This window comes from Haliotis asinina, chromosome 3 (assembly GCF_037392515.1).
Source record: "Haliotis asinina isolate JCU_RB_2024 chromosome 3, JCU_Hal_asi_v2, whole genome shotgun sequence".
Classification (NCBI taxonomy): domain Eukaryota; kingdom Metazoa; phylum Mollusca; class Gastropoda; order Lepetellida; family Haliotidae; genus Haliotis; species Haliotis asinina.
In genome coordinates, this window is record NC_090282.1 from 85790690 (window position 1) to 85851637 (window position 60948).

Here is a 60948-nt window from a genome sequence, read left to right on the forward strand (position 1 = left end):
GACGCCTTGGAGTCAAGGGTCAATGTCTGTATGAAATGGCACTTCCGAGCGTCTGACGAAAACAATGCACACATACACACACACACACACACACACACACACACACACACACACACATTAAAATGACAATGTTTACGAGCCAAAGAATTAAACATCATCTCATCTCACCGAGATCACTACAAAACTGATAGTTATGAGTTATATTTCTTAATTGTCCACTTTCCGCACAGTTTCCATTTAGTTTTAATCACTCAGACAAAACTCAGACAGGTCTTAATATCATAATATCAGTTGTTACTTGCCCCTGTTCCCGATAACTGATAGCATGGGTCTTGTGCTTCCAGCACTCTGACAAAGATGAGTTTGCCAAAGATCTCCGAAACCGTGACTACCCGGAGTTGAGTCACGTCCTTCGGAAGATGCACAGTCACAGTTTCACCCTGGAACATGGTGCACGGGAGATGGCGAGGCGGATGGCTGTTGTGTTTGTGGACGATAAGCTGGAGATTCCGAAGAGAGTGTTTCATGAGATAGAGGAGTCCAAGAACAAAAACATCGAGATCTTCGTGGTGGCCATCGGCGAGGACGTTGACATGACGGAGGCAGAGGCCATGGCAACGTCTTCTGGTCACGTGTTCCAGATTCCCGACTATGACGTCCTGCACGAGACTAATCTGCAACTTATCGACGTCCTTTGTGCAGGTACTTATCTATTCTTTTCGTGTTCATAAATATTCTTTTATTTCTGAAATCTGTAACCATTTTTGTAGCTCTTTTGTTATATTTAGATACACATCCGTTTGCGTTTTGTTTAAACATGAGCTTAAGTTTCATACCAACAGAGGCACAGGTTTGAATATTTTATTGAACAGCTATATATGATATGTAGCTAATGGAGTAAATGTTTTCATTTTCAGATCTTTGAGATGCGGGCGAAAGGCTGCATATATGAATACATTGTACAACCGGCTGTCCATCCGTTACGTTTGCAGGACAACATTTCAGTACCATCTGGTCGGTAAGTGGTCAGACCTACAGGCAGAAGTGCAAAAACAGATTACCTCAAGTCCTGCTGGCAGGCACTTAGATCACATGTCAGTCATGTGACGCCAGAGTTTCAAAGACAGTGTAAATTTCTGCATGTTGACAGTGGATTTGTTATGGACTAGTGTAGTTAGTACTTTAATGATGTTTTTATAACGTCCCTTTGAATTCTGTGGTTGTTCCATGTTTATTGTAATCGTTTCCAAGTGACGTCCTGTTGATAGGGATGTGATTATAACGAAATGTTCCCTGTGGATAGGTTAGATTGGGATGTGATAATATGACGAACAGGTAACTGTGAATAGTACTTATCGTTTAGAACACATTAGCTTATATGTATGTTTGTAAAATGTATATTTGACTTGCCTCAATATCCATGTGAACAATGTTCATGTCAGCTGCCAAATACGTGCCACTTTCACGTCACTACAGTGGTTGTTTTAATGGAATATCATTCATGGTGTCTACATATGTGTTACATGTGGAAGGGGGATACACATGTGTGTTATCTATAGTAACGTGTCTGCGTATGTGCTATCTGTATTTGTGAACAGTATAAATCATTAATTGTGAAACGTGTGCAATACATATCATTACCATTAGCAATCGTGTTGTATTCGATGAATCTCAGTTACTCAGTTTCTTCAAGACGCAGTTTCAGCTACCATATATATCGAATACCAAATGCATTTTTGCGTGTATAAGGGGAGGCCTAAGAATATACATACTGGAGATACGCTGGCGTGTCCGTCCAAAGATCTCGTTGTATTGTCACTGTATGAAAGTATCTTTTATCATTGTATGTATGAAAGTTTTTAAAATATCATGTAAGGATTTTCCGGAAATAAACTCAGTACATGTGTTATTTTGTCTTGACTCCTGACTGTAGAATGTTTTCCAATGGCATAGAAATGAGGTCATCATAAGATACACGCTGCTCTCCACACACTTCTTGCTTCGAGGTTGGGAACACCTGACGATGCTACACAGCAAATACGGAGGCTGTCTGTTCATGTATTTGTCCACGTATATACACGTCAATGAGTGCAGAGTGCACCGCATATCCATTGAATCTGTGTTGACACGAATCAAAATGGAAATGACCACACCAGTGTATGTGTATACATCTCGGATTGTGGTTACCGGAACACCTTGATCTTGATTTCACTGCGAAGGAAATGGCTACGTCTGCTGGAATGGCATCGGATATTTTAATTAGTAAATACAAAGCAGTTGGTGGGATGAATTCTGTTGTGTTTAACAGACTTTGTGATGACTTAGTTCATGCTATCGTATGGCTCTGCTGTTTGGGGAACATGTGAATGCAGTTATGATAAATGATATCCAAAATAAGTCTGGTCGTCTCCTCTTGGATGTAGGTCGTAACACCCCTAACGTAGCTGTATGGGCGATTAGGGTTGGTTTTCTAACCTCAGAAAGCATTGTATTGAATCTGTCCTATAGTCTCCTAGGCCCGATAGTAATATACGCTGCAATATTCACAACTGGTCATTGTCCTTGATGTTCCAGGCACTGCGGAGATATTGTCCTTGATCTCTATTAATCTCTGGGGTTATTTCCTGATGTTCTCCAATTAAAATGTTGTTGAAATCTTCCTTCTTAACCTTTTAACTCTTAAAAAGATCAACTTTATATTGCTCCCCATGTCCAGAATTCAACTTTCCAATACAGGCTATAGTCGGTACATCAAAGACAAGACTAACGCGAACAGGAATTAATTGAAGCCAGTTAAAAGATGTGTACACAGCAGAGTGATACACAGATAATTAAATTTACAGGAAGCCTGACGTGTGCATGTGTGTACAATTCAATGAGGTAGATGAAATAGACGTTATATAAACAATGGTGATGGTGAGATGTAAACACAACAGAGTGATATACAGCTCATTAAATGGCATCAGGGCTTTTTTTCGTGATGTTCCAGGCACTGGGGAGATATAGTCCTTGATCTTTATTAATCTCAGGGGTTAATCTCCTGAAGTTGATGACTTCTAGTAGATTTCGTTTGAGCCAATCGTGAACGTTGGTAGTCAGGATGCTAGTCTGTTGCCAGTCAATGGAATGAGTGGGGTTGTTTGTTATGTGTTCTGAAAGGGCAGATTTGTTGTCGGCCTTTCCAACTGATGTTTTGCGTTCTTTCAGACGTATATCAAGTGGGCGTGACGTTTCTCCAATGTAGCTACAGCCACAGTTGCAGTTTAAACCAACTTGGCATATGCAGCCTCAGGGGATTTTGCATAGTTTGGTTGTTGTTACCTCGTCCATTTGCCTTAAGGATGGTCTGCTAAGTTTTGATTGAATAAAATGAAAAAAAAAGTCCAGACCCCTACTACCATCTACAATGCCACCCTCAACGACAAGATTAAGCAGCGTAAAAAAATTCAGCAATCTCCAGCAACAAGCGATAGTCAACACCTCCCATTGTAGCACTACCATCGTCAACCGTGGAACTTACAACCAAAAGACAGTCGTCAACCTTATCTCCAAATCCCTGTCACTAGTCCAGACCTCCCTTCAGTCGAAGGGCCCAAAATTCATCCTGCAGAATCACCCCATCAGATGAATTCATAACTAGCATTGAGAGAGGTCTTCAACAATTAGCTCCCAATGACAAATTGTTATACCTGAGACATCAGATAGCTGATATTGTTAGAAAACCCACTAGACAACGCAGCAACCTCTCCTCCCAAGAACGAAAATCCATCAAAGAACTCCGTGAAGACAAAACCATAACCGTTACCGAAGCAGACAAAGACAAAGCAGCAGTAGTCATGGACACCCCCGACTTCCTGGACTTGGTCATCACCCGCCTGAGTGACAGTTCAACCTACAAAGTCCTTCCTAAGGATCCGGGTTAGTCCCACCTGTCCGGTTTGTTTGATATGCCGACAGATAATCCCGGACGGGAGATTACCGTCTTGTCTTTGATGTACCGACTATAGCCTGTTTTGGGAAGTCGAATTCTGGACAAGGGGAGCAATATAAAGTTGATCTTTTTAAGAGTTAAAAGGTTAAGAAGGAAAAATTCAACAACATTTTAATTCTGCATATAATTAACAATAATGCTACATAACTTGACATTCAATATAACAATATATATACACAAATTTCTAAATTACCATTATTTTACAAAATGATAAACCTTATGGTTTCTGACTATCTTTGTGATCTTGCTCCGGGGAATGTTTCTGATTTGTGATCTTGCTCCAGGATATGTTTCTGATGACAGTAACTACAATCTTTGGAATAATGAAAATTAAATTATCAGACTACAAGATGCAAATCTACTGATTATGCCAAATCGTTTTGTCCAACACAATGTAAATGTAAATTAGCTGTTTGAACTACATATAAATGCGCAAAATGCTTCCTCTGCTGGACAGTTTCAGAATCTAATCAAACCATAAGTTAATCCCAACAAAATGTTCGATCTAAATTTTGGTAGCAGTTTCTGTCAAATAATTCACTTCCGCCTTCGATTGGGATGCAGTGACAAGTGTAATCGTTTCATCTCAGATAATCCTTCTTGCTCCTGCTCCTAAGGCCCAGAGGATGTATTCCACTTTTTCATGTGCCCTAACTATGACAGCATTCGATACCAATCGTGTTTCAAAATAAAAGGTTTCTCTCTGTGGTAATAACTCGATGGAGTCGGTAGTGAAGATGATCATCTAATCGCTGTTGCCGTCCCATGATTAGGAGGACGTTGTCGCCGGCCCTTGTCTTCACTTCCTAGACTTAATACAAATTTGGTAACCAAACTAAAGTTACTATTGACCTCTACGACAGTTAGGAAAGAAACAAGGAACTTTTGAATTTGCCATAACTGCAGTGTCATAAAGCAAACCTATGTCTTACTTACACTCCACCTTAAGGAAAATGACATGTCATCTTGTCAGTAGAACAGTGCTGGCTCAGTGGGTAAGGGACAGTAATTGACTGACAACTGAACTTAGCTCACTGAAACTTACTATAACGGGCCAGCAACAAGTGCATTACTTAAACTGGATACATCGGATTACCTGACCGTACAGGTGGGACGACCCTAAGGATCCCACAACAGAACGACAACACAAGAAAATCCTAAAGACCCTCCACAACAATAAGTACACAAGTGACTCTGTATTCAATAAGCTAAATCCGATCAATGGGCAAGCTCCCAGTGCTCGTGCCACTGTTAAACTCTGTTAGAACCCGGTTACAGCAAGAATTCTTGTTTGCTCAGGTGGATCAGTATTCTACAATACTGCACAATTTCTCAGTAAATTACTTGCTCCCTTGGGCAAAGAAGGCAAGTCCTTCATCAGTGAGTCATCGTCCTTTATTAGCAAACTGCTAGATTCAAACGTATCAGGAAGGATGGCCAGCTGCGATGTTGTAGATTTATTTACCGACATACCTCTCAACGAAACCCTCGACGTTCTGCCAGGTTAGACAGCTGTATGGACTCTTTGGACACAAAACGTAGCATAGACAGTATTATCAACTTGGTATCCATCCGTTTGAACACCTCTTATTTCACGTGGCAGAACAAAGTTTATCAACAAATTCATGGACTCCCCATGGGCGACTCTCCTCTCTCTGCACTCATCACTGAAGTTTACATGACCAGCTTTGAAGAATCTGCATTATCCTTGACCACGTCAGCAGTCAACACGACCGCATTCAATTCACCATGGAGACCGAACAACAACAGACCTTGCCTTTCCTCGATGATTTCCTCCATAACTCGCCTGACAAGATCACCACATCAGTCTACAGAAAGCCAACTCACACCGACCAATCTATCCACTACCTGTCCAGTCACCACCCCCAGATTAAAAGCGCCATAATTTCAGTTCTAACAAGAAGAGCCAAGTCCAGCTGTGACCAAGTTCAACTACGTGCCGGGATAGATCACCTCATTCATCACCCAAATGGCTATCCCAAAAACCTTGTGGAGCAGACCATAGCTGAAACCTTGAACCAGCAAAACCAACGACCACCCAGAAATCAAGCATACCCAATCAGAATCAACATCCCCTGCCAAGGCCAGACTAGTCATCACATCAGCCGACTTCTCGGGAAAACTACAAGTATAGATGTTTCATTTTATTCAGACAAAACTTAGCAGACCATCCTTAAGGCAAATGGACGAGGTAACAACAACCAAACTATGCAAAATCCCCTGAGGCTGCATATGCCAAGTTGGTATAAACTGCAACTGTGGCTGTAGCTACATTGGAGAAACGTCACGCCCACTTGATATACGTCTGAAAGAACGCAAAACATCAGTTGGAAAGGCCGACAACAAATCTGCCCTTTCAGAACACATAACAAACAACCCCACTCATTCCATTGACTGGCAACAGACTAGCATCCTGACTACCAACTTTCACGATTGACTCAAACGAAATCTACTAGAAGTCATCAACTTCAGGAGATTAACCCCTGAGATTAATAAAGATCAAGGACTATATCTCCCCAGTGCCTGGAACATCACGAAAAAAAACCCTGATGCCATTTAATGAGCTGTATATCACTCTGTTGTGTTTACATCTCACCATCACCATTGTTTATATAACGTCTATTTCATCTACCTCATTGAACTGTATACACATGCACACGTCAGGCTTCCTGTAAATCTAATTATCTGTGTATCACTCTGCTGTGTACACATCTTTTAACTGGCTTCAATTAATTCCTGTTAGCGTTTTTTTCATAACGGCATTTGATCTGTCCTCTGTGATTCCATTGCACATACATGTACTTATCTTCTTCCTGTAAATACTGGTATGTACAATATGTCTTGTACTCCTGTCTCTATCGCCTGAAGAAGGGGCAAGAAGTAGCCCTGAAACATCGTTTTAGACAATAAAAAGAAGTTGTCATCAATATACTCGTCTTATGATATTCAGCAACTTCTAAATGCCTCTCACGACTCCCAATACAATGATGACACAGACAAATGAAAACCAATGCCAATTAAAACCGCTGCTCCATTCAAGGTTGAGACAACGAAGGCAAGCATCTTGCTCCAGTACAAACCTCTAAATTCTAAAAAGTCCTAATTAGGAGATACTAAGTCCTAATTAGGAGATATTAAGTCCTTATTAGGAGATAATAGGAGATAATAAGGTCATAATTAGGAAATATTAAGTCCTAATTAGCAGATAAAAAAACCTGTGGCACTAGGACTCTTCCGTAGAAACGAGGTCCAGTCTCTATCGAAATGTAATATATATTCCGATATAAGGTCAGTTTTGTGACAAAAGGCATGCTCTCTTAGCTGTCTGTTTAGCCTGACGACTCCTGTCGACCAGACCATATCTATTATGGAATGTGATAACCTATCCCTTAGCTGCATCAGTGATACTTATCTTTTAAAAAAGTAACTTATTATAACGTATGACATTACTTTTCTCAAAGTTTTACTATGTGTGTACAGAGATATATGTTATCTATGCGTAGTTTTATAGATTTTATGTGTCTCGCAGGCCTGTAGATTATATGTATTATGTAAACATTTCCATGACACAATAATAAAATAATATCTCTCTCTCACGTGCAGGCTTCAAAGCGTTCATACTCCTCTAAACCACTCAAATATGTACTTCATTTACTGAATTATCTGAACAGCAGGGACGTAATATTTACTTCCTCAGACTTGTGAAAGTCTGGCCTGAGCCGTATGCGGGATATAGGCAATATCATCATAGACAGCTAGTGCATATCAGCCTGAACCGTATGCGGGATATAGGCAATATCATCATAGACAGCTAGTGTATATCGCCTGAGCCGTATGCGGGATATAGGCAATATCATCATAGACAGCTAGTGTATATCGCCTGAGCCGTATGCGGGATATAGGCAATATCATCATAGACAGCTAGTGTATATCGCCTGAACCGTATGCGGGATATAGGCAATATCATCATAGACAGCTAGTGCATATCAGCCTGAGCCGTTTGTGGGATGAACGCAACATCATCATAGAGAGTGTATATCAGTCTGACCCATATGTAGGGTGAACGGAACCGTCGATATCACCATGGACAGACTGACAGATATGCTTCCATCACAGTTTATCCAAGGAGATATCTTCTTGGTAGATTTTGCACAATGGCCTGACAATGCCCTGACGTCATGAAATTGATGATTTCTTTATGCTAACTAGAACCTAATCCTGCTGTCTTCTCATATAAACACTCGTTGATAAAAGTGAAAATACTATCAACTCGTGAAGATAAAACTGATATCAGAAGACACTTGGGTGAGGCTGTCCATATACTTGACACACGCCTGGAGTAGTCAAACACAGCTGTATACGAGTATACGAATAGACCATGTCTTTTGAAAAAAAGGTCAAATCTAATATGTTATTTTGGGGGCTTCAAATCCTTAGTAAAGTTCAGGTTCTAATATTCAGCCAGTAGATAACTGGCACACAACTGGACAAGTAGATAACTTGCACACATTTGGACAAGTAGATAACTGTCACACAAATGGACAAGTAGATAACTTGTACACAACTGGACAAGCAGATAAGAGGCACACAACTGGACAAGTAGATAACTGGCATACAGCTGGAAAAGCAGATAACTGACACACAACTTTCGAGTCCTCATTTTGAATTCCCACTCCAGATTTTTTTGCGAACAGACCTAAATGAAAATTATTACATCATGAACTGGAAATGCTAGTGAGATTTTAATTATTGTAAATGCACTCAATGAGGGTGACATTTAATGAACAAAGTGATTTGAGTGCAAATGTTTGAATTCAACTTTCAAAACACAATCAGCATTTCTTCCATATAAGGTATATTTGCAGATCACAATGCCACTGCGCAGCGTGTGTTATTGCCAACGCAATTAATAACAGCCAGTGTCTGATATGTCATAGTGTCTTGCTGCCACCTTTCCACGCCACGATAACTTGCTCATACAGATAATCCCATCGCATCTACGACATTCCACGGTTCCGGTCGAGGGTGGAATGTGCAGATGTTAATGGAGTATATTCTGTGCTACATATATCTAACCTATAGCCTCCCATGCCCTCTCCCCTTCCGCCCAACGCTCACACGTCCCATTCACAGCCAGCGTGCGTACACCATCTACGTTGGACCAGTGAGGCTTACCCTGCTAATGACGTATTACGTGTGTTGGGCGCATCATCCGTCTTGTCTACCACACTGTATAAATACAGAACTAAACACATTATGGACAACATTCGGAGTACATACAAGATCAATCTATCTGCATCATCTATACACACACCATCTACAGCTATGCTACCTACGTATGCTACCATCTTTGTCTGCTTGGTGAGTACATACGCCAGATAATTACGCTCAAACTTTTATGAAACACATTGTTTCTTCTGCTTTATTTGTAATGTCATAATTTCCTTTAAAAGTTTAAATGCATTCGCAACGTATGAGAAGATATTAGTATGAAAAAGAAACAGTTTTCATTATTCGTTATTCATTTTTCTTGTTGTTTTGTACAGGCTTTCGTTGTCCACGTGTCCAGTAAGCCTGCATACCCTGGAAACGACCAACCTCAACAGTACTTCGGACCAGGTAACATTTGAATGGATTTAAAATGTAAAATATGGTAACCTTCAGATATACGAATAAAATCGCAGACATTGTTGCATATGACAGAGCAATCTCTTAGTCTTCATAGTCTGATAATTTTATTGGCAATGATTTCATTTTTATTCACGGACGGATTATGCATTCAGAGGTATCGTTTCAGAACATTTCCTGTTGAACATTATTTCTTGTATGCGTTTTTTTTTATTTCACGATGACGTTGATTCTGACATTCCAGGTTGTGGGGGGAAACCAGCTGAGCTCTTCTTTCTCTTGGACACGTCATCCAGCATATGGGAACCAGATTTCAAAACTCAACTGGATTTCGTCTCTGAAGTCGTCGACTTGTTCGACATTGGCCCCAATAAAACACGGGTCGGTGTTGCCACTTTCTCCTCACTCTACTACCCACAGTTCGGTCTGGATGAATATGGAGACAAAGAACAGCTCAAAAATGCCATTCTCGAGATACCTTACATGGGTGGTAACACACACACCGGAACAGCCATCAGATACATGCGCGAGAGGGCCTTCGCCCCAGAGATTGTCCGTGAAGACGTTGACAAGATCGCCGTAGTTCTGACTGACGGGAGGTCACGTTACCCTGTTGACACAGAGACAGAGGCCATGAAGACCAAGATGGAAGGCATCAACGTCTTTGCTGTTGGTATCGGCAAAAACTTTGACCCCAAGGAATTGACCCTCATCGGCAGCGAACCCTCAGAAACGTATGTGTATGAAGTGGCCAGCTATAGTGCTCTGGAAAATATAAAGGAAAAGTTTGCCTTGGGTGAATGTGAAGGTGAGACATTTGAATGATTTTCGTTAACTTGTATTTTAAACAGAATTGTAGACGAATGGAGGAGAGATAAGGGGATGAATGATCTGTGTATTGTGTACATGGAAACATGCTTGCCTGTGAATACAGTATTAATGTGGGCATGTTGATTCATCTCCTGCATTATCACGACAGGGGGTACACCAAACAGTTGGCTTTCCACTCTGATCCAGTGGAAGGAATTCAGGACGAGCTCCCCCTGTCACTTCTGAGTTATCTGCCCCTGTTCACCATCTAGTCCATACAAATGATAAGCACAAAAAACTCAATTTGCTGAAGATTTCACACACTTATTAATGTATAGAAATGTATAGATGAACCAGGATGCAGTGAAACATGTGTTTTTTCCCTCTTCATTGACAATGCAAATTTGTCTTTCAGTAATCATGGCACAGGCTATCCTTCAAGGAGATCAGTCAGGTATGTACAAGTTTCCATGACATTATCAACAAAGCCACATAACAAACAGCTGCATACCGCCACCATACCAACACTACCAACAACACAAACTTTCTGCTCTTAGCAGTCTTCTGTAACATTTCCAGCTTGCCACAGCGCCACCTTGGCCGATGTGATGTTCGTGTTCGACTCTGCTGCTATGGGAGCAACCAAGACGGGCAAGTTACAGGAATTCATCGGCACTGTCGTGGATGAGTTCAACTTTGCCGATGAAGTCATGAGGGCTGGTGTTGTTTCCAGGAACTGTCATGATGGAGACATAGAGCTTGGGGAGGTGAGTGGCCTATGCAGGTGTCATGTTTGTGTCTGCTTGTTTGGTAACGCTGCCTGTATGTAGCAATATTTCAGTTCCCTCAGTGCGGTCTGTGAGCTGGGGCTGACGTTCACTAAATGATATACAGTGGAAGCTGTCTAAACCGGTACTGATCGGGAAATGAAGAAATAATCCAGTTTAGACAACATGCCGGATTGTAGAGCTAATGATAAATGTTCAGGCCACAGACGGGTCTTAATATCATAATATCAGTTGTTACTTGCCCCTGTTCCCGATAACTGATAGCATGGGTCTTGTGCTTCCAGCACTCTGACAAAGATGAGTTTGCCAAAGATCTCCGAAACCGTGACTACCCGGAGTTGAGTCACGTCCTTCGGAAGATGCACAGTCACAGTTTCACCCTGGAACATGGTGCACGGGAGATGGCGAGGCGGATGGCTGTTGTGTTTGTGGACGATAAGCTGGAGATTCCGAAGAGAGTGTTTCATGAGATAGAGGAGTCCAAGAACAAAAACATCGAGATCTTCGTGGTGGCCATCGGCGAGGACGTTGACATGACGGAGGCAGAGGCCATGGCAACGTCTTCTGGTCACGTGTTCCAGATTCCCGACTATGACGTCCTGCACGAGACTAATCTGCAACTTGTTGACGTTTTATGTGCAGGTAGGGATGTACACATTTCACAGAAATAGTATTCTTATGTTTATGCTTATGTCTATGGGATAATGGAAGTTGTAGATGCAGTGGTGACAGGAGTAAGATTAACAGTTGAAGCTATAATTGTAATAGATGTTCTGTTCTGTATAACGTTGTCCCTTCAGCTCAGTCATGTTTACTGATGTCGCAATCGGCGTGCCAGAGACTCTCACATTGATAGTTTCTAGATTTCACAATTATTCGTTTCCTCTTTCCAGACTACTAAAGAATGGTTATCTTGTGAAGCTGGTTCTGTCATACATCCTGACCCATGCATTACAGCAAACCCGAGTGTTCCACTGCATCACTATCGCACAAATGAATCACGGTTACTTGTGAAGATCAGGGCTAAAATTGGTTTTCAATAACCCTTAATTGTCGAAATAGGAGATCAATTTAAAAGAGCTGCCAGGCTGGGTCTGGCCCAGACTCCAAGATTTATCAACAGCCGTCGTATAGATGGACTATTGCTTGAGTGCGGCGTTAAACAAGGAGCAATGAATGAGGTTAACAGATATCGCAAACACCGTCGGCGTATAATAGGTATCAACATAAGTCTGTCTACGGTCCATAGTGCTGCTGGCAGACACTTGGACCAAAAAATGACTGAATTATGTATAATATAGGAGCCCAGGCAGGTATTGGATGTAATATTGAATATACTTGTACTCAAGTGAGGTATTCCTTTTACAGTATGGTTGTTATTGTTTTGCCTCTTGTCCAACCAAGATTGTGAAGAAATGTTTACACCTAATACTCGTCTCTGATGACTGTTTGTGGTTGAATGCAAATTGTGATAAAAACTGGGAGCCATTATATTTTGATCGAATACGCCAGTGGTCGTGAACACCAGCAATGACAATTCCCTCTTGACATACACGTTCCTGCTCCCAGTGTTAATATACCTGTTGATCACTGGCATTTTGAAAATAAATTTAAAAATATATTGACGTATGTCTTTTGCCTTGTCTGTCAAAGAAAGCCCTTGTTTCCTTATCAGAATACGACTGCACTGCTGCGATGTTGCCATGTTACTGGTCCACCCAGGGAAGAGGAGATGTGTGCTGATAGAAGGCAGGCTACTCTGTACTACCCTATAGATCACGTGGTCACAATTACGCATACATGTTTCAGGCGAGAGATCATGTGATCTGCAACATTGACTTCATGTAACCATATATCGATATCTAACGTGTTGCTGACATAAACCCACCCACATATAAAGTCACATATACCTTTTCGTCGAGTATTTTCAGTTCTTTTCAATTTATTACAATATGACAAATCGTCATATTGTGCTTCCCATTCCTTCCAAATACACTCTGACAAGATCGATGTTATTGGTATTGTAGGGCCGCTTCAGATACTCTAATAACCAGATTGGCCGAGGAAGGGTCAGAGAGTGAGTTTAGTTTTACGCTGTACTCAGCAATATTTAAGCTATATGGTGGCGGTCTGTAAATAATCGAGTTTGGACCAGACAATTCAGTGATCAACAACAAGAACATCGCTCTTCGCAATTGCGAACCGATGACATGTGTCTACTAAGTCAGCGAGTCTGACCACCCGATCCCGTTAGACGCCTCTTACGACAAACATAGCGTGGGCTGCTGAAAGTCAGTTCTACCCCAGGACCTTCACGGGTTTGGCCGAGGAAGGGGTTAACAACGGGTGGATAAACACTTTTTCATTCGGTAATATTGACAGATTTCCTTTGACAATACATTATCAAACTATATGTCGAGAGGGAAGTCGATGAGACTGGAGGCAGGGGAAACTGTAGTTTGTGAAGGTAAGTGAGAAAGCTAGTGGTGCGACTTCCACGCTGAAACAAATATATCCAAACTATGTCATCCAGAGTACCAATTTGGTGTCAGATTTGAGAGCAGCCGCTGTGGTGGAGTGTGGCCAAAACTGTACAGAGTGAGTAGCATGTGTTACATCTTACAACATTTTTTGTACATTGTGTAGTCATCTATCTCATGCCTGTACATTTATGTCAACATGGGGACAGGATCTCTTTAGGGGTTTGTGATTTTGACAATTGCTACTGTGACTGTCATCAGTGAAAACATTTCACTTCGCAGACTGTAAAAGCTTCTTCATTATTTACATCCCTTCTCTATAACTACCACGGTAAGCCCATTTGTCTCACCCCTGTATGTGCAAAGCTGCTAGCGCGTTGAGCAGCAATAGTGCATTGGTAAAGCATCTGCCAATCACGCTGTAGGGCCCGGTTCGACACCCGGTGAAGGCATTTAGCTTCGGGTCTAGAGGTGGGCACATTTGAGAAGTATCCTTGGACAAGATACTTAGATCCACATTGTCTAAGTTAACCCAGTTGTAAAATGGGTACCAGTGAGGATGTGTTGGGAATGTGAGTGTTGAGTTCATTGCACCAAACAGGCAGCATGGCTGTATGATGCCCGAGAAGTATCGGATAGCACGACAGTGTCCAATGACACAAGAAAATATTGTACGTAGTCCCTTGAGTAGGCAATGTGACTCGATATGAGTGACATATAAGCGGCCTGTTACTGGTACTGTTATTAGTCCGTGACACCAGCATTCAATGATTACTATCATTCCAACACATTAACTTTCTACAATTCACCACCCACTCCAGCCATTATGTATGGTTCCCCGACAAACGCTGAGCACCCACACGACCATTGTGTATGGTTCCACCTCAGACACCCACAACCCACACCAGTCACTGTGTTCATCTGATCATACAACGACCGTGGATGGTTCCACCTCAGACACTCATTATCCACACCAGTCGTTGTGTCCATTTGATCAGACAACGGCCGTGAATGGTTCCCCCTTAGATATTCATTATGAAAACCAGTCACTGTGTTCATCTGATCAGACAACAGCCGTGAATGGTTCTCCCCACAGACACCCACCACTCGCGCCAGCCATTGTGCCCTCCTGATTCCCACTGTAGCATGTACAGAATAATATACAGCTTTCTATTGCCTGACCCCTGTGAGACACATGTTTGTTATACCCTCGTGAAATGAGCATGAATCAAGTGGGGTATTACTGGCACTGTTATACCAGGAACACTGAGTGACAAAGAAGGATGTCTACGACCTGTAGGAGGTAGTTACACTGCAAATATACTGTAAGCAAGAATCTCTGGTACTGGTTTAAAGTTTGGAATTCCTCACACGCTCAGGCCCACACACGTGAAAACAATACCTTCATTGACAACTGCAGTGTCCCTTCACATCCTCGGCATTACCAAGCAAATGTTTCCCAATTAGTCTCTCTACTACGTTTGAAGGGCTTATTTATGAGTAAAACCGGTGTTATTACTCCAAAATGCATGTCTAGTATTATAGCAATGCGACATATTCACACACCCTTTAGCTAACAATCCCCTGTGTTTTGATTTGGGAACTGATTTTCCTTTCTTTAGATATATTATTCGCCCATTCTGGGATGATCAGGTGTTCTGACTTAGCAGTGACTCAAGACAAAACAGCACGGACACTTGGGTTCTCTGAACGCTACGGCTAAAGAAGACTCGCCCAAAACCACATATATTACTTAATCCAATGTGTGTGTTACATGTAAAAAGTGCACCTATCCCCCTGAGTGTCCGGTAAAGGATGCAGCGTTCAAGTACATGTCGTAAATCTGCAGCACACAGATGATGATGGCCTTGATAACACCTAAGTTACGTTTAATGAACATTATTTACTTGTCCCGGGGTGTCCCGGACATCTTGTGTACGTGTTGTTTCTGTTATTCTGCATTAAATGACGATATATACACACCGCTCCTTGTTGCGGAGAATGACATGGCATCTCCACATGGCGTTATTCTGATACAGAAGACATTAATCAGAGGCAGCAGAATAACTTTAATTCCGGGCCCAACACATACTCTCGACTGAAAAAAGCAATGAACTCATACATCCCACAATGTCGTTTTGTCATCCTGTCCCCCGGGGTATGGAAATGACTATTTATGAATACAAAGTCGCCCTGTACATGAGCTCGAAGATATTTTTGGTACCACGAGTTTGCCAGGAAATTGTAATCACATCAGGGTGGGTTGCATGAACCAGATATTGTCTTTTTGTAGAATTCATTCATACACCGGAAGTAACAGATATGCATACAGTCGATGTTACAGACATACATACATTCGATGTTACACATACACATACAATCGAAGTTACAGCTAAACATACAGTCGATGTTACAGCTACACATACAGTCGATGTTACACATACGCATGCAATGGATGTTACACCTACACATGCAGTTGATGTTGCAGCTACACATACAGTCGATGTTACTACGCATACAGTCGATGTTACACATACGGATGTTACACATACACATACAATCGAAGTTACAGCTACACATACAGTCGATGTTACAGCTACACATACAGTCGATGTTACACATACGCATGCAATGGATGTTACACGTACACATGCAGTTGATGTTGCAGCTACACATACAGTCGATGTTACAGCTATACATACAGTCGATGATACAGCTATACATACAGTCGATGTTACAGCTACACATACAGTCGATGTTACAGCTAACATACAGTCGATGTTACAGCTATACATACAGTCGATGTTACAGCTACACACGTAGTCGTTGTTACAGTCATAAAAATAGTCGATGTTATATATAGACTGGCCATTTCATCTTGACGTCATCCGGATCCTTCTGAATACACGGCTTCTTGAATGTGCAGTCTTCTACTGGACAGTCACGACTGTCTACAATTCCTCGAGAATTACGTATTATCAGTCACGTTTTAGCGTGGTGTAGTAGTTGCTTACGATTGTTGAAGTGATTTATGACAGGTTCTCATATCCAGTCGTGTTTTCCTTGATGATAATACTTTGTAGCTGTAGAGACCTTGCTACTGGACACAAACTACAACTAGAAGTACAAGACACAGTTTGCAGTGCCGCTATATATTGCACATTACACACTCGAGTCCTTGGTAGAAATGTAACAGATCTACTAAAACTACTTAGATGTATGCTGTGTGTGTGGAGTCAACAGTCTGAGTCCTCCAGTTTACTACTCTGTCCTGAAATGCTAAGTAGATACGTTCTTGGAGTCAGAGTTGGTTTTCATATTAACCTTGTTTGAAGAAAAATATCCCCCGGATATCGGTGAATTAATCTTTGGATTGCCAAGTTAGGGAACGCCAGTAGCGATGTCCTGTTTGGCAACCGGTACCCACGTCGTTCACAAAGACGACTGTGATTGTGACTCACGCTGTTAAACATTACACCACATTTAGTTAGACTCCGTAAGGCGTATGACTTGCATCCTGACTGGCATTGTCTACCTCGTCTTATTGAACAACATGCAATTATAAGCATGTGTGTAATTTGCAATCCTACAGGTCAAATTATCATCTGATTTTGAAGCAAAAGAGTCCACAGTGGTTACATGCGTGTTCTATCTCCGTAGTTTGATTTAGGACTGTCAGTTTGATGTGTTTGGACAATCTACAGTCATACATGGCCCGAGGGTTAATCACCGAACAGAAACATCAGCTATACTTGCGGCACTGAAACACTTAGATACACGATCAGAACCCACGGTCAGCTCAAGATGTGCTTGCAAATCACATGAAACGCCAAATAGTGCCACTCCAGGTGCTTCTGTCATCAAACAGATTCCTACGTGTAATGCCAACACCCGTCTGAATAGTCCATCTTTAACAGTCGTTAATGATTATCCATAAACCATAATCGGAATTGTGCAATACATTCAGCATTCCGAAGATAGTTATGATCATGGAAAGTGGTGTTCCGCTTTTATCTGTTTTCATGTGGTATGACTAGTACATCATCTTTCCAGCTACATCATATACATTTGTATGTTCCTGGTGCTACCATAAACTGTACGGTGTGCAACCTAAACATCTCCGCTCCCCACTCTGTACCACTCTTGAATATACAGAATAAGGTTATCATTGAATCATTCGAATGAACGCATGCCAGTCATTTGTGACTACACAGACTTCATCGCTTACGCGTTAGTCAACAGATGAACACTAGAGTTGTGGGCGGTGATGGTTGCTGTAGCCGTGAGATCTCTCCCTCTTGTCAGCGTCTTCGGTATTTTATCAAGCCCGAATCATCCCCGACGTATCTTTACAATGATAAAAGAACTTTAACTGAATGTCCCACTAAGTAGAGCTGGGAGTGTTTAATTCAACGCTTACATACAATTTCGAGGACTCAGATTTTACATTTTGAGAGTTACAGAAATGAACCATGTTTGACTTGAGACTAAGACCCCTGACGACATGGAGCGGCGAGGGTCCCCGAACTCGGGGACAGAAAACATATTTTGATAGTCATCGTTGATAGATAGAGGTGTGTGTACATTGTGTCCTCAACGCGCATTAGTTGTGTAAATATTTGTACCAAGGTATGTTGCCGATGAAATCCTACATCCGCGTTATGTGAATTGTGCAACAGTACCCACAGTGACACATCCCTCCCAGTGAACACCTACATGTAACTGCTGTAGATCGACTCCTGAGGCTGCCAGCACTCCCACCTCCAGCAACACAGCTGTACGACATTAACTTGGTCAAGCAGCATTTCTTTGCCAGTGGTGTTTCTATACTCTGGCAGAAATGCCATACCATTATCAACTAGTCCCACGTGTGTCTTGTGCCCGTGTAACAAATCACTATATCAATATTGCAACAATAACATTATCAACTAGTTCTAGGGGCGTCTTTCTCCTATACGATGTACCTGAACGTGGACTAGAGGCAATCGTTATCATGAAGAATGTGTGTATAAAGTAGAGCTGTAGTATATGTTCAGGCCCATGAAGGTCCCAGGATAGAATCGGCCTTCAGCAACCCAGGCTTGCCGTTAAAGGCGACAATGCTTGTCGTAAGAGGCGACTAACGGGATCGGGTGGTCAGGTTCGATGACTTGGTTGACACATATATGTCACCGGTTCCCAACTGCACAGATCGATGCTCATTTCGTAAAACTAAACTCACCCTCTCACCCTTCCTCGGCCAATCTGGTTATTAGAGTATCTGAAGCGGCCATATAGCTTGAATTGATCGAGGATACACTCAAAATATGATTTTAATATTTGGTATTTGCTTGTGGAATGAACTGCAGCCGACATGTGAAACTCACGTGTTGTCCGTGCCCTGCTCGTGCCCAGCACACACTACACGTCATGTATTGAGCAGATGGGTCATACATTCTTCACAGCCATCCTTTGTAGCCTAGTGAATAAACCGCCAAGCTATTAAGCGAAGGGTTGTAGGTTCAAAACCAGGAAACAGCACAATACAAAGAAAGTTTTATGACAGAATGTGATATTTTAAGGTAGCATTCAAAATGTTGTAATTCAAAGTCAAGAGTTATTCCTCAGAAAATCCCCGGGGATTTCCTGGAGAGTGATCTCGAAACTGCCTGAAAAGACGTACTCGGTAAAGAGGCGAACCTGGCGATACTATAGGTAAACGTCACTGGTAGTTTATACCATTTAGGTAAATGAACAAATCTGTTGGTTAGGGAACAATTCGGGTTGTTAACAGAGGGTCGATAACCCAATACGTTTTAAATCACAATGAAGACAATAAGAAATTACTTTATTTTAAAAAGGAACATTGCGTAGCATCGGAAGTGCTACCTAATAAGGGTTTTCCCAAGAATTTAGAGGGACGGATTTTGAGGTATTTGTCCAAACTGATAACATAAAATCAATCTGTACAACGTGCATCTACAAGTTGTGATACCTGAAATTTTAAAATGCATAAATTATTTGATGAATGTTCAAGCGATTACGAATCCGAGCCCTTTTCGATGACAGCTTTACGGAAGACACCCTGTTTTAAACGCAAATCGTGGTGGACACAACGAATAAACAAGAACACTTGAAAGGTGAAGACATATAAGAGCATCAGGAAAAGCTAGGAAATTACACGTTATATCAGAGACAATATACCCGGAGTATACAGAAGTGCTATGGCAAAGTTTAGATGTGGGGTAGCGCCAATACGACTTGAGACAGGCAGATACAAAGGACTATCCGTGGAAGAGCGGCGAACATGTCCCAGAAAAACCTTTTCAAAGAAGCAGAGTATGGTCACAGCGGTTTTAATCATTTACCAGATGCAGCGAAATTCTCAGTGTTTTCTAACCTTAAAGAGTTGTTTCTTTTACGTCCAAAAACTGTTAAAATATTCTGCGTGGACATAGATAGTGTTTGTTCAAATAGTTTTTACTCCTTTTTTTACTACTTTATCATTATAAAAGTGGTTTTATTTTACCTTTTCAGTCTCTCGTAATTCCTATGGAATGGCTTGTGCACATTTTATTGCATTTTATCACTGTCTATTGTATTGTCTGTCTGTCTGTCTGTCAATGATGTTTCTTATGATTTAAATAATGTATAGTCTGTTTCCATTATCCATTTTTGTTCACATTTTAGATGTTTCATGACATGACTGAATAGAAATAGAACAAACTAACAAGCCAAAAGGCCTAGATCAATGAATAATATGCAGAATAATCAAATCTATGAATTAGATATTAATGAATGGTTCATTAAAAGGCCTACATCAATGAGTATAGTACTCGATAGTCAAGTCTATAATTCAGACATTAGTGAATGATTCGAAATCAAAATAATATGAAAATAAATATTCTTATATATTATATTCTTAAGCTGATAGTTTACGCAAAGCGATTAGTTTCAATTATGTAATTTTGAAGTGATTGTGTAATGTTTTCAGTGTCTAAAGGAGATGACTCGTCATTGCCGGGGAGTACAGTCAATATGCTGAGGTGGGTCTTAACTCAGCATTATCAGTTCTGAACTAGGTATAGCGGAGAAAATATAGAAAGACGAGGAACGCATCTTCTCTTAAATCATTGCAACTTGGCTTAATTCGATCTAGATAGAATAACATGGCAATAATATATAGGATTTCATCACATGCCACATGGTCAAGTTTGTGTCTGTGGCTGTATTCCAAAGAAACTTGATTGTCATTTTCCATGCCGTCTTCTTCATTCTCTTGATCTGATATGGCCACTGTGTCCAAACCACATTGAGCGCATTAACGTGGCGCTTTGGATCCTGTTTTGGTGCCAGATTGACCAATCATTGACAAGGCGTTGTACGTTGCATCATCTACATTTTATATTATAATTACGTTTCATGTGAAATTACGTTGACTGTTCGAATGGGTCGACACTGATCGTAAAGTACAAACAGAAAGAGCTGTTTCACTTTGTAGGCCGACTTCATCCAAGCGATGGACTTGGTTGGCAGTTCTTCTCAACCTATGGCACGATGCGGTGATCGTGGAGACAGTCCTGTAGTCGTGGTTGTAGTTGCAGTCGTAGATGTCCAGGACATACTTTGACGTCCCTGTGACACAGTAGTACGTGATGGAGGGCATCTTGGCACCATCCTCAGTAGAACTCAACCAGTTGCAATTTGTATGATGTCCAACCTTTATACCTACTTCTTCGTTTGCATCAATACGGCAGCGGGATAAATTACGCCACTTCAACTTTTCCGCCCCATTGTCACACCATATATCATGGTAGAACATGGCTCCATAAGTAAACATTTGGGCTGTAACTTTTGAAAGAGAAGAATTTAGAATAATTCAGCCAGAACACGGATGACTGTTGTGCACATTCTTAAATGTCTATTTCCTGTTTGCCATGGTAACATTGATATCAGGCGGACACATAATTATGATGTAACGCCTTATGGCATTCGAAGGAGTCCATATTTGGGTTACAGACACGATCTGAAGAAGGCATTGACTTAGCTGTATAATACGCAACGCCAGTGTGCGGGATAAAGCAAGCATTTAAAGAGATGTGATGCGTGGAAGCACAAGGAACCGGCTCCTACATCAAATTTCTGTCACTCCGACTCCTCACTCTGTCCTGTGATCCACCCTGCACCTCGCCCTGTTCATAGAGGGGCAGACACCGGTGACTTGCTGAGTGTCGTGGGGCTGTGTCTACACGTGACACGTGCATATCTTCACACATACACTGCTGCTAAGTGTGTCAGTTTGATCGATGGTACCTGTTGCCACCTGGGTGTTGTGCCATGCACTACAACATGTTCACTAAACAGGCGCATTATGCATGATATATGATATGTACTTTTGTTGTGGGGGCATTTCCGTTTTGATAACGAGGTGTGCCTCCCCTTCCTCACAAACATATACGTTTACATATCTGACGAGTTCTCCTGATCTGTAAACAATCAACAATATAATCTAAGTAAATATATGTGGTAGGCGGGTTCTGTAAATGCATTTTCTCAACAACAATTCTTTTTATAGGCAATTAGAAATTGGACGTAATGGATACTCTCTAAATGAGTGCAACAGATAACAGCTGTAAGTTTTATGTAAATATATTTATGTAAATATAATTACTTCTTACAAAATTTACTAAATTACTGTGATACTCTGGCATTCCCCCTGTCAATGAGAGAATTCTGCGATACAAACACTACGGGTGAACTTTCCTCCCTTCCCCGATCGCCCTTGGTCCTATTCCTGTAGAGATTCCGTGTTACCCACACCCTCACCCTCATCTTCAACCCCCTGTCCCCCACACCACCGCCACCAAAAAAACCCGAACACTTTACCGCCCTTGCCCCCTTTCTCGATCTGACTCGTTTAACCTTTCAACTTTCTGGTGTTTTTCCGAGTTACGTCTGAGAAATGTGATATAATCTCAGGCGTGTTCGCCACCGTCTAAGGGAGGAATATACAGATCCATGATACTGTGCTCGTTGTGTTTCAGGTTCCATGTTTAGTCACTGCTCCCTGTGCTACATGATACCGTTACGTCTCCCTATGCACATGGAAATGTCTTGCAGTTTTCTGTAAATAACATCAGGTAACGGGTTCTTGATTTTGAGACATTTGGAATATCTTGCAAAACCAGCAATCTACGGAAAGCATATTCTTGATATTTGTCCAAACCGCCCGACTGCCAACTATTCACACTCCTGGTGTCAGATTGATGATCACATCAATGATTAACCATAAATGATGGTGTTTATACTACCTATGGGCGATTAAAGTACAGTCTTTTGTATTTGATCAAAGTTTTACAACTTTCACCATAGCATTTCAGACTTCAGATTCAGAGCACAATGATGAAATCCGTCCCAATACATTACCATTCAATGGCCATTTCTTGGTCGTTCATTCTAGGCCCTTACCTAACGCGCATGTATACTTTCTTTTACATACATATATTTAATATTCACGTGTTGTCATTAACCCTTCCTTTTATCAGCGATATACATCACGATTCAAAGAAAGCCAAAAGTAGGTTTAGATGACCAATTCTTGATGACTAGAGGTGTTGGAAATATAACTGTAAAACAATAAACGCAGCGTTGGTAGTTCGAGTGGTTGGCGTTTCCGCGAGTAATAAGCAGGGGACCTGCCTACATGAAGAATAAACTATGACAGGCATTGTCTGGGACTGGTACTGGGATCGGTGCCACGTCGTCAAGTAAGTTTGTGTGGACCAAGGTGGCAACCAGACTGCACACCTCCGGTATCTACTACGTTTGCAGCAGCTGATGAAGGTCACCTCACACAACATCATGTGTAATCATTTTCATATCAGTCAAGTTTTTCTCGTCATGTGATCCCGGCTGTGTTTAAAGAACACGTCACTAGGAGTTGTTTAGAATGTCATTGGTGGGAATGGAACAGGGAACTGGGTAAATTTTGGCAACTCTGTTAACACCTCTGTCGAAATTATGGCCAATCGTTGCCCAATTTCACCCAATTGCTACTTCCCATCACGCAGCCCATGTCACGTAAAACACACTAATGACGTTAATGTTTGACATTCTACAAACATAGGTAGGCCCCTGTTCTTGTGCTGTATAGTATGGCTAAAGCACTGTCAGGAACCGATTGTCCTGACAATAACTCTCCTGCCGAAATGTCAGAATGTGCCGATAGGGATCAGGGTGGTGGAGAGTTCCCGCTCGCTGATTCACCAGGGAGGGGGCCGACAGTAGTCTCGCTGAACATCAGTGATGCACCCCCCACACATGTGGGGACGGGGATTTCCCTATACATTTGAACTGTGTCAGTTACAACTACTGAGATATGACTTTATCAGTAGTTGTCATTCAAGCCTTACGCGGGGTCGAGTGAGAGTGAGATGGTAACTCCATCTAACAAATACCACGGACATCAGAGATGACGAGAAGAAAATAAGTATATGAATAAAGAAACTAAACTGTAAGACGGCTAAAGATAGTAAAAGATAGAGAGATCGATTACAGGGGCGGACAGAAAGATACGTTACACTTACATAATACGATCAATAACATAGATTGAAACAGATGCATAAATGTTTGCAGTGTGACAAAAGTCTTCACTTTTCCTTTCCAATCCTGGACCTCTTCGTTGGGGGTCGGGTATAGCCGCCATTGATGGCAATCTCATCCTGATGCCAGACAGCACACTCGTTTTGCTATGTACGGTACTTGATTCATACACTTTACACTTTATTACCTATCCGCTATACACAGGCGTTACGGCTCAATACACTTCCACCATAAATCGTCCTCATCAACTTGGATCTGTCAAGAATCATATTAACCCGTACACCTGGGAGTGAGTTCACTCTGCGGAAGAAATAGTATCATCCTGTAACAAACCCTTAAAAACCACTATCTATCCCTTATTACTGCAGTAATATATTCAAGTCCATCCCAGGAACTTTCCAGGTTGGGTCAGTATTGAATCTATAGTTCGACCATCACGTTGTCAGTTATGATTGTGAATGCAGACACCCAGTATAACCCGGGGCCACGTGCGTGTGGTCTCCATTACCTACTGCTGCCCTTGTGACCCACTGCTCGTACGTGGCCGTGCCAACCACTGCGGAGATGGCTCTATGTGGTCGTGGTGAGCCATACACGCTGTGGTTTCTCACCTGCTCCTTGAAGCCAGGTAAAAGGTAATTACAGGTAAACACCGGTAAGAGCTTAAAGCCCGCCCACACCACCAGACTGAAGATAGGACATCGAAGCGGAAATGTAGTCACCACAAGGTTTTCGTTTTCGGTTTGAGAGAAACTGTCCTCATTTCGCCATATGTCATCTTGATTAAACAACACTTGACAAATATACCTGTCCGTCGTGGCGGAAATATCTGACGTTCCGTGGGTTCCTAGTAGTAATCAGTTATCTAAAGTGTTTGAAAGAAAACATGACCATATGTCAATATTATCGTGTTTTGGTCACGTCACGTTAAAGCAATGCCAACATTTGGGTCATATACTGGCCTAAGTGTTCATTCATAACAATTCCTTCGACCCTTGACCTTTGTTTCGATTGGTTGAGTGACGTCGATGATCCGAATATGGCGGTAGTACTATACTGGCGTACAGCCAACGGGATTCGGTCTGCGTCACGGTTTAGACTGTCTTACTCATTGTGGCGGGAGCCGAGCAGCTATAAGCGGAAACTGGGATGAGAAAACCCTACTTTTAAACACAGGTGTGGGTAGCCCCTCTCCAGTCGGACTCGACACTCTGTCAGCGACACACTTACTTTACCAGACTGTGTAAACACATCATGCGGTCTCTGCTACATTTCCTCGCCTTTGCCCTAATCCTCAAGGTAAGTCAACGTCTACTTGCATACCTGTATGTATACCTGCCCGGGACGCCGGTGTGACAAAACTTGACATCTCAGAACACACCGACCTACCGCACAGACTTCTTTATGTCGATACAAGCATGCAGCTGATAAGATTAGAGCTCTTCACATTGCGCAGCGAGTTATAATTTCTGCGTCAGTTGGTTTAATCTTTGGCTGTTATCGTGATAACATGTATGGCACATCTACATGTATGGATCTGGGGCATTGTCACGGTCGTAATCATGAGTGGTTGTTGTGCATGAGACTTGCCGTAACGTCGCTATATGTGACACGAGCTTCTAGTTTCTATTTCTCGTGTTTGATATGATCTGTGTCACATGTCATATTCTACTTGATTAGTTCATTACATGTCACTGAAAGTGTTGACGAGGGGCTTTCATTTCATGTCACCCCAAGTGTTCACGAACTGATTATTCATGGTGTTTCACTGAAACTTCTGGCGGACTTCTTTCATGGTGTGTCACTGAGAGTGTTGACGGGATGCTTTCATGGTGTGTCACTGAAAGTGTTGACGGGATGCTTTCATACCATGTTCATGAAAGTGCTAGCGCACTGCTTTCATGGTGTATCACTGAAAGTGTTGTGGGGCACTGCTTTCATGGTGTGTCACTGAAAGTGTTTATGGGAGGTTTTCATGGTGTGTCACTGAAAGTGTTGACGGACTGCTTTCATATCATGGTCATGAAAGTGTTGGCACACTGCTTTCATGGTGTTTCACTGAAAGTGTTGACGTGCTGCATTCATAGTGTGTCACTGAAAGTGTTGACGGGATGCTTTCATATCACGTTCATGAAAGTGTTGGCGCACTGATTTCATGGTGTGTCACTGAAAGTGTTGACGGTAGGTTTTCATCGTGAGTCACTGAGAGTGTTGACAGTATGATTTCATATCACGTTCATGAAAGTGTTGGCGCACTACTTTCATGGTGTGTCACTGAAAGTGTGGACGGGAGGTTTTCATAGTGTGTCACTGAAAGTGGTGACGGGATGCTTTCATATCACGTTCATGAAAGTGTTGACGGGACGCTTTCGTGGTGTTTCACTGAAAGTGTTGATGGGCTGTTTTATGTTGTGCCGCTGAAAGTATTGGAGGGCTGCTTTCACGGTCTCTCAATGGAAGCGTTGATGGGATGCTTTCATATCATATTCATGAAAATGTAGTAGAACTGCTTTCATGGTATTCCACAGAAAGTGCTAATGTTCTCCCAATTTCCCGTCCTTCATCTCAGATCAGTATAAGTCACATAGTGAAACTTAAAGTTGTGCTAGCATTGGAAGACTCAATCATGTTTCGACGAAAACAGATTGTGAATATTGAAGCTCTCTGAATAAGGATTCCAATTAGGCAACCCAGTATTCGCCCTCACTGACCTCCAGTGTCAGTGGAATGTGACACGACGAGGTGTACACACTGATGTCCTCTAGAGCATGGCTGGGATTCATGCCTTGTTGGCACGTTATTGATTGCACAATAATACCAGCTCATATTGATATTAAATGTGCCTGATTGCTCGGTTAAAGTAGATTAAATGACGACATTAAATACTTGTAAGAAGCATATCAATAGAGCGTGCTGGCGTATCCAAGTCCTGATCAATATGGAGTGTCATTGCACATGCATTTTATCAACAGTTCTGAGAGTTCTTCTGCTTGTTCTTACAATCTAGATGAGCTGTACCATCAGTATCACCCAAAAGGATTCAAGTCAATATCTCAGCTCTTTTGATGTGATACAGCTTCGCCGGGGGAATTGATTTTCCATAACTATAAAAACAACCCATTTTACTGTTAAAATGTAAATGTTTTGCTTCCATATTTGACCAAGGGGCAGTGAGTTACAGGGGTAGTGGTGACATGGTTGACATCCTCCCGAGGTGGACACTTCTTCGGCCAACACTCAGCTGCTGACGTGTGTACAATTTGTATCATCACTTCACAGGTCAACTATGGCTCTCTTGATGGGTCATCTTTGGCTGTATGACTCAGGCTGTTACAAAGTCATCGAATGACGAACACATGCCGGCAAGCTACACCACTGGGTTTAACTTCGATATGGACAGTGAATGCGAGTGCGCGACTGTATGCGTATGTTGATGTGCGCTTGTGTGTGGGATTGGAATGATACAAATCATGATACGTTATCACCAGGGAAATACGTCACTTCTTCAAAATGTCAGCTTTATTGGAAATTGATCAGACGATCAATCTCTCTTCTATAAATCATCACATTTGTTGCCACTCAAAATATGCTTACTACCCCTGGCTCTCCTACCAAACACCGGGACCACCCACAGATCCCTCACAGGGCAACTCTGGCCATAACCAATGCTTGCTCATGATGAGCAGAAGTGAAATACTTGTTATCCACGAAAGTCTGTGACACGACAGCTCCACCTGCAATTATAACCTGACATGCACTGGCGCCAGGGTGCTCCACTTCTTGAAATTGTAATTTCGCCTTGTGCAAGAAAACCTTCAGCCATAAGAGCATTTGATAATCAGCATGAAAGTTTCTCCTTTTTCCCCCAGTCCGACATTTCACACGGTTTGGTTTAACAGATATGTTCATGCAACCTTCACCTTGCATGTCACATTTAACACGGAACATGCTACGAATAATAGTTGTCGAATGAGACTGTTTATTTTCTCGAGTCGATTGAAGACACAAGGCAAACACCATGAAAAACTAAAAGCATTCAGACTGGTTCTCCCTGTGGATGTGTGTGTCGCCGTTGATAAGGTACTTATTACTTACATACATATCACACTGCCTTCAGAGATATCGAGTTATGAAGCATACCACGAACACACACTGCAGCAGTGTTCCATCTATCTCCAGTCGATGTGTGCCCTGCTGACCTGGGAAATTCCACTAGTTCTTGTCTTTCACCGTTTTGGAACTAGGATGTGAATTACATGCGATTATATTTCATTTTACTCTCAAAGCTGAAATAATAGCCCCTAGCAGCCTGCCGCAGGGGGATCTCGAGATGCCCTTCATCTCCATATATATCACTCAAGAATGTTTTGTGACCTAATGTCCCGTCAATGCATTAAATTGCTCGCACTTTCTCTCATTCCAGATCAGTGCTCATGCTGAGAAGATATCAGGTAGGAGAAGTTTGTCTATCCCACCCTTATGTACAAAGTGATAATGTCAGACCAGGGAACACTCTCTCCTGTATCCATTAAAACTGTTCCTCACAGGTAAACAGGTCAATGCGTGTTCCCTGGGTACATGGTAAACATCTGTACATCAGATAATGTACGTGGGGAATAAACACCCCTAGGACATCGGTAGGTCATTGACACCTAGGACCTTGTCACTTAGGACGTTGTCACCTAGGATGCTGCCACCTTGAACATTGTCACTTAGGGCATTGACGCCTGGGACATTATCACATAGGACATTGCCACCTATGACATTGCCTCCTGGGACGTTGCCGCTTAGGGACATTGTGACCTTAGATATTGCCGCTAAGGGACATTGTCACCTAGGACATTTCGATCTTCAAACAAAGTGAACTGAGGAATTTCTCCAAATTAACGATACATGAATTTGAATTATTATTTCAATCTGTTTGACTACTAATAATATGCCAGTTCAGTGTTTCCATTAGATCTGACATATGGGATATGTGTTATTTGTTAATTCTTTATCCACCCAAAGATTAATGACTCACATAGGTTATGTGAATCACCAAATATCGACGTACATCTAACTACTACCGTAGATCCGAAACCACCTCAATGGCCTCACACGCTCTCAGTATACCACCAACACACTCAGGGGTACCCACAATACAAAAATCTTGTCCACCTAATAGCTCTGTCTTGAGCTATACACACAAAACAACAGTTTGATAAGTCTAACACAAGCTCCACCGACAAACAACAACTTGATCGGTCTAGCATGAGTTCGACATGCAAAGCAACAACTTGATCGGTCTAGCATGAGTTCGACATGCAAAGCAACAACTTGGTCAATTTAACATGAGCTCTACCCACAAACCAACAGCTTGATCGATTCGATACAAGCTCTGTACACCAACCAACAACTTGGTCGATCTAACACAAACTCTACTCACAAACCAACAGCTTGGTTGATTCAATGCAAACTCTACACACTAACCAACAACTTGGTCAGTCTAACTCAAAATCTACTCACAAAACCAACAGCTTGATCGATTCAATACAAACTCTACACACAAACCAAATACTTGGTCGATCTAACACAAACACTACACACAAACCAACTACTTGGTCGATCTAACACAAACTCTACACACAAACCAACAACTTGGTCGATCTAACACAAACTCTACACACAAACCAACAACTTGATATATCCAATCATTTGTGAGACCTTTCTTACGCTCACAGTAAAACGATAAGATACAACCACAGCCGAATGTTTTACTCTTTTCCCCGACACTTTTAACTGAACGTAGCTGAAGTGATATGTATGTAAGATATGTAACTGAAGTGATATATATGTATGATATGTAACTGAAGTGATATATATGTATGATATGTAACTGAAGTGATATATATGTATGATATGTAACTGAAGTGATACTGGAACGTATATCATTTATTCGCGTGCGTCCTCCTGCTATTTTCTGTTCTGCCTTACAAGGAATCTCGACAGTATCTCCCTGTTATACACGACGGACACGTAGACTGGTGGTGGAGTTATACGGGTATCGTCAAGGTCTCGGGGAGTTTCCAGAGAATATTTCCGTCTTCCGCATAGTTTTAGTTGAGATTCCCGGGAAAGGTCCTCGGAATTAAAGAGGGAAGTAGGACGTACATTCATTTTTATTCATGAAATGTCTCGGGTGGTTTAGTCAGGGCTGGGTTTTCCCATGCAGTCATGCCTTTTATCAGTCTGACTGTGCCCTGAGGTGGGCGACCTCTAGCCATGAACGCAAGAAGAGGACAGACGCGATTTCAGCAGAACCCTCAAAACCTTGTGTTAAATGGCGGGAGAAGGTCATGGTCACAAATATAAACACTGTGTATGGTGAAAGTCAAAACCACCCGAATGACTTTTGTACACAACGCCAACGCTGCACACTGCTATTACCTGCGCAGTTTCGCTTGTGACGACAGGTCGGATAGACTTACTTCTGCATGAATGCAACTCCCTGACGAAGACTCTCCGGTAAAACATTTGTACTGAAGCACCAGATGTAAGAATACTGCCTCTTCTCCCCCGCATCTACACACAGATTGCTTCCATCTGCAAAGTAATGACACCCCCTGTACAAAACAAAAATACGTGCATGTTTTAATTACAATTTTCATTACTGTTTTGTTCAGCTGTTAGGGTTGTTTTATATAGTTCCTTTGTCATCTTCTATCTCTCATAAAGCGCATTCCTTGAATATTATTATTATGTTACCTCCTACATCCATATACGTATATCTACTGCAGTTAGCATCCTTCCCTCCCTTCTCCTTTGAGGAAACATTAGTCGAGTCAGTGCACTCTGAGTATGTGTCGTTTCATTTGTACATGTTTCTGGTAAAACAGGTTTGGACAGGTGCATATCTTGAGTACTGGCGTTATCTACTCACCGTAAATCATATAGTCGGTCTGATTAGCAGTAGGCAATATTTTTGACGTGTACAGGCTATATATCGTCTTTTTGAGTGGTTTGGGTGTGTTATAAGTCGTTTGTTCATAACTATTTTATATCCTTTAAACTAGAATTCATCAAGTGTTACCTGACATTTAACTGAAGAAACCATTTTAGCGCTTTCACAAATCAATCGCCGACTTTATCATCAGATTAACGTACTTGATGCTAGATCATCACATTAACGTTCTTGATGCTAGATCATCAGATTAACGTTCTTGATGCTAGATCATCAGATTAACGTTCTTGATGCTAGATCATCAGATTAACGTTCTTGATGCTAGATCATCACATTAACGTTCTTGATGCTAGATCATCAGATTAACGTTCTTGATGCTAGATCATCAGATTAACGTTCTTGATGCAAGATCATCAGATTAACGTACTTGATGCTAGATCATCAGATTAACGTTCTTGATGCTAGATCATCACATTAACGTTCTTGATGCTAGATCATCAGATTAACGTTCTTGATGCTAGATCATCACATTAACGTTCTTGATGCTAGATCATCAGATTGACGTTCTTGATGCTAGATCATCAGATTGACGTTCTTGATGCTAGATCATCAGATTAACGTTCTTGATGCTAGATCATCAGATTAACGTTCTTGATGCTAGATCATCAGATTGACGTTCTTGATGCTAGATCATCAGATTAACGTTCTTGATGCTAGATCATCACATTAACGTTCTTGATGCTAGATCATCAGATTAACGTTCTTGATGCTAGATCATCACATTAACGTTCTTGATGCTAGATCATCAGATTAACGTTCTTGATGCTAGATCATCAGATTAACGTTCTTGATGCTAGATCATCAGATTAACGTTCTTGATGCTAGATCATCACATTAACGTTCTTGATGCTAGATCATCACATTAACGTTCTTGATGCTAGATCATCAGATTAACGTTCTTGATGCTAGATCATCAGATTAACGTTCTTGATGCTAGATCATCAGATTAACGTTCTTGATGCTAGATCATCACATTAACGTTCTTGATGCTAGATCATCACATTAACGTTCTTGATGCTAGATCATCACATTAACGTTCTTGATGCTAGATCATCACATTAACGTTCTTGATGCTAGATCATCACATTAACGTTCTTGATGCTAGATCATCACATTAACGTTCTTGATGCTAGATCATCAGATTAACGTTCTTGATGCTAGATCATCAGATTAACGTTCTTGATGCTAGATCATCAGATCAACGCTTATGATACTAGATCATCAGATTGACGTACTTGATGCTAGATCATCAGATTAACGTTCTTGATGCTAGATCATCAGATTAACGTTCTTGATGCTAGATCATCAGATCAACGCTTATGATACTAGATCATCAGATTAACGTTCTTGATGCTAGATCATCAGATCAACGCTTATGATACTAGATCATCAGATTGACGTACTTGATGCTAGATCATCAGATTAACGTTCTTGATGCTAGATCATCACATTAACGTTCTTGATGCTAGATCATCAGATCAACGCTTATGATACTAGATCATCAGATTAACGTTCTTGATGCTAGATCATCAGATTAACGTACTTGATGCTAGATCATCAGATTAACGCTTATGATACTAGATCATCAGATTAACGTTCTTGATGCTAGATCATCAGATTAACGTTCTTGATGCTAGATCATCAGATCAACGCTTATGATACTAGATCATCAGATTGACGTTCTTGATGCTAGATCATCAGATTAACGTTCTTGATGCTAGATCATCAGATTGACGTTCTTGATGCTAGATCATCAGATTAACGTTCTTGATGCTAGATCATCAGATCAACGCTTATGATACTAGATCATCAGATTGACGTTCTTGATGCTAGATCATCACATTAACGTTCTTGATGCTAGATCATCAGATTAACGTTCTTGATGCTAGATCATCAGATTAACGTTCTTGATGCTAGATCATCAGATTAACGTTCTTGATGCTAGATCATCAGATTAACGTTCTTGATGCTAGATCATCAGATTAACGTTCTTGATGCTAGATCATCACATTAACGCTTATGATACTAGATCATCAGATTGACGTACTTGATGCTAGATCATCAGATTAACGTTCTTGATGCTAGATCATCAGATTAACGTTCTTGATACTAGATCATCAGATTGACGTTCTTGATGCTAGATCATCAGATTAACGTTCTTGATGCTAGATCATCAGATTGACGTTCTTGATGCTAGATCATCAGATTAACGTTCTTGATGCTAGATCATCAGATTAACGTACTTGATGCTAGATCATCACATTAACGCTTATGATACTAGATCATCAGATTGACGTTCTTGATGCTAGATCATCAGATTAACGTTCTTGATGCTAGATCATCACATTAACGTTCTTGATGCTAGATCATCAGATTAACGTTCTTGATGCTAGATCATCAGATTAACGTTCTTGATGCTAGATCATCAGATTAACGTTCTTGATGCTAGATCATCAGATCAACGCTTATGATACTAGATCATCAGATTGACGTACTTGATGCTAGATCATCAGATTAACGTTCTTGATGCTAGATCACCAGATTAACGTTCTTGATGCTAGATCATCAGATTAACGTTCTTGATGCTAGATCATCAGATTAACGTTCTTGATGCTAGATCATCAGATCAACGCTTATGATACTAGATCATCAGATTGACGTACTTGATGCTAGATCATCAGATTAACGTTCTTGATGCTAGATCATCAGATTAACGTTCTTGATGCTAGATCATCAGATTAACGTTCTTGATGCTAGATCATCAGATTAACGTTCTTGATGCTAGATCATCAGATAAATGTACTTGAAGTTGGAGTGTGACTATATCTCACATCGAAGTAACCTTATAGTCTCTATGTGACAGAAACCTCAATAACGTGATTTCTTCTCTTTATTTTTTCAGTTTTTCGTGTCGTTGGAAAACTGGTCATAGCGTATTAGGACACAGCTCCGTTTCTGGAATCACAAAACTTATATGATAAAGCTGAATGTGATGGCACGCATGACCATCAGAAAAGGAACAATGCATATTGGATCTGATTCATCCAAATAACCATTCCGAACTGTTGTTAATATAAACGTCATTATTGTGCAACATTTCCATAGCTCATCAACACACAACCATGGGGAGGTATGAGATTGTATGCTTCTCTACTCTCAATTGAATTGTCGAAATGACCCGTGTAAGCCTGCATGACAAGAATTCGTATATATTTTCGCTCGATTAAGATTGTTTGTTCTCAGGACCAATGTCTGTCTCCCTTATCAGGCTGGCAGTTCTCCATCGGCACTGACTGGCTTTGTATCATGTAACAGTTTTATCAACTGACGTCCACATCACAAGAACTGCTCCCCGCGGTTGGATTTAACAAAAGGCAATTGTATTCGCGAGACTTGAAATTCGACCCTTGAGCCAAGCCTTACCCAGGAGTAACGACTTTATCAAAGACCTGAAAGTTACTCATGGTGCTAATGCTAATTTTTAAAACCGCTTCTTTAAAACCAGAATATGATGCTAAGTTAGTTCATTCGTGAAAAAACGTATGAGGTGTGTGACTGTGTAATCCAAGGGTTAAAGCGTTCCCGCCGTTTTTTCCATCCGCACTACATTAAATTGAAGGTGCTTCTCTGTGCATTCCCAAACTTGCTTCGTGTTTTCGCAGGAAAAATCTCACTCACTCACTCACTCACTCACTCACTCACTCACTCACTCAATGCACACAAGTACATAGAGTAAAAGCAATAGTTGCTTCAATGAGGGATAATGATTCCTCTCACTAGATAACAGCACTGGTGTGTTGTCATTGGTACGGAGATAATGTTGTGTGAAGCCCCATGTTCTTCATAAACTACGTGTTCTTCACCCAACTGTTCACCTTTAGCCAGTAGATGACGAGATACACGGTGACTACGTAGGGTACATGATTCAAGCCGTAGAGATAGCGATTATTTATCACCAAGATATCTGATCGATTTTGAAGAACTGTGTGTGATAAAACGAGAAATCAATTGTGAGTCAGGCCACATGATGAAGAAGAAGCTTCCGGCCACTTATCTTGATGAAGTACCTTTTAAATAACTGTGTTGTAATTTGGGGAAGTTGTTATAACTGGGAAACGGTTTTATATGAAAATTAGTACATTTCCGTCTAGCCCTTTGAAAACTGACTCCGATAGTCACTCCGATATCCAACATGACTACAATGTGTGAAGCCCAGTTCTGGTGTCCCGCGCCGTGATATTGCTGGAATATTGCTAAAAACGGCGTAAAACTAAACTCACCCCTCAGTTGTACATGGAGTAAAGGTAGGAGGACCATGTCTCAGTCAGCCTCCTCCCCACTCCCCATGTCATTAACCGAATTAGTGATGCGATATCGTGATTAAAGTGAAAAAACTAATGGCAGTCAACAACACGAGCCATCACTTAATAAGCAGGAAGGATTACTGACCAAACTGCAGCGTAGACTGATTCCTGATGATACGAGAACGATACACTCGGCCGTGAAGAATCTTTACAACTACAAGGACATGTTGTCACGCCAATTCGACTATAGCCAACAGAACGGTAACGATATGTTGAATCACGATGTATATCTCCATAACAAATGCCGTGATACCTATCTCGGTAAATATCATGATACGTGTCTCAATAGCAATGCCATGATACAAATCTCGATATCAATACCGCGATACATATCCTGATAACAATGCCTTGATACGTATCCTGATAACAATGCCTTGATACGTATCCTGATAACAATGCCTTGATACGTATCCTGATAACAATGCCTTGATACGTATCCTGATAACAATGCCTTGATACGTATCCTGATAACAATGCCTTGATACGTATCCTGATAACAATGCCTTGATACGTATCCTGATAACAATGCCTTGATACGTATCCTGATAACAATGCCTTGATACATATCCTGATAACAATGCCGCGTTACAGTCGTCGCATGTAATACACAGGTTCAAATTGTAGCCTTATTCCTACGTACATCGTTTTGTGTCGACAATGTCTAATATAATGTCTAAGTAATATATTCGCAACGTGTCGCATGCAGCGACGCCCGCAGCGGTGTTTCAACTCCAGTCTAAACAGCATGTTTTATGGCTCCCCAAGGTAAATAGTATGCCATGAACGTGTTCTGATACTGTTTCTCTGCGTTAGGCCATAAAAAAGAATATACACAGACCCTGGTTATCGGTCAGACCCCATTCCGTTACAGTGACAACTGTTATGCACTCACAAACACTCATTATAAGTGTCCATAAATATATGCTGCTGTTTTATTTGATTGTGCCTGTTGTGTGGTTGTCCACTCCAAGTAATCCAGCTGCAATCCTAATTGCCACACAAGCAGTGGTGTACGCTTACAGTCTGGGCGTACTTGAGAACTTGATAGGTTCGGTAGTTGACCAAATGTGACAGTTTCCCTCCCACATACACATGCAGCTCAACAACTGGAACAATGTATGTATAAACACATATTGTTTAAATCAATGTCAATCCCCGCCCTGCACTCCCCCACATCGCCTGATAGTCGGAGCTTGGGGGATGGAGGACATACTGCACTTGTCACATGACTGTTAGGGTCATCAGTGCAAAGCCAGTACCACTTATACCTTGATACTGTATCACCTAGTGCATCTTCCATTCTTTGTGAAATACCGGAAAACACACAGACATGACTTGTATTATTAAATATTCTGAATATTTTAAGAAATATTTTACTGAAATGACACTGTGAAATACAGGTAATATCAAAATTTGAATTATTTTACGGATGGTATGTTTCGATTGCACTGAGCTTATTTGACCCTATACCTAATTATTTGGTAGCCGGAGGGTTCGATCCCCCAGTTCTGTTCCACAGACGGGTTCGAAACCAAATAATTTTATCCACGCAGCAGAGTGGGTGGTAAATGCAAATTAAATCACTCGCTCACACCTTACCCAAGTGCAAGTTTTCATGATGCTAACATCGACATGAACTCGGTTTTTAAGGCAACTTGAAGGAACTGAAGTTGTATTTTCGAAACACTCAATCGCTCACACACTCACTCAAATTCACTCACTCAGTCGGACTACAACGCAGACATTTCTGCACATCCAGCTGTCTACACCCAAATAAACCATCAGAATTAGCGGGGAAAGATACAGCGTGAGGCGAGTAAATGCCTATTGACACTACAGCTAGCAGCACTGTTTTACTTGATTGTGAAACCGTGTTTTGCAGAGTCTTTGGAATGCCACGAGAAGGTAGCTGATGTCGTCTTCGTCCTCGACTCCTCGGTCAGCCTGAGGGAGACAGATTACGACGCCCAACTAGACTTCGTGAAGATGCTAGTAGACACCTTTGCCGTGGGTCCCAAAAATATCCGAGTTGGTATGATGACATTTGGGACTGACATGAGACTGGACTTCAACCTGAAGGAGCACCAGAACAAGGAGGGGTTGAAGGCCGCCATCAGCAGAACTTCCTACCTCGGTGACCGACAAGGAACAAACACGGGTAGGCTGAAGTGAACACATTCTCTGATTAAGGCTTAGTTGGGGATGAAGGCGACATCCGACGTCAGCCTGTAATCTCTACCTCAGTCTGTATTATCTCATTATAAAAGAAATACACGCGTTTCGAGTTGCAATTAAAACTCAGAACGCGATGACTGTCTTTCTTCAGGTGAAGAGCTATGGCCCTATAAACCCCTCTCAGCATGATCCTCTACCCTCTGCACCATAGCTCGCCCCTCTTCCTCACCACAGACACACATCCATGATCCTGTACCCTCTCCACTATAGCTCGCCCACACCACACAGACACATCCATGATCCTGTGCCCTCTCCACTATAGCTCGCCCCTCTTCCACACCACACAGACACATCCATGATCCTGTACCCTCTCCTTCATAGCTCGCCCCTCTTCCACACCACACAGACACATCCATGATCCTGTACCCTCTCCACTATAGCTCGCCCCTCTTCCTCACCACACAGACACATCCATGATCCTGTACCCTCTCCACTATAGCTCGCCCCTCTTCCACACCACACAGACAAATCCATGATCCTCTACCGTCTCCATCATAGCTCGTCCCTCTTCCACACCACACAGACACATCCATGATCCTGTACCCTCTCCACTATAGCTCGCCCCTCTTCCACACCACACAGACACATACTCGGGCTGTGTCTGCACAAATGACCACAAGAAACAAAAGGGTGCAGCTTACACTTACAATGACCATCTATAACCAGCCCCACCCACCCCTTCCTCGTGGTTTCACAGGTGCAGGTTTCATCCTACTGACCTCGTGTACTGCCCTACCGTTAGGGATAAGGAAAGATATATGGCCTTGCACGAGATTTGTGGTAAATTCATCTAAACGCAGTGGTGTGGAGCGTTGGATTCGAAGTCAAGCAGATCTTTTCCGCAGCTTGTAATGTTGCGTGTGGTGTCAGTGAGTGTGAACTGCCAAGCCAAAAGTCTGTCCCGTATGTCTGGTGTTATCATTGATGTGAAGATCTGTTACAGCCATGCAGTCAAAAGACATGCCTGCTGCTACTGGAGCTGTTATCCTGGTACATGAACCGTCATGATACCTCTCAGAAAAATAAGAAATTCTAGACTGCCGCTTGATTGGTGAGATCGGCATCATTGGTCCATGCTGGCAGGAGCGGCCACTTTCCACAGTAATGAACAGTGGCCAAACACCTGGATGAGAGACTTCTTGCATCTGGAGGCCATCGTGAAACATTATCGTGCGTTGTTTCACAGATCCGGCCACTACGCACAGACCACCATAGCAACGTTAGGATGACCGCACTGTTTTAACGACAACACTGTTTTAACGAAATTTGTCACTGCTACCACGGCCATAAGCTATGGATACGCAATGCTAGTTACACAGTGGTCAAGTGTAACTTGTATACTTATACTTGTCAACAGGAGAAGCACTTCAGTATGCACGTACCAAGATGTTCGAGAAGGAGAATGGCGGTCGAGACAATGCAGCCAAGGTCATTATACTCATCACTGATGGTTACTCGCACAACCTCGACAAGACACTATGGGAGGCATCTATGGCTCACAGCGATGGCATCGAGGTGTTCGCCATTGGGGTGGGTGGGATGGACGACAGAGAACTGCGGGGCGTCGGATCCGAACCCAAAGACAAACATGTGTTCCGGGTAGACAACTATAAAGCCCTCCCCCATATACAGAAAGCCCTGGAACACAGGACCTGTGAACGTAAGTACACGTCATGTAGCATCACAGAAGTGTTTTGACCTGTAGTTCTTTTTCGTGAGGTTTCACCAATTTGCTGAACTTCCGACATCTGATTCACTTTCCACACAACGCCATGATGGAACTTGAATATTTCTCCAAACGGCATGATAGAACGAATAGTCACTAAAATATCTTCCAATTGATGTTAGCCATCAAAACCTTCTGAATTACCCAACTGATGATTCCTGTAAAGCTATCCAATACTTTTCACAGAGCGCACATATGACCAAATGTTTGACACAGTCATCAGCAGCTGAATAAAACATCATTGCGTATATTGTGAATATGTGTGTTTGATAGGACGGCAGTATGCAATGAAAACAGCATAAAACTATAAAAGTATAAAGTTGTATTGATTTGTATTTTCGCTTTGCAGTTCCCCATAACGACCAGAGCAAGCCGGGGCCGTCTGTAAAGCCAGATAGTAAGTTTCTATCGCTTGGTTGTAAATAGTCTCGTAAACCGTTTAAATAGGAATGTTTTTCTCCCTCACATACACACACACATATGCTCGCACGCACAGACGGGCGACTAGGACTATGACAGTATTTAAGTACAAACGTCTCGGTGGTTCCAGGGCAGGGTAAAGAAATGAACATACCACCATGAGACAGATGTGTGACACATTCCTCCTCGGGCGATATAACATGTCAAGTCTCAAGTGCACGACGGACAGTGCAAAGGCACAAAGTCGACGTCTATCCCGGTGCTTTGTTATCAGACATACTCAAGTGTTTGGCTGAAAGCGACCTATCTTGTGAAATATTGAGGGAAGCAGCTATGGCGGAAGACAAGGTATGCGATACACACGGTCATTGACGACGTGAAGTGTGGACAATCACAATCCGAAAGAGACAAAAAAATTAAATATTAATGTTCCTCCAAAGTCCATTCACACACAAAAAAAACAGCGCTTTTAAGGAGGAAAGAGTATATGTGACCTACTTACTGTCAACATACAAATGACAAATTTCTTTATGCCCAATTAAACTCACTTTAAAGGTTCTCATCGCGTGAAGAATACCCCTAAAAACTGGAATTATTTTTTCTTGAAAACTGATATTCCATGAGTTCATAAGATGTCAACATCAGTCAAATGAAATTCAAATTTTGAAGCTACATGAAAATCAATGCCTGTATTCAGTGGAAAACATTTGACAAATTCATACAAGCAATATTGGATGTGGTATTTCGGCTATTTGGTACGCAGGATTATACTATAGTGCAGTCAATGCACGTAACAAAAATACAGACGCGTCCGAAGTAGAGCTAGGAGAAGTAGAAAAGTTATAGTTTTGAAGGAAATATAAGTAGTTGTACATTTAGTAGTACACGTAAAGTGGGTATGGATGTAGAAGTTCAGGTCAATGACCGAGGTTTACAATGCAGGCTGCAGAGTGCACTGCTCACGCAGTACCACTGATTGCTTCTCCCTGCAGAACACCAGTGAACTCACCAAGATACAACCCACGGCAGACCTAGCTAACCGACGATAGAATGGGTTTACCGATTTACAGTCACACGTTAACCTGCTGTACCCTTTGGGTGCAGTAACCGAGGACCGTACATATAGATGATTGTTTCAGTGACAAATGCAAGAATTACTTATGTACTGATATACAGTGGCAGCTATATGAGTAAAGCACTAGTTAGCCTCTACTGTGTGCATGGGGATACATCACCTTCTGGAAGCCATCTATCATCATACCTTTATATTAATTAGTAATTAGTATAATAAGTAGTGTAATCTTATATTAATTGATTAGTTCAACTACATGAACTCTGGTAACTCAAGTGGAATCTGTTTGGTATGTGGTAGCTTTGCTCGAATAACATTAACTGATCACTGGTTCAGATAGTATAAGTGTTACAAGGGGCCATCTACATGAGGTTCTATAACAAAACTTTGTCTGCAGCAGGGTGTGGCGGGAAGCCGGCAGACGTCTACTTTATCGTGGACAGCTCCTCCAGTATCTGGAAGCCTGACTTCCACAAGCAGCTGGACTTCATCAAGGAGGTCATCGGTCAGTTCGACCTCGGCCAGGACAGCACCAGAGTCGGCGTCATTACATTCAGCGACGGCATTCATCCCATCATCCCTCTCTCCGGAAGTCAGAGCCGCCAGTATTTGGAAGAACAGATCGAGAAGATCCCGTACACTGGGGGCGGAACAAACACTGGTGGAGCTATTAGGTGAGACATCTTTACATTTCTTTTTGCATGTGCAGGATATTTCGTTTAAGGTACCTTGTTACAATAGAATCCCAGCTCTATCGGGGACTATCTGGCAAGCGTAACCTAATTCCGTTGTTACAATCATAAATCATAAGATTATTTGGTACATTTAAGGTATCCGGAGCTAAAACGCCTCTTCAAGAAACAACTAAATCAACATAAAAAGTCTATCGTTTCTGTTTTTCATCTTAGAAAGGGTACTCCCGAATACCCCTTAAGTCAGTCGCCTTGGTCTTCACAGGTATCTCACCGACCACGGATTTTCTGCTGCTATTGCCAGACCGGAAGTTGCTCATGTAGCTATTCTGATGACAGACGGCCAGTCAAAGAACCTGACGAACACATACTTGCAGTCCCGGCGTGCCCACAAAGCCGGCATCTATCTCTTTGCTATCGGAATTGGGCAATTTGTTGACACACTTGAGCTGAACGACATCGCAAGCAACCCTGACAAAGACTTTGTATTCCAAGTGGACGACTACACGGCCTTGACAAGCATCAAGGAACTACTCGCAATAAAGACCTGTCAAGGTATGTGCTCTAAGTTGGATCATGTATGCATGATGAAAGCGCCGTGCAGATTAGAGCCCCTCATTGTTGTTATTATGACTGTGTTAGTTTCCGGATGAACACCCTTTACTGCTGGAATACGGCTGGCTTGGAAATAAACCTTTATTCACTCACTCACTAAGTGGCTCCCCTGCCACATGACCCAGTTCCTGATACCGAGTTGTGCTGTGGAAGGTTTATGTTGAAGTATGTTCTGACCGCCTGCTCAGTACGATCGCTTTGTGGAACGATCGAGACCCGTGTATGACACAGGAGCCGGAATATCATCGGTCAGTGTGGCCCTTGGCGCGTAATGGGGCTTACAGTTCCCGGCACTCTGTATTTGTCAACCGGACAATCCTTGTCAACCAGACACCCGAATCCCGAATCCGTGTGACACGCACAGCTGAGTGAACAAAAACTTTAGTCATCTCATTACCCTCTAAGGTTTCTTACAGGGAAGAGGATAGACATCGTTGTTCATTTCTTTTGTTGTCTGTTTCAGTGCCCCAGAAGTTTATGAAGGATCAGCCAAGTAAGTGTCTTCATTCCTCTTTTTGACAGACGCGGGTAATTAACGTGTGTGGTGGGCTGCAAATCGTTGGCTGCTGTCCCATCGAGCATTTTTAGCTGTGTGCATGTCTGAGAATGGGAATAATTCGCCTCATTATATAATTATACTACTTGGAAGTCAACTCATTTCCAGGACCTGTAAGAATTCATATTAATGTAACGACCTGTATATCTCTATCGCGGAAAGAAATGGACTGTAAGCATACAAACATTCTTACAGCGGCAATAAACATGTGGTTAGAAGTCAATAAATTATATCTGATTTCAGGTTCGTGCAGCATTGACACGGCCACTGACGTCATGTTTGTGTTAGACTCCGGAGCCATTGGTCGACGTCACAGTCACATGATCGAACATCTCATTGCTGACGTAGTCCGCGAGATGGAATCGGAGCACCACGTGACTCGTGCCGGAATCATCCGAGAGTCCTGTTCTCAAACCCCCGACATAGGCTTGTCGCAATACGATAATGCACATGCATTCAAACGTCATTTGAAGAGTGTCGAGCATAAAGGACTTCAACCACTCATTCAAAAGTTAAGGAGGTACAGCTTCAAGTCGCGTTATGGCGGACGGAAGTCATCTCAGAAAATTGCAGTCATATTTGTTGACGATATACTTGACAATCCAGGGCCCACAATTCTTGAGGCAAGGAGAGCGAAATCCACCAACATCCGGGTCATTGTGGTCGCTACGGGCAACCATTATGATGAGAAACAGCTTGAGCAATTAGTCACGTCTCCAGCCTCAAGAAACATTGTGCACGTCGACCACTACAAAAACATCGGCGAGGCCAAAGGGAGGTTACTCTATTCAATGTGTGCAGGTAATACATGTATGTTTACAACATGTCCACCTTGTGAGTTGTTGAATGTTTTGAGATCTCAAGTCCGTGATTTCACAAAGAAAGTCATGTTACAATGTCTGGCTGCAAGCTGATTACTGTGTGCGCAATACAAAGAAACGGATAAAGTCCAGTGACAATGATATGTTGCACCACAAGAAAAGGCAATCCGTTTAATGTTCTCCTTGATTAACAAGTATATAGTACTAACATGTATATAATATAGTCCGTCAGATCTGCTATTTTTGACCACACTATTTCATGAACAAGTACGGTAGTTCCTCCAGGATGGTGTACACGATCTATTCTGGCATACGTGTATGTAGACGTAAGAAATGACCAGGAAGTAACTATTACAGGTACTCGGACACTCAACACAGTGTTTGTAGTGCTGGAGTTACCTCCCTTGTATGTGGCACCCACGTAGTAAGGCAATCAGTATCTGTTTCCTACAAAAGCTCAATGCCTAAATGTTTATCACGATGCTTAATTATTTCAGGTCGATGACGACCTCATCAGACTGACTTCTGACGTCACCGACAACGATGATTTCCTGGATAAAGAAACAGCGTTCTTGCTCCTTACATGTGCCAACCTGGCTGCCTGCCAGAGGACGCAGCTCGCGCTGGTGTTATCATTGCATCGGATCCACTTGAAGATACAATCAACACTTCATGCTATTATGGGACCAAGACTTTTCTGAAGTACTGTTTGAGAATTTATATCAACAATTTGGTCAGTTGCAATCAAATCAACATTTACCACATACGCTCAAACGTTATGGATTCCACACATGTATTGTCCGCCGTGTACACATCTGTCATAGTTTCTTTCCCTCTGTCATTCATTCCGCCATTCTGAGTGTACGTGACGTACCTGGACAAAGACTTACCTGTACACTGCAGCATGCCTATTGTCACTGCATTTTGTGATTGTTAATATTGTTCGTGCACACAACACTTTATGTGTATGACTCGCACTACGGGTGTGTGACTCGCACTACGGGTGTGTGCCTCGCACTACGGGTGTGTGACTTGCACTACGGGTGTGTGACTCGCACTACGGGTGTGTGACTTGCACTACGAGTGTGTGACTCGCACTACGGGTGTGTGACTCGCACTACGGGTGTGTGACTCGCACTACGGGTGTGTGACTCGCACTACGAGTGTGTGACTCGCACTACGGGTGTGTGACTTGCACTACGAGTGTGTGACTCGCACTACGGGTGTGTGACTCGCACTACGGGTGTGTGACTCGCACTACGGGTGTGTGACTCGCACTACGGGCGTGTGACTCGCACTACGGGCGTGTGACTCGCACTACGGGGGTGTGACTCGCACTACGGGTGTGTGACTCGCACTACGAGTGTGTGACTTGCACTACGGGTGTGTGACTTGCACTACGGGTGTGTGACTCGCACTACGGGTGTGTGACTTGCACTACGGGTGTGTGACTACCTGTGCGTGCTCCTCTTCGAGCAAGTGGTATTGTGAGCCGCACTACGGGTTTGTGAATGCATATCTTACCAGCACAACGCATGCGTTAATGGGTGTGCGTGCTGCACTACGAGTGCGTGATTGTATGCGTGTATGCGTCACACTACATGTGGCAATGTCGGTATCGTTGTAGCGCATATGGTCGAGGACAGAAATACATATAGCGTGACCATGTGTATTGGAATTTGTTCACTGGTCTCGAGGGGACCATGGGTTTAGGGGCCCTCGATGTTTGTTTATGTTCCCTTCCCCCTTCGGGCTCAGGGAACATAAACAAACATCGAGAGTACCTCAACCCACGGTCACCGAGGGACCAGTTAACAACGCATTTATCGTACTAAACGCCTTAATGTTAATTTTGAACTGTTTGAAGTATGGGTATCGGATCGTACACTTCAGCCAACCTCCGTGAATCGAAAGATTAGAATCTTGCATCTTGCTGGGTGAAAAAACGTTTGAAAACATTTGAACGTTTTGACAAAATTTATTTGTTGTAAAGAGAGTCAAATGTTTTCGTAGCCATCTCTGGATTTTGCGGACGACACAAGGAAAACAGATTTTGAGTTATCTCTCTTTCATCGATTTCCATTCGCAAAACATCGGTACTTTACGTGCGTCATGCGTCATTTAATGTTATTCGAGATATAAAGTAACACCACGAAGTACCGAATGAGTTGCTATTGGCAACGGGGTATATTTCAATCAACCATGCATGTCAGTGGGGTACATTGAACAGAAGAGCGCTTAAGGAGACTGCATTTTGACAGTCGTTGGGGGTGTGTCTGATACCATTACGATGATAATATTGATCTGTAAAAAGAACTGTGAGTGTAGCAAGCGATGTAATATTATCCATTTATTTATTGTATCGATTTGATCGAGTATGTAAATATGTGCATCAAACATCGGATGTACAGCAGAGTGACTGTGATCTTCGTCCAGCAGTTCAGTTACGTCATGTCCGTATGTTTAAATAAGCCGTACATGCCATGAACTGGCATCTGTCACTCAGTCGAATGTACATTCCTGTGTAGGTCACAAATGCATGTCAGTCTGCAGCAAGCCTCCCTCGTCTGCCCTTGGTGAATATGGACGACAGACGTCTCTTTGTAAGGGAAGTGATACACCTCAACCCATGTCATTCCCACCGTCTCAGCTCAACATTTGTGTCACTGATATATTGTAGCAAGTGTCACAGTCCCCTGGTGGGGGAGGTCTATCACTCACTTCCGGGTGTCGTAAAAAATGCATTTTTTTTATTTCATCCTTCCCTTTTGGGATCTTCATTTGTATTTTTTGATTGAATCTATATTTATAAAAGATGTATTTAATTTAATTATACTTTATGTATAACTTATTTAATAGCTAAAGCCAAATAGAAAACATCTGTTGTATTCAGATACCTGCCATATGCTTATAGTGGTTGTTATGCTACTGAAGTTTCAATGTTATAATTTCTTGTTATTCGTTTGCCATTGATACAGCTTGATTGTTATATATTTTACAATACTGACGAGTCACCAGCACCGGCTCAGTAACTTCACGACACAGAGGAGTGTCTGCAACTTTCGGAGCCCAGCTGTGAAGGGCTGTGTTGATGGTAATGTTGCAACAAAGACGTTGGTCTGTACTCTTATGGTATCGCCTCTGAACGCCTTGGATCTAACTGGTTCAGAGGGTTTCCTCCTGGCTGTCTAAAACCGTCTCCACAGCACAGATGACACCATTTTCATTAGCTTTTCCCTCTTTGTTGGGACCTGTGAAAATGGCACTGTGTCAAGTACGATGGGTAGGATGGGTGTTCTGTGAGACACAGGCATGCATTCTGCCCACGGATGCACTGTACCAGAACGGACACATCTAGCTGGCGGAATAGCATGCTTCAGTGAATTGTTCACCTTTACTCTTTACCCACACAGTCCCCTGCGCACATTAGCGTGATATTACTCATTAGTGGTTTGGAAGGTAGTCCAACTATCCAAGGGTTAATTCGGAATCACAGAAAACCCATTGCCACCTGATGGAACAGTCTTTACAGGTTTGGGAGGAGATGTTTCCATCAGTTTGAATGTGGTTTAGTCTGTGATTGATAGTTTCGAACACGTATCGATAGTTACAGATCTAACTCCCAATGATGTGCATGTATATGTTACAGTCAGATTGTGTAACCAACCATTTCGTGAAACGACTAAACATTTCAGTCATTCGTGAAGTGACTGAGATGGTCAGTCGTTTCGCGTCATTTAATGTAACAACAATCAATATACTTAAAAATTTTCATGACAGTTCTCTTAATAACTTAACCTACAAAAGTGGATCACAATTTCAACATCACGTATTGTAACTAACAGTTTAAGCCTTCTGATACGAAGAAAGAAGCCTTGAAATTCAATGAACGGAGACCTTTATCATGTCCAGCCTATCGCTCAGAACAGTCCGAACTCCCATTGCATTACGTGGAAGCATTTGAACATCTTGCTACTGGTCCAACTGCAGGCTATCTATCCCATTCAAGGTATCGCTACCAAATTCCTGACTGTGGCTGTGAACGGAGGTGACCTCGTGTTCACACTACCACGCCAAACGACTAGGGGTGGCGGAGTTCATCTGGAGATGGTTGCTGATATTCATGCTTTCACGTTCTAGCCTGGGTTCTATTGTCGTCATATGTGTAATGTGTAAAGGTGGTACTACGTTGTTCAAAACTTTTCAGCCGCCCGTCTCGTGTTTTTATAATCCACCCATTGTTGTCTGTGTCCATCGCTCCCAGATAGGTTGTGATCACCTGTATTAGTTTATGCCAGGTTATATGCACATGCATATCGTGAGCTTATTGGCACAATAAATTGTTGAATGTTCATCATATAATGATTTTGTGTTTGTATTGACGACTCCAGGGTTACAAGGTATGACGATGTACCTCTGTTGTTACACAGCTGGGCGGGAGCATTTTACACTTGAAGCGTCTATAAAATCTTCCCTGCAGCGCTTCATCATACAAATGTATGAAGCGCCAACAAATATGCCAACCAACAGGAACTTTATTTTGCGTTCACGTGAACTGAGTGTCCTCTCTTTGACCGCTGTGCTAGATATATCAACCTGTATGGCAACATCAGTCAGACTCACACTGTACATACGGTGGTAATGTCCCCCGCTTTAAGCACTACACCAGATACATCAGCATGTTGGAGACTGTAGATGTCGAGATTCGAACCCATGCTTTTGGCGTGTGAAATTAACACCACTTATACAGTATGCAGGTTTTGTTAAGACATGTGTCAGTCTGAGTGGTATGGAGACACGTGATCATGATTGTCAAGGTGTCATATACATGTATAGGTCAGACTTGGGTGGAGGTGGGGGTTCTGGGTGTTGCACACTGGCCCAGAGTGAATCTAATTCTTCCGGTAAACGGTTTCGTAGTAAATATGTCTATAGAACATAACAGGACAAAAAAATATTTAACATGATGCAAAATTCTTGTATTCTCAAGACATCTGGTGAGGGCCAGTTCTGAGAACAGTCCCCTGATATGTTCCGCTGAAGAGGACGGTTGCAGTGTGTTGTCGAGGGCAACAAATGAGTTCCTGGTGCAACTGTTTTATGCTTTAGCTCAAAGAAAGTGAGCATGGGTCTGAATACCGTAAGATAAAACAAATACGAGAGTGCAAGATTTGTAAACCGAGAATGACCCTTACATTACTTGTGTATCTGCTGGCTACAAGAGTCTCCATGAGACTCCATTACACGAAGAACGACAACGACTCTCTTGCAGTAAACGTCCTTTCTTTTCGACCAGTATTCAAACACCCCCGGCTCTGGCGTCCATGTTTCGTCCCTTCTGAGGTACAGTGGTGGATATTCTCACCACTTAGTCCATTGTGTTCGAGACAAGTATCTCTTACTATAACTTCCCATCGCTGTTGCAAAATTCAAGGCCTTTGTGAAGCCTTCATGCAGACTTGAAGACGACGTACCAAACTCAGGACACCAGGTGTCCGTGTCTGGTGCACTTCCATATTCTGACTTGTACTGTCTCACAAGGTTGGATATTGCCAAACGTACGCATTGCGATATGTGTTGGTGTACTGCAATATGTATTGCAATATATTGTGAATGTATAAGGTAACACATGGTTAAGGAAATGACATTACTGTTTCCTTTCATTTGAAACAGTGCCACTGGTAACTGTCAGGACTCCGATGCCATTGTACTAGAGATCAGTTGAAAATCATTCTAAATTTGAAGGCTTCGCTCTAAAGTTTGGAACTCGAGAAAAGACGTCTGCAGCGAAGTCTCCCATTTTTGGTTTGTATATCCCTGCAACTGTTGCCGGTACCAATGTATTTTTTATTTATTTACATGGTTTAAAGGTAACGTAAATTCAATTAAATGACCACTGAACATTCTCAAAACTATAAATGTGAAAAAATATAAAGAAATAGATAATTACGAAACTTACCCGATCGTATCGTTTGAACGGGTGTACCTGATCTATATCGCATTGTGATTTTCGAATTGCAATATATCGGTTATACAGCTATTATCGCCCACCGCTACTATCTTCCCGTGAAGGAACATAATGCTTTGCATGTAGAGAAGGATGTGGTCTTCTATTTGATGAACACCTAGTGTCTCCAATAGTTCACAGTGTTCCGTAAACACACAATACGAACATACCTATGATGCAGTTGAAATTGTACTTTGGCCTCTGATTTCTTTGGAGAACGAAATTCTCTTTTACGCGCATATTCAAATCATCGTGGGTGGCGACGATTTCCTGGGGCAACATCACACACTTATCACAACACACGACCATTAATGAGAGGCCCGGGAACCAGGATGACACTTATCATTCTTGATTATTCCCATGAGTCACATAGGGCTATAGTAACCTCTACAAATCATATCAGTGGGCGATACACTTACTGTCCAACCCCAAAGTTGACAATACCACTAGTGCAGCTGTGCTCAAAATGGTTCAGTCGAGAATATTTCATACGAAAATGCTTTGGGAAAGTATTGTGGTTGCAACACATACGACAGAAATATTCCTCTAACTATGTATGCGTACTGCACCTCCGGTATCGAGGGCATCACCTCCGGTACGTACAGCCACGATGTTTCCTGCACTGCGTGCACTGCGAGTGACACATATTAATCACTGGTTTCGTCAACTGACCGAGTAACTGGAATTTGTATAGTCCGATAACTGTTACACACGAAAGGACAAAAGAAAGTACACACTTCACAGCTGGATTTGACCCAAACACCCTCAATGCATCCAAATTATTAATAGGCTGAAGGGGTGGTGGGGTACCCTAGTGGTTAAAGCGTTCGCTCGCTCAGTTTTAGACAATGTGCTGGATAGTAAAGCTAATGATAAATGTACAAACCATGGACAGGACTTCGATTTTATGTCGGTATATACAACTTGCTGGATTAGGACAGATGCCGGTTTTGACAGCTTCCATTGTAAATATTGTTAATGAACTGCCGTCTTGGTACTTGTATTACCTCACCTTGTTCCCATGTGTTTGTGGTAATCTTGGACATCCTTGAATTTCCATCTGCACGTTAATATGTGTTTGTGGCAAGCAGCACGTCACAGCGCGTTTCTAACACCCCATATCTTTCTACAGACGTAGAAAACGTTGTGTTGGTTTTGTGTTGTGGCTACCAAGATGCGCAGCTGTAGGTGTATCAAGTACGTGACGTGGCATGACAGTAGATCACATCGCGGTTAGCGACAGCTACATTGTCTACAAGAACCAAGCTGGGACGATGAATCCCACGGAGACTCGACATGCTTCAGTTCAATGACCTTGGCCTCCTTGATGCCCAGGTATCTACCTATATGTGCATATGTAAGTGCTTATCTTTGATGTGCTCCCAGCGGACAGGTAGTATTTCTCAGACTCTCGTCTCAAGTCGTTAATTACAGGTGTGGCCTTGACAGTAATTCAGGTAAACATGCTGTCATTCTATGGGGTTGCATGTAGACAGCACGCCGTCCTAGAAACCCGACATATGCCTTCGTAAACTAGACGTTCCTGTTTATTTCCAGGATGATATTTTTTTTAATTTTATAGGACCACTACAACGAAAATCAACGTTTCGTATGATTTGGAATAACCGCGACAAGAAGGCAACTCCTCCCGTTTGGCACAGCATAGTCGTATGTTTAACGTAAGTCTGTAATACGGCAACTGTCCTGTTACCTGAGGACACCTGGCCAACCTAGGACCAGTCGTAGACTGTACGCAAGATGAACCTTTCACTGCGTGAAATTGGACTTAAGTCATTGGAATAACTCCTTACTATACGCTCACCTACTGAATACCCATCCATCACATGGGCCGATATCGGTAGCTAGTTGTACCGACACAACTGGTTAGAACAGTCCTCCTTGACAGGGAGTCTGGAGCTGTGCGCGTTATCCTGTGTTGTGTGCATGGTGTATTGTGTGCTGTCTGTAGAATTCTGTCTCTGGTGATTGCTGTGGGGCTTTTCCTGTGGTGCCTGTAGGAGTTGTGGTCCAGATTCGTGTTCAGGCAGGTACACATGTATCTTTGGTGCCTATGTACGACGTTCCAGAAATGAATGTAAGAAGTGGATGTCGATACTAAGACAATAACACGTTCATAATCGGCTGTCTCACGCTGAGAGTCGGAGCCAAAGGATATACCGGTCGTGTGTATATCAAGAGAGGAATACACGGCACTTTAACATGCGTAATCTGAAGCCTTTAGAAACATGTCCAACACTACATGAACAGAGAGCACCCGTGTCTTCGGTGCTTGCTTAAAAATAAACAAACATGTCAATGTATTCAAGTGGATTCAAGATTTATTAAATTGAATAAGTTAGATTTACATGGAATACATTCATGGAATTCGTTCGAAACCATTGAGAGACACAGGCACATTTGATGACACAGCGCACAGAACTTCCGATTTCACAGAGACTTATGTACATTAAATAAACACTCACACATTCAGTTACACAATCAGTCACATATTCATTCACAAAGCACATCACACATGCACCAGGAGAGCCTCTGAAGACAACATCATTGCCAATGTCGCCTAAAGGCGTTTTCATTCGTTTACCATTGCTGCATTCACATTTTCGCCTTATAAATACAGTATAAAAGTACAAAATATGAGACAAGACTGATGAAATGGACGGAAAGCGCTCATTCTCTATTGCACTGCCCTTTAACAAGGTGCCTCGGACGCTGCGGCGCGTCATTGCGCCGGATGATGAAATGAGAATTATAGAAATATTGAGAAAACTGCTCAATTTCAAAAGCTAACCAATAGTGGCTTATAGAATATCCCGGTGTGGTCCACATTAAAGCTCACAGTGTTATCATTGAATCAACATTGTGTTTGTGTACGTGCAAAACCTCGCAATGTCCACTTTAATACAAAGGCCAACACCGAGTCTACCATAATATGTCTGTGTTACAAAAGTAACCAAAATACCAGCTCAAAACGAGTGATAACCTCAACAACGTCCAGGATTGCTTCTCTGGAAATGACTAGACTGGTTCCTGAGGGGATTCCTTACATCGCCGCGCATGACTACATCAGATCTGATTACCACACTGTCTTTGGCATCATTGTCATTGTCCGAAATGACGTCACATCGAATGCGAATTGCATCGTCGTCGCCACGCAACAGTATCCTTGACTGCGATGGTGGACTGTGCCATTATGTCCACAGTTTGGATGCGACTGGTTCAACCGAACTTGCGGTCCCTATCAAGGTTTGGCAGTGAATGTGTAGTCTGTGATGGATTCATCGGTGAAAGGAGATGTCCTGAGTGTTTACTTGGAACTGTAAAGTGTGTAGGTGATTCGGATTTCATCGTAGATCGGTTTTCACAAACCTGGAAGCAAATGTCACATGATTAGTAACAATGTCGCAATCATTGGGGTTTTTTTTATAAATTACTCATTTTTACACAAAATATACCTTTTCCTTTTATTTATGGAGGGAAGGGGTGTGATGGGATTTTTAAAAAAAAAAAAAGAAGAAGAAGGCTGTTTCAGTACAAACGTGAATGTTGCAGTTTACAATGTCTCTCGTCATTGATGAAACACATACCTTTGCAGAGCGATGTCAAAACGTCCTCTTTTGAGATTTCCAGTTCGCCGTAGCTGGGGACAATGATTATGTTGTCAATTCCGTTACTGATAAGTTTTAGGTCGCTCTTGTTGTAATCATCGCCAATGTATACAACATAAGTGTCGATCTTCCTGAATTTATTCCGCTTCGCCTCTTTCAGTACTGCAGGAGTTATGTGAACGTTAGAATCCATGAACACCACAGCTGTCTTTTGTACGGATTGTCTCCCTTTAGTCAACGCTTTCCTCGCTCGACGTAAGACGTCACTAAAATCAGGAAAGGCAACTCTGTTCATTTCATGTTCTGTCTCCCTGACATCTGTGAGCTTGTTGCTAAGGATGCCGGTTGGTACTGGGCGATTGAGGAGAAGGGCGGTTTTGAGGTTATCACTGTGGTCAAAGTCGCTGAACAGACTATCGATAAAGGCGAGGATGCGTTTTGATTTGACAGCTCCGACGTGAAGGTGATCTACAGCGAACACCATGTCCACTTTCCGTCTCGGGCTGCAAGCTGAACAAGAACACAAGAAACAGTTCATTAGTTTCCATTATGGATGAGAATATCATTGAATTAGGAAATGCATTAATATAGCATGAAGATTTATGTACTATGTATAGCCATGGTGTGCTTTATTACCTTGAACCGCACGGATTGCTAGACAATTGGCTAGACAACATAAAGTGTTATACAAACAAACAATGCTCTAAAAATATGACATACCTGCCACGGGCTCCATAGCTGGAGGATGGATCTGATCTGTTAAACACACAAAGGTAATTACATGAGTTTTTATAACCATGAGTACTAATTCAAATGATGACATTGCAAAATGCTAATTCCTCTAAAAGGTATCCTCCCATGCTACACAATATGACAGAAGCAACACTACAATTAGCATACCTCGAGGGCACGGACCGAGTTGTTTACTCCCTACCAGGTATATTGAAATCTACCCATGCATCAAAGGAAAATACAGAGCCGGTTCTGTCATGCATGTCCTGATAGTTTGTTGTAATACTTACAATCACATTCGTGAATCCTCAGCAGCCTGATCAAGGGGTCGATGATGTTGTAGTCGTCGGAACTGAAGACGAAGTCACTAGCTGGGTTAGAGGCTATTCCTGTCAGCTCGGACTTGTCCCACCTTCCGCCTAGATTGACCGTGAACACATAGACTCCCGTCTTTTTTAGCAGTCTGGCCTCAATCCTTGTTGCCATGGCGTTGTGAGAAAATCCGTTGGTCATGAAGATGACAACATGGGCCACGCTCTGTCTCGCGACGGCTGGGGCGAAAGCAGTTCGTCTGAGATAGTCCAGCGTCTTCGCATGGTCTCTTTGGCCTCCGACCCTGGGTGTAATGTCGATGGCTTTCTGGAAATCATGAGGGTTTTTGTAACTGCCGAGTTGGATTGCAGTCAAAGAGTTACTTCCGGAGGAAATTACCCCAAGTCTGACGGTATTCTGGCCCAGATAAAACAGAGACGACAGCTCTTTGAAGTAACGCTTTTGAAGATCGATCTCCTCCTGGGTGACATCACGTGACGTATCCATGACAAGATAGATATCGGCGGGCTTTCCTCCACAACCTGAAAACAAACGATACCGTATTACACACACTGACAGTTCGTGGTATATTGGCATAGTTCCTTTACATCTGTACATATGCGTCTTAAAGATCGCTTTCATCTGGCTACAGCTGATTCCTGCAACTGCACCAATATAAAGGAATCGGGTTGTTCTTTACTCAGTTTGAAAGGCCAGCGACTTCATCCATTTAGGTTATTGACCATACTGCTGCCAGCGACTGACTTCCCTCACCTAATGTTACCTTAAGATATAAGGTAAAACTCTGACATCTGAGCTAAGTGAGATTATAAAGTAGAATATTTTGTGGACAACAACGTCTTTTTTTATATGATGCGACCTTTCGGTGTGGATTCTTATACCGTTGTCAAGCATGAGTGAGATGAGTGGGTGGGTATCAATCAGATCAAAGATCTGAGATAAAAGGGTTCAATATTAATAAAATGAGGGGTAAAACCCATTTTGCCCGAAACAAATCAGAGAACTATATAGAACTGATGAATAAACTATGACGTCCTACTGCTTGTCTGATGTTTTCCTTTGAAAATATACATTTGTTTTTCTTCGAACTCAAACATCCATAACCGCTGGTTTTACTCTGGATAGATAAATGAATACTGTGTTGTCACATGCCAACATCATTCAAACTAAACACTAGACGCCGCTGTTGCTCAACTTACCTCTCGGTACGCGGTCACCATGGTCATCGTCGGCGAAGTTCCCAAACCAGCCGTGGTGATCGCTTTGCATAAGGAAGTCGTCATAATCTAGAGCCAAAAAAATCAAGGTTTATAAATAGCAATTCAATACATACCCCATTCGTCTCCACCTTAATAAATAGTTTCTATATTTAGACAGCCTTTATGTTTGGCCTCGACTGGAATGTGTAATATTCATGTATAACATGACTACTAACTGAACGCCGCTGAATCACATACAGTGATGTTGCGACATAGGGTTTAATTTGTTTAGATTGAAATATGTAGATGATAAAACAAACAGAATAGTTAACGGAAACTTTAAAAAGTTCAGGACTTACCTAATGCTTTTGCTGAGCTTGCTGTCACCTGAAACATAAGGGATGACACAGTAGTGGATAGCACGTGTACAGGTGTAATAATTCATGTCATTACCTGTAACGATTCATGTCATTAACTGTAACAATTCATGTCATCAACAGTCGCGGAATTTACAACCTAACACAGGAAAGGAATGTGAAATATTTCCCGTCAGCTGGGAGGCATGTTCACGTGGGTGTCGTTACCTGAAGAAATAGTTAGATATATTATATTACCGACACAGAGACAAACAGCAAGATTTAGTATCTGAACTATTCACATCACCTACAACACACAACACATGACAGTTCGTCATACTCACCATGCAGGCGCACACAACTACTGCGAGAATGTGTTCCATTTTGAATAAGCGGCTCACTAGTATAGCTTGTAAAGAATGTAATCTCGTTCCGCTAGGGGTGTATCTCGTGTCCTGTGTCTAGCGTTGTCACAGTAAGAATGACTTGGATAGACTCGGCCTTGTATTTATGTAGGACGCCGGTCCAATGGTTTCCCGTAAGGCGGGGCCTGCTAGGCGGCCACGCACTTGGCTAACAGTTTACATCACACACTACCGAGCAGTAGTAGCAAGTCCTAATATGGCAGTTCCGTATCCGTTATCCATGGCAACCAGGAGTGATGCTCGCCAATGGGATTGCCGCCTAAATTTCTCAGACATGAAACTTTCATTCATAAGCCTGGAACGGAAACCAGAATCGGAAAATAGACTTTGAGCTTACAGTTTGCCCGAGTTCCTGGCTTACAAGTCGTTAAACAATTGGTTATATTTAGAATTAAGCCGCAATTTCATTCCTCTGCGCACTTAAAATTCCAATCTGCAACCACTGTAACGACGTTAACTATCTCCACTGACGACATCACCACACTTCACCACCCTGCACATATTGTTGTCGCATGGGTAGATAGATGGTATATCAACCGATAAACAGCTGACAGTCGAGTGATTCTTATGATGTGACTTCCTATTATTGGCAGCAAGTTTAACAGCTCACAGACCATTATTCCGAACTATATGCTCAGACAATATATAAATATCTTTGTTGAGCATTTGACAACACAACATTTTATGAGGACGGGTTTCAAGCGTGCTTAAAGGGGGAAATATTTTCACATCGCGTATTATGTCATGCTTGAAATCTTTCCCATGAGTTTTAAATAAGCAAACCAAATAGTTACCCGTAATTCTTACAGTCAAACTGCCGTGTTCAACCTGCTTGACGAGACAGTCAAACACTTATACCTTATATATGTTCTATATTCGCACATGTGTTCGATTCACAGTCTGAAAGGTTTTGTTTTAGAGCCTGTTTTCAAATTCCATTAATATTTGCAACGAACACAGGCCTCCTTTTGCGTATTGCAATTCCTTTATTAAAACCAAACCCTAAAAGAAGTTTGTAATTTTCAAAGTGAAAAATCATGTTAGAAAGCTTTCATTAGGTGACAGAAGAATACACTGTTTTCATCCAAGTACTATAATTTCTTCGTATGCTTTTCACCCATATTACATGGTTTTATCCTGTACTGTTACATGTGTGTTGTTTCAACTTCTTTGAGTGGCATTTTAGAAGCTGGGAAATACTCTCGTAATAAAGAAGTTGTACTCTCATAATAATGATGTTGTACTCTTGTAATAGAGACGTTGTTATCCATAAAGTCTGACAACTTTGTGTGTTGTTTTCTTTTGTCTTCTGCCGTCGTTATAATTGGGAACCAGAACCTCATTCAAGATAGGCTAAGTTGGTCCATAACAAAGTGAACAATGTAGGAAAGCACGCAGGCTCCGCGAATCTACGTGGGTGCTTCAAGTGGGAACGTTTCATTTCAATTATTTGTAGTGAGAATTGTCTGAAAACAAATGATACTGGTCAATTTAGATCAGGTGTGATTGTTGGTAGATTACGAGCATTAAGAAATGTCTAGTGTTAAGGTCTAATGACTATCACACTCTACACTGTTGCACTGCCACAACTTAATTCTCCAACTAACTGCGTCTACCCATTATGTCCATACTGTGTCAATGGCTCTTTGGGAGTAGGTCGTTAGTATTGATTCTAAGGTGTGAAGTGCCACCGTTTAATCCGCAACTACAACGTTAATCCGCCCTAATCCCAGTGCCACCGAGCCCGCTCGAGGGGTTTTAGAGCACGGACGCGAAAGGCCTATCTAACGGTAAAGAAAATTCCATTGTTTTATATCAGGATCAAGCGGATGATTGCCTTAGAACTATAAAACAAGTACTAATTACTAGAAACAATATACTTAAGTAGCACTATAGGACTTTCTCAGAATCCTTCATCACTAACGACAGATTTCAGAAGATATCTAGAGCTCGCCAACAATTAGTTGTCGCTAGGAATGAGTTGATTCTTTAGAACTTGATTTTGTTGTATGAATGAATACCTAGGAAACCCGGGATGAAGCCAGACATACTCCAGGCATACAAACATACAGTTTAGCATTCACGTGCGAAGGGTCTGAGGCAGTATATATTCATACAGGTAAATTGATAGAGATTATTCCAAATCTGTTTTAGAGGGCGTGCCCCATTTTGAGTAATCCGAACAGATACCCGTTATCAAAACACAGCCAACTATAACCTACATTTCATTAGGCGTAGTCCACGTGCCACCTGTGTTGGCTTGCCACCCCCCTATGATCAAATCCCAATTCGCTTGACATCATATGATAAAGCAATATTTGAATTGGAAATAACTATCATTATACGACAAGTGAATATATGCAAGGCGGTATGTCGGGTGCGCTGGTACGTCCTTGTTCAGTACTGTCTTCGTCAAAGCGTTATTCATTTTTGTTATATTCTCCATGACAAGGCAATATTTGGTTATTTTAATAAGTGGCGATGCGCGTTTTTACACAATGCAGGTGTTGAATGGGAGGTCGTTTAGTGTGCACCCAGGGGATGTCATGACAGCGTGTAATTGACAACACACACGTGGTGCTAGCTCACACGTCAGACACACAACACGCTCCTCTTGTCCTCCATTAGAGATGGTAGTGTTACTATCCTGTGGCACACTGTAGACAGTTTAATATTTTACTGTTCCCCTTGTCCTCCATTAGAGACGGTAGTGTTACTATCTTGTGGCACACTGTAGACAGTTTAATATTTTACTGTTCCCCTTGTCCTCCATTAGAGATGGTAGTGTTACTATCCTGTGGCACACTGTAGACAGTTTATTTTTTTACTGTTCCCCTTGTCCTCCATTAGAGATGGTAGTGTTACTATCCTGTGGCACACTGTAGACAGTTTAATATTTTACTATTGTGAAATTACACCCATTTCCCGAGTATATTTTACTGGTAACTTTTCTGTTTGTTCCAAATTAATGATAGATCAGGTAATGATTTCACATGTATCTAACTGACTAGTTATCTAACGCCCTCTTTAAAGCTGATATTATCATTCTAGTTGAAGTGTGAATGGGTGACATTTTATTGCCCGAAACTATGCACATGCAACCAAAGATCACTCACACGAATAATAACTTAAGCGCTCCGTAAGAATACACCCAGATGCGATTACACACAAATGTGTGTTATTTCCTGTCGGTGATGTTGTACACCGTGTATTTAGTTTTTTTCCCTCTGTTAACAGTTTGATAGATGGATTGGCATAAGTTGTTTCCGACCGACCAGTCTGGACAGTGTGGGAGACGAGAAACCCCCTATACTTCGCATAATCCCGTCGTGTGACGCCTACTCACAACGTTAGCCATGGCGGCAGCGTTACTGTTGCTGCAGTGTCCATGATGCACACAGAGAAGTATTCTATACTCCCACCTACTGACATATAACTGAAATTACCTCATAGAACAGTTACGCCCCGGGCAGTATTAAGAACAAAGTAGATATGAGAACATAACTGTCGGAACGTGTCTCGTTTCTTCATAATTACACTTCAGAACAGGCAACTGAGTTCATATAGACGTGATGACAAAAGAACACTGTTGCTGATTGTTGTGTTTTAGACAATGCTGCTATACACGGGAAACAATGACTCAACGTTATTCTGATTAAAGTCACGAGTTACTACTGTTATTATGCATCTGGTGCATGTATAAATGTTAGGGTCCGGTTACTCATTTGGCGGATGGTCACACTGTATGTAATGTATATTTATGAATATTTTTACAACACTGATACAGATTGGCTGGGTGCATGTGAATTATACTTGGGTCAAGGGAAAGTGGCATTTATAATGCCTTTCCATTTAAAAACAGTTTAATCTGTAATAAAGCAAGGCCTTTCAAAATAACCTGTGCGAAATAATCAGAATTTGAAGTTTCGTTTGCATATAATATAGCATATATAGTTATAAACACTATTTTCTCAATTTGAAGAGTGAATTCAAAATATTCAACAATATAAAAGAATATGTAGTTTCTATAGACTCAAATAAAAAATAACAGCATGACATCGTTTACTAAATATCTCCCTGGCGAGGTGGGTAACAGTGCACTGAAAACACTCTGTTTATTCCCCTAGCAATACGCTGAAGTGGGTATGTGGATCCATCTAGACGGGTTCCATGAGGATGGAGAGTAGTCATTCCGGTGTACAAGCTCCCCGCATCGCAGATTGCAACATCTGACGTCACTCGGTTTCGCTAGTTATAAAGTGGGTTGGACATTAGCTTTGATGTACTTGGGTTTGTACTCATTGTTTAAAAGAGAAACAGAAGCTGTCTCCGCCCTCAACAAACTTACCCCAGACATTTTCTCAAACGTAATCGCTACACACATACAACATCGGCACGTGAATATCTCTGTACATAAGGAAGCACGACAATAAGATGTGACGTCACGGTGTCATTCAGGGCGGGTGG

The 60948-nt window shown here is 42.0% G+C and overlaps 4 protein-coding genes across 4 annotated transcripts in view; 3 read left to right on the forward strand and 1 right to left on the reverse strand.

Annotated features, from left to right (window-relative positions):
• LOC137278659 (cartilage matrix protein-like) overlaps window positions 1-1907 on the forward strand; it is a 4169-nt gene extending 2262 nt beyond the window's left edge. Inside the window, exons 6-7 of the mRNA XM_067811161.1 lie at window positions 345-702; window positions 918-1907. Coding sequence (XP_067667262.1) covers window positions 345-702; window positions 918-925 — 366 coding nt within the window. The 3' untranslated portion in view covers window positions 926-1907. The remainder of the gene's footprint in view (window positions 1-344; window positions 703-917) is intronic.
• Window positions 1908-8095: 6188 nt separating this feature from the next.
• Window positions 8096-12139, forward strand: LOC137279111 (cartilage matrix protein-like). Its single transcript, XM_067811587.1, has 7 exons — window positions 8096-8152; window positions 9559-9631; window positions 9885-10448; window positions 10866-10904; window positions 11030-11217; window positions 11523-11880; window positions 12132-12139. Exons 1-7 carry the CDS (start codon window positions 8096-8098, stop codon window positions 12137-12139), a joined length of 1287 nt encoding a protein of 428 aa, XP_067667688.1.
• Window positions 12140-25464: 13325 nt separating this feature from the next.
• On the forward strand, window positions 25465-48160 carry LOC137278657 (cartilage matrix protein-like). Its single transcript, XM_067811159.1, has 10 exons — window positions 25465-25598; window positions 28723-28750; window positions 37549-37824; window positions 39259-39561; window positions 39977-40024; window positions 41517-41793; window positions 42077-42366; window positions 42890-42919; window positions 43226-43783; window positions 44301-48160. The coding sequence occupies exons 1-10, from the start codon at window positions 25554-25556 to the stop codon at window positions 44306-44308; spliced, it is 1863 nt and encodes a 620-aa protein (XP_067667260.1). The 5' UTR covers window positions 25465-25553; the 3' UTR covers window positions 44309-48160.
• A 3971-nt stretch (window positions 48161-52131) lies between these two features.
• On the reverse strand, window positions 52132-56783 carry LOC137278658 (cartilage matrix protein-like). Its single transcript, XM_067811160.1, has 7 exons — window positions 56401-56783; window positions 56060-56087; window positions 55701-55787; window positions 54459-55022; window positions 54157-54192; window positions 53416-53946; window positions 52132-53197 (listed from the first exon to the last, which is right to left on the reverse strand). The coding sequence occupies exons 1-7, from the start codon at window positions 56437-56439 to the stop codon at window positions 53190-53192; spliced, it is 1293 nt and encodes a 430-aa protein (XP_067667261.1). The 5' UTR covers window positions 56440-56783; the 3' UTR covers window positions 52132-53189.
• Window positions 56784-60948: the final 4165 nt, after the last annotated feature.

Excerpts from the sequence above, each read along its gene's own strand:
- LOC137279111 (XM_067811587.1), top strand. The coding sequence starts at position 8,096 with ATGGACAGACTGACAGATATGCTTCCATCACAGTTTATCCAAGGAGAT. Across the intron at positions 10,905-11,029 it reads CCTTCAAGGAGATCAGTCAG|CTTGCCACAGCGCCACCTTG; the intron begins GTATGTACAAGT and ends TAACATTTCCAG. Across the intron at positions 11,218-11,522 it reads GAGACATAGAGCTTGGGGAG|CACTCTGACAAAGATGAGTT; the intron begins GTGAGTGGCCTA and ends TTGTGCTTCCAG.
- LOC137278657 (XM_067811159.1), top strand. The coding sequence starts at position 25,554 with ATGCGGTCTCTGCTACATTTCCTCGCCTTTGCCCTAATCCTCAAG. Across the intron at positions 28,751-37,548 it reads TCATGCTGAGAAGATATCAG|AGTCTTTGGAATGCCACGAG; the intron begins GTAGGAGAAGTT and ends CGTGTTTTGCAG. Across the intron at positions 42,920-43,225 it reads GTTTATGAAGGATCAGCCAA|GTTCGTGCAGCATTGACACG; the intron begins GTAAGTGTCTTC and ends ATCTGATTTCAG.
- LOC137278658 (XM_067811160.1), bottom strand. The coding sequence starts at position 56,439 with ATGGAACACATTCTCGCAGTAGTTGTGTGCGCCTGCATG. Across the intron at positions 55,788-56,059 it reads AAGCTCAGCAAAAGCATTAG|ATTATGACGACTTCCTTATG; the intron begins GTAAGTCCTGAA and ends TTTTGGCTCTAG. Across the intron at positions 54,193-54,458 it reads GAGGATTCACGAATGTGATT|ATCAGATCCATCCTCCAGCT; the intron begins GTAAGTATTACA and ends TGTGTTTAACAG.